Genomic DNA, 72,089 nt, shown 5'->3' with positions numbered 1-72,089 from the left:
GGAGTAATGGACATGCTCCACCGCAGGAAATCAAAGCCATTGGAGCTGTGAGAGTGACAAATGTCAGCCTCAGCACATAATGAAATAGGATGTGCTGGAGGGACAGATACATAACCCAGAGGCTCCCCACACCCAGAAACAGGATCCCAATCCATGTTAGGCAGAGCCCCTTCACTGACACCCCTCAACAGGAATATTGCCAAGTGGATGGATGGTCGTACATGTACACTGGGGGTCTTCACTGTGTCACGTCCAGACAGAGGCACAGTAAAGAAATTCATAAATGGCCATAATAGTCACATAGCAAGGGGCGGCGAAAGATACACACACTCTGGCTTGGCTTACTAATGCCCTAGGGTGGATAGCCTAGTATGAACCCATGAACCTATGAAGATACAAATTGTACAGGACACTAAGGATAATCACAAGGCTTACTTAACTGATGGTAGAAACCATGTTGGGAATCCACAGATATGCTCCGAATCACACAGATATTACAAACAACATACCAAACACACACACATATTGCCAACATACAACCTGACAGGTGCAGTGCAAACCCCCCCAGAATGCAAAATATCTATCCCAGCAGACTGCTGGTCCCCTGACATTGCAGATGCTGAGGTAACAGCCATCATCTGCAAAGCAAAACACACAGCAGAAAATGTATGTGATGGTGTCCTGGGCTGAGGCCAACATGGACTTCAAGAATAATGGAATGCCAAATCACACTACTGCCCAATGTCAGCCTTACCACAGGATATGTACCCAAAGAGCAGTGTACAACAACAGTGGTCCTTCACAACAAAGGTGTTGCCTGAATGGATACTGCAAACTACCACCCCAGGATCCTGACAAGCTTGGTCTGCACAGCTATGGAAAGGATCAGTATGTACCACAGACATAAAGGTATCGTGGACCTACTGATACCGGACCCTACACAGTGTGGCTGTCATAACTGCAGATCCTGCCCCTAAACATGTTTGACCCATTTGAAACAGTCATTAAGGTCATTGATGAGGGCAATGTGGTCCACACAGCGTAGCTGGACCGTGCATATGCTTCCAGACAATACCCTACGAGTTCAGTATGGATATGTTCACCAGCTTAAATATATACCCCTATGTCAGTAGAGGGGTTGAAAACCAGACCAAGGACAGAACTGACATGGTCAGACATGCTGCATCCATGTCAGACTACAAAGCAGATATGAGTGGCATCCCACAAGGCTTGGTCCTGGGACCCCCCCCCCTGTTCCGTGTATATGTCCCATAGGTACAGGCCAACATGGAAGGACTGTGACTGAACATGTATGCAGAGGAGTACAAACAGCCCAACATATTCGACCCCCAGCTGACACAAGCAACCCCCAAAATGGTCACCTAGAAACAGACAACTGGAGCCATAGCCATGTCAGCAAGCTAATTGCAGAACTGTGTATAGACAACCACCGTGGATATACAGTAAGTGCCCACAAATTACCACACAGGTGTTAACCCATTACATACCTAACATGTAATGAGAGACCTGGGGATACAAGGTGATAGATATCCTGCACTGGACAAACATGTGGCTGTAGTGTTCTCAGAAACATACCATATACCCACCCAATCATGAAGGTTGTCAGATGTAGATAAGGGGAGGTCACTGTGGCTCTGCAGTCATCCTTCATCAGCGTCACAATTGACTACAATAGCCCCTGTGGGATATACCTCAGCAGACACCTCCATCAACTGTAAAGTCCACAACAGTACCCCACCAGGAGTAGCAAAGAGCATGAATAGATGCCATGTGTTGCCTGAGTAAACAAACTGCAGCTCCACACACTGCCATACTTCCCAGCCAGAGGCAAGCTGTGCCTGATGTATGAAGCCATGTCCAAGCTGGAATCAATGAACATGCTGCACCTTGTACAATCTGAATGGCAGTGAGCTATGCACATGAGAGACCTGAACCCCAGCACTGACATACATAGGACAAGCTGTACAGAATGATCCATAACACAGAAGGCTCCCCCACTCTTGAGTAAACTCCCAGTACAGGTTAGCCAGAGAGTCACCTATCAACACCCCTCAAGAGGAATCCCGATGAGTGGATGGGAGATGGTAGGTTAACCCTGGGTATCACTGTTATGTCAGAGGTAGACGGAGGCACAGTATACTAAACATGACATATGTCATGGCAAACTCCAGTTACAATGTGTATCGAAGGACAAACACACCCTGTGACTAGCATCAGAAATGGCCTAGGGAACATTGCTAGTGTTTGCCAATGTCCACCTATGTTGTGAAATACACTACCAATGTTGGACAAGCCTGGTGTAGGTAGTCCATATCTGAACATAATGCAACATGGTCATATGTGCACAACTGGCCCCTACACAGTCTGTTGTGCTCACTATGAAGATGTCAAGCAGTGATAGGACTAAAGCCCAGGATACTGTCCACCACAGTGAAAGTACTGAACCAGTATACTATACGGTACTATAGTGTTAGGTCATTATGAAAGGATGTTGACAACTATATGCAAAGTATCCCATGCAATCCCTGCAGGCACAGTATAATCCCTGTTGTGGCAGACACAAAGCAGTTGGCCAGTTAGTAGACAACATGACACCCAACACACAACCATAAACGTGAGATATTGTTGAAGTTCACACACACCCAAATATGTGGTGGACTTCAGAGTTCAACATATGGAAAGCTCACACTGGGCATGCTCGCACACTTTGATAAATGAGGCATATGTCAGACAACATGCCATGGAAAGGCTGAACTGGGCATACTCACACACTTAGGCCATATCTCCGTTTAGCAGTTGGCCACACATATCTGGTATTTGTACGTGTCATTCCAGGAACCAACCACAACACAGCAATCTGCCCAGTGCACACAGTAAATGACTACAGAGACATAAGTGATATAGTGGATCACCCTCATATTCAAACATCTTCCACAGATACACAAGTTGTTCATAGGAACAGGGAATGCTATGGCAATAAAGACCTGCAAACAGTATAACAGCACAACAAATATTGTGCATCTGACAATTGAACATATGGGTGTAGAGGTCAATACTAGGCTTGTTGCCCTAGGGAATGACAGCTAAGCCAGAGTGTGCTTGGCATCTGCATCCCCAGTACAGTAGGCTACTGTGCCACTGTAAAGTAGGTCACATAAGGCAATGTGTGAGGCTAGTGAGCTGCGCCTCTGTCAAGCAGGGGCACAGTGGAGATCCCAGGGTTTGAATGTGCTAAGCCACAGCCATGTTGTTGGTGTGTGCTGGAAAAGGGTTGCTGAGGTCCTCTAACAGTAAGTGGGCATCAATAACAGACTGAGGGGAGCCCTATCTGCATTGTCTGGACAATTCCACTGTCAACACTGTGTTGTGATGATTATGTGGGAATGAAGTGTCGTGCCGGAACTGTTCACAGATGTCCTCCCTCTGTGGGCTACAGCTCTGCAATGTATTAGCTCACTCTGTCTGTTGGACGGCTCATATATGGCTGGTGTACACCTGACAGGTGTCTTGTTGTGGAGCAGTCATGGGTATATGTGGGATAGCATGATCAATGCAAACCTTACACATGCCCATAGAATGCAATTGTCAAGGATTATGCAGAGTGGCCAGTATAGTCCCCCAGCATGGGTCCTTTGAAGTTGTCCACCCCAGTCTTCACAAGTGTAGAGTCTGCTTGTGCTAAATACAGTTTGTGTGCAGTGACAACCTTGCCTGGGCGTGGGGATGGGATATGGATGTCCAGGGAAAGGTGGGTATGGTCAGATATCAACAATGGTGGTCTACCTCTGGTGTGGAACAGTGAGTACCCATGTTGCAGATGGACAGGTGCAATATGTATTCCCCCGTGTGGCTGTGGTGTGTGGTTCTGCCATAGCACATGGACCCAAAAATTGTAGTGGCTGTAGGGTAAAGTGGTAGAGGCCTGAGTAGTTCTCACACACAATATGCCTGTACCTGATGTTAACAACTGGAATGGTGTATGTGAACACCTGCATATCCCGGCACTGTTCCCAGGGAAGCAAAGTGTGTGTCCTGGATGTGGGAGTGGTGTTCTGGACTGGTTGTGTTGTGTGTTACAGGTCCTGTGGTCATGAAGCATGGTAGAGAACATAACCTGCCAGTGCGATGTGCATATCTGACCCTGACGTAGGTGGCTGCAAATGCATATATATGCTATCCCCCACCTGACAGGTAGTACTAGATGTACATACCTCTGTAGAAATAAAGATGTCAGCACCCTATAAATACTGCAGGTGCAGACCAGCTGCCCAGTAATTCGGTTAGCGTGCTCTGCTAATGCGTCTCCCTCAAGTGTCATAATATAAGTAGGTAGGAGTTTGAACCATGCAAATGCTCAGTGCATGTGTGTGTGTGTGTGTGTGTGTGTGTGTGTGTATGTGTGGGTGAGCGGGGTTGATGTGTGTGCAAGTCTGTGTGAGGGCGATGTCCTTTTTGGCAACTGTGAAAGTACTCGACAGGATGCACATTCCCCTATCTAAGCACGGATGATGTCAGCACCCTATAAGTACAGCAGGAGAAGGGAAACCTCCCAGTAATTCGAATAGCGTGCTTTTCTAATGGGTCTGTCACGAGTGTCATAACATAGTTAGGTAGGGGTTTGAATCCTGCAACTGCCCAGTGTGTGTGGAGGGTGGTTAGTGTGTGTGCAAGTCTGTGTGAGGGAGATGTCCCTTTTGGAAACTGTGAAAGCACTCTACAGGATGCACATTCCCCTATCTAAGCACGGATGATGTCAGCACCCTATAAGTACAGCAGGAGAAGAAAAACCTCCCAGTAATTCGAATAACACGCTCTGCTAATGCATCTGTCACGAGTGTCATAACATAGTTAGGTAGGGATTTGAATCCTGCAACTGCCCAGTGTGTGTGGAGGGGGGGGGTTAGTGTGTGTGCAAAGCTGTGTGAGGGAGATGTCCCTTTTGGCAACTGTGAAAGCACTCTACAGGATGCACATTCCCCTATCTAAGCATGGATGATGTCAGCACCCTATAAGTACAGCAGGAGAAGGGAAACTTCCCAAAAATTCGAATAGCGCACTCTGCTAATGCGTCTCTCGCAAGTGTCATAACATAGTTCGGTAGGAGTTTGAAACCTGCAAATGGCAAGTGTGTGTGTTTGGATGTGGGGATTTTGTGTGTGTGCAATTCTGTATGAAAGACATGTGCTTTTTTGCAATCAGGAGATCACACTACATGATGCACATTACCCTTTCCAAACACTGATGATGTCAGCACCCTATACATACAGCTGGAGAAAAGACACCTCCCAGTAATCCGAATAGCGCACTCCGCTAAAGCGTCACTCTCAAGTGTCATAACATAGTTAGGTGTGGGTTTGAAACCTGCAAGTGTGTGTGTGTGTGTGTGTGTGTGTGTGTGTGTGTATTTGGATGTGGGGGGTTTGTGTGCGTGCAATTCTGTATGAAAAACATGTTAGTTTTGGCAATCAGGAGATCACACTACATGATGCACATTACCCTTTCCAAACACTGATGATATCAGCACCCTATAAGTACAGCCCGAGAAAAGGAACCTCCTAGTAATCCGAATAGTGCGCTTCGCTAATGTGTCTCTCTCAAGTGTCATGACATAGGTAGGGATATGAATCCTGCAAATGGCAGGTGTGTGTGTGTGTGTGTGTGTGTGTGGGGGTAGTAGGGTGTGTGTAATTGCAAGTGTGAAAGAACAGATCCTTTTGGCAAATATTACAATACACCAGATGCTGCATATTCCCCCAGTAAACACAGGGGATGTCACCACACTATCAGCACAGCCAAACAAGGCTAGTTGGCCAGTAATGCCAATAGTGCGCTATGCTACTGGGCCTATTACCATTGTCAGAGTACAGATAGGTATGTTTTGGAAACCCACAACTGCCACGTGTGGTTGTGTCACACATTATGACCTTGTGTGGGTCTTTGTGCATAACAATGCATGCCATTGCCTAAACCAGCAATGGCAATGCACACATGATGTATGTGTGACACATACACATAAATACCTGTGACCTGCAGTAGTTACCATGTCTGACATGTGCCTTGAGTGGATAAATGGTATTTGCAATGCATAACAATATGACTGTGTCTTACTGTGCAGGGGCCGCACGCGGTATGTGTCTATACAGTGAGGGTGTATATGGTAAAATACCTACAGCAGGGGATACACATCTGGTCTGGGCCATATAGTCTACATGTAGTCGATGTGCAAGTGCTGCATGTTCCCACCTGTTGTGGGAGTGGTAACATGTTATTCCACTGCAATTCAGTGACCACATGCTGGGAACCTTTCAACTAGTGTGTTGTAGCTACAGTAATGCTCATGCACAATGCAATGGATGCAGTCCAGCCATATAAAGACAGTTCTTGAGACTGTCATATTGCCAGTGTTGTTATGGAGGATAGGTGGGTTTCCTGTGTATGGGAGGGTTGTGTGTGCCAGGCTATGAACCAGAAGGCAGTCCGACACACTGTTAGCTGCACATGAATAGGCCCTGATGCTTTGTGCTGTGCCAACAACCTGGAGGTGTGTGTATCTGTGGTGCCTTGGGATACCACCCCCCTGTCCATGTGTGTTACATGTGTAGGGGACGACAGGCATGGTATGAGGTATAACCTGGCAGTGATGGGTTGCAGCTGTGAGCCGTGAATCAGGACTCTGGTACTGCGCAGACATTGCAGTTCACCGTGCTGAGGACAGTGTCCAGTGCATGCATCTTGTGGTGTACACTGCTGGTGTTGTGTAGCATCACTGTTAGTGTCCTATCCTATGTGATACCCGCGGAGGTGGCTATGTAATCCGTGTCCTGCAGCATAAGGCACTATGTGTGTATCAAGGGGCTTCGCCAATATACATTGGCCCATGGGTGTCACGTGCAAGCTGCCCCTCGCAAATCATTGTGGCTTCCCTAGCATGTAAGCACACATTGACAGCCAGTGGATACCCTATGAATGACATTGAAGATTGAGCAGAATGCAGACACAGAACACCCTTCCTACATATAGTGGTAGCATACCTGGTGAGGGTATGATGGCAACCAAGATCAGGTCATACTGGCCCGTGCCACATGCTGAGAGATCCCTTCTATGTTCCCTATCATGTAGTCCCGGGAGGTATGTCTCAGGTCATCCATAGTGGCATGGTCAATGACTGAGTCATATGTGTCCATGCCTCTGACTGACCTGTATGCATGTGTTTTGTGGTGGATCATAGTGCCTCACAGGCATATCACTGTGACCTTCACCATGTACAGCCTGTTGAGTGGGACACCACTGCAGCGGCCAAGAGAGGTACCTGACACATCTGTAGCAGGTGTGTTGTGTAGCCCTACAGGCTGTGAGTGTGTGGAACACGGGATGTGTGTGCCATGTGTGGCATGTGCTCTGTTCCGACGTAACGTATGCCTGTGTGCCAGCTGCGGAGGTGTGTGATCCTCAGGCAGGATGCTATTCTGAGTCTCCAAGTATGCCCCAGTGTGTTCAGATTGCTGTCAGTGCGGGTCTATGTCTGACTGGTATTGTAGTCACTGTAGTATGTCATGCCACCTGACAGGGTATGGCATTACTGGGTTCAGAGTGCTCAGTCCCCAGATTGGCTATGTGGTGGCATCCCACACATGTGTTGTACGTTCCTGGCCAGGGGTGTGGGTTGACTGCATACATGTGGCAGCTGTGACATTGCCACATGACTCACATAAACCACAACTGGACCATAGCGGTGATTCACAGGTTACCTTTGCACATGCTACCATAGTAGTGTGATTGCCATGGTGATTACCAACACATAGGGCCAATGGGGAACAACATACTGAAGGTGTGTATGTGTGGGTGTACTGCTACTGATTTCATAGCACTGGCATATATGACAGCACACGTGGGTAAATGCCAGGTAAGACATGTGCAATGTGTCACAGGCAACGTACATGCGAACAGGACAGACAGTGACGTTCTGTCATGTGTAAACTTGACATATGTATCATACGCTATGCAGATGTCACTAGGAGTCCACAGAAGCACTGTAACTCTGCATTGCAGGTGGAAGCAGTGTTCCAGGGAACCCCAAGCAAACATGCATGCAAACAAAGCTACAGTAAGCAGGGCTGGAAGTAGTCCATTGTACAACAAAGAAGGGGTAACACTAATAGTAGGTAACAGTGCAAATATGTAGGCACTATCAACATGTACCCAGGAATGCACATCGCAGATGTCCATGGTAGAACTGATATTATGTCATAGTTAATTGTGATTTGGATTACATTGGTACTGCACACATATCAACATGCGCAAACATCCACATTGCATAGTTGTTGTGGGCAACTTGCCACTATTACTGTACATGTCCATCATTGCATATCACTACTTGCATTAGCTTCCCCCCTGTGGTACCCATGTATGTGGCTATCTGTTGACATCCTTACCACCGGTTTGCAATAATGTGCAGCTGTTACACTTTGGTACGTACTATGGGTGTAGATAACAATTCAGGACAGTCATACGGTTACTGCATCAGGCATGCTGGGATATACACACAGTCATATCAGCACACTGTACTGTTACCAACATGATACTACTAATACACTTCTATGTAGTCACCCTGTGCATCAGCAACGTGTTTACCTGTTCCTGCACTGATGTTGGAGATTGCAAGAGGTGGCACAGTTTCATCATATGCACAGGGTGTGAATTAGGTATGCCTGAGTCTGCCACTGATACCACCAATTGACATGTGTGTGTATGTGTGTTGGTGAGGGACAGCAGTACAGGGTGGGGCACTGTTGGTGCAGTGTGTGCATGTATGTGGTAGCCCTAGGTGTTAACATTTTGCATGTGTGTATGCACGCACACAGTTCCACCTCATGGCTGCCATATACAGGGGTTTGTGGACAGCCACAGACTGCACCTGGCAGGTCATACAGATCAGTGTCTGTGGGCATGGACACAGTACCTGTGCCTGGCAGGGGTGCTACGGACCATGTCCGGTACTAAGCCAGACTGGGTACTGTCATCAGAAGCGGGAGTGTGTTGACTGGACACAGGCCCCTGTTGGGACTGTCCAGAGCCACGTGCACGTGGTCTCCTGGGGTGTTCCGATGACAGCACAGACCCAGGATTGCTGGGGCTGCTGCTGGCACTATGGGGGCGTCCGCGGGCCTGTCGTCCGCGCCAACTGCCAGCTGCTACTGTTGCTGGCATACGGCCACGTCGATGCCGCAACCGCCCACCATTGCCCTGGCTCATGGACATGTGGTTGTGAAACTGCTGTAATATGTCCCCACAACGTCTGTCTATGACATCGGTGAAATTACGGATAGCATCCGCGATGTCACGCATACTGTCAGTCATGGCTGTGCGACATGCTCTCAGCTCCCTCATACCCTGTCTGGTGTACCTTTCCATAAGCGACTGTGCCTGCATGACAGCCCGAAACATTGCTGAGGTTGACAGACCTCTTTGGGCACGTCTGCCAGAGGCAGTATTTCCACGAATGCTCCCACGAGAACCCATGGGCAACTGTCTGTGTGGTACCATCGCAGGACCCTGCCCATGGTTGCTGTGTGGGGAAGCATGTGCCACAGATACCACATTACCCTGGTTAATGCCCACTGTATCCTGTCCATCACCTAGGGACAATGGTAACATAGGATGTACTGGCAGGTTGACTGTGAGCAATGATGGGGTTGACAGCTGTGTACTGTCAATTGGCTGACCAATGGTGGACCCTGACACACCTTCCTGTGCCATTACACAGATATCATCATTACCAGTACCTGTGGCACCAGATTCAGGTTCCCTGCTGCAGGACACCAGAGCAGCACCAGAACCTGTGGGAGGAAGACAGGAAACACAGTTTACAGTGTCCACACAATGTTACCAGTGATGCACTTATGCACACATGCACACGTGGACACGTGGACACATGCACACATGCACACATGGACACAGGCACATATGCACATGTGCACACATGCACACATGCACAATTGCACACATGCACACATGCACACGTGGACACAGGCAGACATGCACACATGCACACGTGGACACATGCACACGTGGACATGTGTGCACATGCACACATGCACACGTGGACACATGCACACATGCACACATGCACACGTGGACACAGGCACACATGCACACATGCACACATGCACACGTGGACACAGGCACACATGCACACATGCACACATGCACACGTGGACACAGGCACACATGCACACATGCACACCCCGCAGTATACACACAGAGCACTACTGAGTTACACTAGTATTACTAGCACTATCAGGACTATTACAGGTATTGTTAAATCACACTCACCAGCATGGATGGCCTGCCTTGCTGTAACACCAGAGGGACCTGCAGAAATGAGGAGATTAATGTCAGTGGGCACAACTGTGCCATTGATACTGCATATGATACAGTGCAGTAGTACACCAGTTGCCTTTCAAACATCAGCTGCTGATACTGCCAATATCACACCTGCACAATTACATACTATGTTGACAGCTACATACCACGGACACACCTTACACATGCATAAACTAACAGTGTACAGAACAGTCAAGTGTACATATGGCATATTACCTGCACGCTCCATGTCGTGCTGCTGTGTGGATCCAGCCTCCATCATGATGCAGGTGTATTGCTGTTGCTGTTCTGGGGCTGGAGCCACAACACTTAGGAGTAGCCCCTCCAGTCTGCTGAGGGGGGATGTGTGGCCACCCCACCTCCTGTGGCAACCTGTTGCCTGTGGATATCCGATGCACGCTGATGGACATTTCTGATTAAATCACTGCAGTGATGTCGTACCTGCTCATATGTCCTATTATGCGTGCCAATGTCATTTACCCTACGGACAAGGTCTTGCCACAGTGCAGCCCTCTCCTGCTGATTCTGGCTGGTGCGGGAAAACAGTATGTCATAATCCCGCACCAGGCTCTGGTGTATCTCCTCATCTTCTGCTGCAGAGTAGGCGGGATTACGCTGACGTGCCATGTCCCTGGAAGAGAACACAAACAGGATATCAGCAGACTATGTTAGCAATATATGGCACACATACTATACATGATACTGAACTGTAATGATATACTACTACTCCCATATGTAGCATGTGTGTGTCTCTTGGTGGATACACAAGTACATGGCCAGATATCAGTGCTCAGCCAACACCTGTGCAACAATACCTGCCACATTCCATACAACATAGTAGCATGCCCCATTGGTCAGCACACTGCGACAGGTCCAATGCACAACCTCACTCTGGGGGTTCATACCAAGGTACTGTATGTGGAACACCATCCACTAGTGTGATCTGGACACAAGTTACTCGGCCTGGATACACATATCCCACCACCACCACCACCAGCACAGTAGACTACTTTGATATGTATGTGATTAGACAGTTATTCACTTGTTAGGACTGAGATGGTATCCATGCAGTCTACTGGGCCAGTGGAAGCCACAACCCACACTGCTGACCCCTTTGCGAATGCTTCCCACGGATATCCCAAAGATTGCATGGAACATGCACACACATTTCTAACCCAGACCCTATGCACAAAGGTTAGGCATCCTGTCCAGTGGACCCCAGCCAAAGGCAGATTGTATAACAATAGAAGGAGGCTACTGCAGGACAGAGCAGATTCACATTAAGGGAAGGCATCTGTGGTCAGCACTGGTAATAAGCTACGGTCTCTCATAACAACATCCACGGCCTACTCTGTGAGGAAATGGCCACGAACACTATAGATAACCACAAGGCCTTCTTCAGTTATCTTACACATATGGACCAAATGCCTCAGATATGCTCTGAGTTAATACACACCTACTTAACATTCACCGAACACACAGATATTGGCAACATTCTTGCAGACAGGTTCGGTGCACGTATCCCCCCTCCTCCCCCACAAGTAGAAATACTTATCACAGCTGAATGTAACCTCCCTATCATCTCACATGTCCAGGTGAGGGCCGCCCTCAGCAAAGCAGAACACACAGCATCAATGTGACCTGATGGTATCCCTGGATGTGTGCTATGTGAACTCCAAGAGGACATACAACCGCATATAAGACTGATATTTAACCTTGGCTGTACTACAGGATATGTACCTGAACACTGGCATACAGCAACAGTGGTCCCACTCCACTAAGGAGGCACCTCTACTGACCCTGGGTACTACCGCACCATAAGCTTAACCAGCCTGGTCTGCTAAGCTATGGAATGATTCAGTATGGGATGCATATACAGAGATATTGGGTACCTGCAGACACTTGTTCCCAGCCAGTTTGCCTGTGATGGGCTGATCCTGCCTTTTGAACCTGGTTGACCTTTCAAAACAGTCACTACAACCATTAATGAGGGCAACGCAATCCATACAGCCTACCTGGACTTGCCTAAGGCCTTCAACACAGTACTCCACTCAGGCATCATAGACAAGCTCATTAGCTTACATGTTACTACATATGTCACATGATGGGTTGCACACTGGTTGACATACAGAATCCATAATATCGATATTGTAGGAGCCATGTCAGACTCAATGCCAGTCACATGTGGTATCCCACAGGCCTCTGTCCTAGGACCCCTCTGGTTTGGCATTTATTTCTCAGATATAAAAGCGAGCATGTGTGGGTTGTGGATGACAAAGTTCCCAGATGACTGCTAATTAAGCGCCATAGTCGTTACACCAGCTGACACACACATCCTACAGACAGGGCTCACTGCAACAGAAAACTGCTGCCAGGATCATGGCCTAACACTGACTGACATGTAATGTATAGTCATCCCCTTTTGGTGGAACTACGTGCACACAACATATCACATGGACATACCTATAGATACAGACCTATGGCACATATGGAGGGTTCACAGTATGCAGACTATTAACCTGCTAATTTACATTACCTGTGTTTGTCGCAGCTGGTTGCATTACCGCTACTACTGCTTCCTGCTGCTGCTGGCACTGCTTGCTACTGTCACTGCTGACAGCTTAGACTCAGTGTGTGTACCGTGTGTTGTTGTTTGTGTTTTTTTTTTCTCTCTCTCTCTGTCTCTGTTTCTGTCTGTCTGTCTCTCTCTCTCTCTCTCTCTGTCTGCCTCCAGACAGTGCAATGAACGTATTGCATGTGTGGAGTGTGAGTACAGGATGCTTTTGTAGGTATCTGCATAAGTCCATGTGATGGCCTCTGCACCAATTGTAAGCCAGCATTTGCTAATTGCATGCAGCCAGTTGTGTACTGATTGCAGTTCTCACTGTGATTTCAGGACAGTGCTATATAAGGGTATGTGAGATAGGCGTTGCCCTTTCAGATTGTAAGGGCGGGGACCATGCTGGTATGCTGTGGACACCGTTCTGTGAGTGTAAAGGTTAGTATCTCTCTCATGATTCAGGCTGTGTTGTAGATTTACATTTCTTCATTCCTCTCTCCTGTTTCCTGTAGTAAGTGTGTATGCACACTGACACCTACAACTATATATATATATATATATATATATATATATATATATATATATATGTAAATATACATACATTTATATTTGTACATTAACTGACATTATTACCTACTAGCTACCAACTAGCATGGCTGTTTCTGTTCACCCACTACTATTATGGAAATCCATAGTTTTGACAGTAAGTATAAATGACATGCTTTGTGTACTACACATCCTATATTCCCTTTACATTCATTCCTACTATTACATGATATATTTATTTTAGCACAATGTTCTTGTATAAGAGTCATGGCTTAGTGGTAGGTCATGCAGATTACTGTTTCCAAGGTCCTGGGTTTGGGACTGACAGTGGGATTTTATTTTGCTTTTGAACTGACTACAGGACCTGTCAATCAGAGTGACTAAGGCACTTTTAAGCAGTTGTAACTGGGTTAGCACTGGTTTGTGCAGAGCTCGCGCATGCGCACTGGCGTTTAGCTCCGCGCACACACGCGCACACCCGCTTACAACTGCTTAACAGTGCTTACTCTGGCACACACCCGCGCTATTTTCTTTGAAAGAAATGAAAATGGGGAGACAGGAAAGTGGTGAAAAAGGGGTCACAAAGAGGGTAAGACAGTAGGGAAACAAGCTTGGGATTTGCAGGAGGGATGTAGGTAAGGCCCATAGCTGCCCATTTCTTCATCAGCAACAGCTGTGCATATGTATGTAATTTGGTGTGACATTTGAAACCTTCCACCCCTGAGAGAGGTGTCAGGACAACAATAATACTTGTTGTACAGCCAATTGTAATTGATAGTTTCCATGTCCAGCAGACATGTGTGCAGAATGGGCAGCTATGTATGGGACGTAATTTTTTTGTGGGTACAGAGTGCCCTTTTTTTTTTTTTTTTTTTTTCAGGTGAGAGGTATGTCAGGTGAAGGGAGTCGGTATAGCTGGGGAGGTAGGTTGGGTAGGTCAACAGACAAGACAAACAAGACGCATACAGGGGCGGTGTATGACATGTGTGGGGGGGGGTTACACAATTGACGGGGACGGATGTTTGGATATCCAGAGCCCATGAGCCCACAGATGGCAACAGTGGAACTGATATCCCCACCCATGGGCAGTTGCCACTGTTCCTTCACTGCCCAGGACGGGGCTGTGCTGGGGGCTGTGTAGGCTGGGCAACAGGCATGCCCGTAAGTTGTGCCACCTGTGCCTCAAGCTGGCGTAGGGGCCCAAGAACAGAGTCCCAGATCTCCCTACGCACCACAGTCTGGACAGTACGGAGGGTGAGTGGTGGTTCTCCTCTGGCCACGCTTGCAGATGGGGGATGAGCCCCATCCCCTGCAGCGCTTCCACCTGCAGGTGGCACAGGGCCACCGGAGGAGGGTCCAGACTGGGCACTAGTGCCAGGTGCACTCGCCAGCTGAGGTGGGAGAGGTGGGTCCGCTGGAACCCGCCTTCCCTGTCATCCTATGTTTTGCATTATGTCATGACAGTTTGGGTTAGTAACATACAATACCATTCGCAATTAGTTGTAACAGCATGCATTAGTATTCCCATTAACCAAACACCCAAATATTCACACCATTGAACAGCGAGCATAACACATGCATAATTTGAACAGCAATACACAGTCCAACAACATGCAGGGTTGATTGATGGCAACAGGCCATCAGGTTTGGATGTATGAACAGGACAGATGTATCAACGGACATGCAAATATTTATGACCCAACAGGACAAATGTCCAGGGGTGTTAATTGTGATTGCACATACCATTTTCACGTGGAATGGGTTATATGTGGTTATAGGGTGGGGTGAAGAAAATAATATTAACACCTTCGAATACCAATACATATGCTGTACATTTCTAATAGCTGCACATATATACACACTACTGTTCTAACTACAGTTTCCTATATGATAACTACTTCAATTTGGTGATAGGACTGTTACTGCTACATCAATATACATTTTATTGTTCTTCATACACATACATATCTGGCTTTGTTCAGCTGCATCATCCTGCTACATTTGCTTTATATAGCTATAGACAACTGTGGATGTTTGTTATGTCAGACAATCATACTATCTGCATATTGCAGACTGAGAGCAACATATCCAGATTTTGGGATACACATTCCAGCTGCATCAACACTTTGAACAGATTTTGCTGTTTGGTTCTGCTTCTCACATTCATTTCATTCTGTACTGACTGCAGTATACTTTATTCAGGGGTTATTACTACTTTATTGGTGGATTCATAACTCTTTCTCACACTCTCTCACTTGTTTTCATTTTACTATTCAGGATGGTACTTACTTCTAGGCTTTATTGACATGTTTTACCTGTAGTTATTACAATCCTTTCCAGCAGTCTCACTTCTGTCATGTTTCAGTATTTCAACAGGGGTATATTTCACACATGTGATTTGCTCATCTTCTGCAGCTGTACTTTTCAGCCTGCTGCAGGTTGTGTACTATTATATTACAGGTGGGGCATCTTTATTTCAGACTTTATTTCAGACATTTTCATTTTTCTGTTTGGATTACAGACTGCAACACACTTTTGTAATCAAGCAATACTTGCAAACACTCTTACACTGTTACTTGCACATTTTATTACTTAGTGACTACACTGTACTCTTTTGCTAACGGTCATACTTTTATATTTCTTTACAGTTACTGGGAGAGGATTACTGACCTGCCTGGTGGCGCAACCGCACCAGCCTATCGCCATAGGCTCTGCGTTTCGCAGAACGGACACCTGCAGCTGTAATATAAATGAAGTAATATTGGAATACACATCTCCATAATATCAGCTAGTTTAATTTCTTACATATGTAATTAAATGTAACTTATTCAGTAGTGGGGCGTTGGGCATTTGCTGGGCCTCCTGGATCCAAAGGTTCAATTGGTCCTGCTTGCGTCTCTTCAGGTCCGCATGGTGTTGACGGACCTGCTCACCAGTCCTTGGAATCCCTGTGGCACTGGTGAGATCATGAGCCAACCGGTCCCATGCCTCAGCCCTATATACTCCCCACAGGACCTGGCCCTGCATGAGTTAGACCTCATGATTGTGGACTAGGAGCCAGACCATGTATCTGGACTCCTCAATGCCCCACCTCTGTGCTCGAAAGCAACTACCCTCACCTACTCCTGACATTCTGGCTGCAAGTTAGTTCTACAGTCGTTTATGCTGTGTATTCCCACCTATGGGGCTTATATATGCAGTTTTTCCCGCACATATCTGTGATTGGCCATTTTGGAATTGTATCAACTTCATAAAACCTGCTTTGTCATGCTCCACTTTGTATTCATTCCTATATAATTGCTATTACTGCATTTCTAGGTACAGCTGTCATGGCTTAGTGGTTCATTACCTTGACTATGGTGCATAGTATCCTGGGTTCGAACTTGGCCACTGCTTTTTATTTTTTATGACTGTCTAGACAGGCTAGGGGGTGTGTCTGTGTAAAGGCAGTTTTGATACAGCTTGCTCAACGTTGCCCGTCGGTTAGCTTGTTGGCGCGGTGCGCAGCTCTGCGCAAACGGGTTACACTGGTTTACGCTTCATTCGGCTGTCAGCACGCATATTACGCTCAGCTCAGCTAGGGGCACACAGTTTCAGCATGCTAAACCACAGCTCACCTACGGGCACTCATTTTGCACCTGTTGAACCATTGCTCACCTATGGGCAGATGCACTCACCTTGTTAAACTGTAGCTCAGCTATAGGCACATCTCGCATTTTTTATTGTTTTGTTATCTCACATTTCTTCAAAATAAATGGACTATTTCATTACATTTTACATAAACTATGATTTTATATGTGTACATATTTGTCAGGGACTTGTTTCATGCTTATTTTACTAAAATTAAAAATTGATGTTGTGGGGGCTCGAATCACGAATGCCTGCTCTTCAGCTGATGTCTCTACCGCTACGCTATTGCTTCTTGGTTTTCTTTGCATATTTAGTTCTTATATCCTTTTCCACTGACTGCTAACTGTGGCTAAGCGACGGGCACTCCTGTGCAAACGAGCGCACTCACGGGCAAACATCTTTACAATTTAAAAAAAATATATAACATGTTCATTTATATATTTTATGTTCATAGTCTGTGGGGGCATGTGTTGCGTTGTGTTTATTGACATTTCCATGGCCTCTGTCGTGGGTGTTTACTTTGGGCAATTTTACTCTTCTGGGGGTGTGTCCGCTTGCAGGGCTCAGCCTACGGACACGCCCCCTACTGTCTTCCATGGACCGTGTTAGCCTTAGGTGTGATTCAGCATGCCCTCATGCATATGCATGACATGCTGACATCACACCGTTTAACTGCAGCCTCCGTGTAAGCCATGTATCTCTTACACGGAGGCTTTGTTAATCCTGCCCATACACTATAGCTGTGGGAAGGCATATGAGTAATATGCAAATATCATGGGCCGGATTCACGAAAACTCCGTGTAAGACTTAATATGTCTTACTCGGAGGCTGCAGTTGAACGGTATGACATCAGCGTGCCATGAATATTCATGAGGGCACGCTGACTCATCCGTAACTCTTACACGGACTGAGTAGGCAAGCGGGGGGAGTATCTGACTGCCGAGCAGTCTAAAAGTCCACTCCCCTGCAAGGTTTTAAAAAGCATAATGTCAACAGACAAGAGTGAGTCCGCTCAAATGTACTTGCACCCAACACCACACTCCCTGACACTGTAAACCCCCATCAGAGTTATAAAACGGAAAATATTATTTTTTTTTTAAATCCACGATATAGCTGCCCATATTTGCGCTTGTTTGTGCGGGTGTGCCCATTGTTTAACCACAGTTAGCAATTGTGACATTGAAGAGCATATAAGAACTACTTATGCAAAGTAATCCAAATAGCAATAGCGTAATGGTAGAGCATATGCACAAAGAGAAGGCATTCATGGTTCGAGTCCCACCACACCCCTTCTTATTTATGTTTTAAATCAGTATTTGAAATAATACCAGACAAATATGATTAAAATTTTATTAAAAGCAGTGACATGGCCAGTGTATCTGCGAACAAAATATATATTTTGAAAAGACCCAGATATATAATAGCCTGCCGTTAAGCAACGTTTTACACAGCTAAACACAGGTGCCCATAGTTTAATAGCGCTATACCCATCTAAACAGAGGTGCCCATAGTTTAATTGCGCTTTATCCAGCTAAACAGAGTTGCCCATAGTTTAATAGCACTTCACCCAGCTACACAGAGTTGCCCATAGTGTAATAGCGCTTTACCCAGCGCAATAGAGTTGCCCAACGTTTAAAAATGCTTTACCCAGCGCAATGTGTTTGTGCGGACGTGCGCACCGCGCCAACCAGGGCACCGTAGGGCACAGGGGAGCAACGTAGAGATAAGTTGCTTAAACGCAGCCACACCCCCTAGCCTGTCTAGACAGTATTAAAATAAAAGAATGACAAGGTTTGAACCCAGGACCCTTTGCATCATAATCAAAGTACAGAACCACTAAGCCATAACAACATAAGGGAAACAGCCACTATTAACATTCATAAACTTAGGAATGGTAGTTTAACCATTACTAAGCAGGTCTGCAGTCAGCCGAGAATTTTACAAAATGGCCAATCACAAAAAAGTGTGGGAAATGCGGCGTATTTAAAACCCACAGGCGGGAATACACACCATAACTGATTGTAGCTTACATCTGTGGTCAGAATGTCTGGTGTTGGATAGGGAGTGTGCTTCCGAGCGCAGAGATGGGGCACCAAGGAGTCCAAATACATGGTTTGGCTCCTAGTCCACCATCACGAGGCAAGACTCCTGCAGGGCCAGTTCCAAGGGACGGAGTACAAGGCAGAGGCTTGGAGCCGGTTAGCTCGTGACCTCACCAGTGCCACAGGCATTCCCCGGACTGGTGAGCAGGTCCGTCACCACCATGCGGACCTGAAGAGATGAAAGGAGGACCGCCTGAACCAGTGGATACAGGAGGCCCGTGGGATGCCCCACAACTGAGTATGTAGCCATGGAATGCAGTATGTAAGGATTTAAAATGGAGTATGTATAATGGATAGGAATGTCTCAATATCCCTTCATTTACTTTACAGCTGCAGGTGGCCGTGTTACGAATCAGCAAGCCTATGCTGATAGGCTGCTAAGGCTGTGCCGACAGGCAGGTTAGTGATTATTCTGCATGTATTGTTATATAAAATATGGAAGAGAGCATGAAAGAAAGTGTTGTAGTCCAATAATACAGCCATAAAATGGACTGAATAAGGCCTCTGCATGTACTGTCAGATAAAAACGTTAGAGAGGCAGAAAAAGAGTGTAGTAACCCATTAAGAAATGTAACAAATGTCTGGAATAATATCTCTGCAGGCACTGTCATATAAAATAATATGTGAGTGAGCCTGAAAAAAGAGTGTGCTAACCTATTAATAAAGGTATAATATGTCATGTACATGTCTGCCATATATACCGTTAAAACAAATAAAGGAGTAAGCCTGTGGAAAAGTGTGTAATGTCATTAATAAAGGTCTAAAACCCAGCGTGTGTCTGTTTCACTTAGTATGAAATGTTGTTGTACCCTTGCATTATACAAATAGTAATGTGTTAGAAAGTGCTGGCAACTCAGAGTTCTGCAGTCCCATCTAAAGTGGGTGATGGAAGTGCTAGTAGCTGTGAAGTAAATATACAGACCTCAACAGTCAGTTACTGGCTGGCATGCATAAGTAAATCTGGCACACAAGTAGCATGCCAATATGTTCCCCAGAAATGTAAGTGTGCTTCAATAAATGCAGGGTTCTGTACAATTAGAAGTGAAAATGTCATGTGAAAACATCCAGATATGTAGATAAAGAAATATAAATGCAACCATGAAATATGTAGCAGTAACATCTGCATCCTGGACAGTTAGTATGTGAGATATAGGTCAAGTATAGATTGAACTAGCCAAACCCACTACACAACCTAATGCATGTGGGCAAGTGTAACAGTACATGTAGGGAATATACACCTGCAGTCACTAGGAATGTAGTGTAGAGTAAAAGTGTTTATAAGATGTTAATGGAGGTTTTTTCTACACCCTACTGTTTGTGCATAAACCATGCAATTCCACACCTCAGTGGGTATGTGTAATCTTAAATATTTGTCGGGATATATGTCCTATTGTTCCATAAATATTTGCACTCATGTTGATGCATGTGCCCTGCTCAAACACCATGTTCATGGTGGCCTGTTGCTACCAATCATCCCTGCATGCAGTTGGAATAACCACTGTTGTTCAATATATGCATGCGTTATGTCTGCTGTTCAACTGTTGGAACTGTGGTGTGTTGGGTTAATGGGAATATTACTGCATGCTGTTACAACTAATCTGGAATGCTGTTGTTTATGTTGTAATGAAACACACTGAATCACAGAACGTATGGGAAGACCGGTTCCAGTGGACCCACCTGTCCCTCCTCAGTTGGCGAGTGCACTTGGCACCAGTGGCTCTGGTGCCCAGCCCGGACCCCCCTCCTCCATTGGTCCTGTGCCACCTTTGGGTGGAAGCGTTGCAGGGGATGGGGCTCGTCCCCCCCATGCAAGCGTGGGTGGAGAAGGGCCACCCGTCACCCTTCGAAGGGTCTGGGCTGTGGTGCGTAGGGAGATCCAGCATTCAGTCGCTGATCCCCTACACCAGCTTGAGGGGATAGTGGCGCGTCTCATGGGTGAGCCTGCCCGTCCTACTCAGCCCCCAGCACAGCCACCCCCGGGGCTGTGAAGGTGCAGTGGTGACTGCCCATGGGTGGGGATCTCAGTTCCACTGTTACCATCTGTGGGCTCATGGGCTTGCGATTTCCAACCAACCTTCCCCGTCAATTGTGTTCACCCACCCCGTGTGTCAAATTCCGCCTCTGTATGCATCTGGTTTGTCTAGTCTGTTTACCTCCCCAACCTACCTCCCCAAATATACCTATTTCCCCTACCTCACTTACCACTCTCACCTGAAAAAAAAAAAAAAAAAAAAAAGGGCAATCTGTACCTGAAAAAAAATTATGTCCCATACATAGCTTCCCATTTTGCACACATGTCCATAGGACATGTACACTGATAATTCTAATTGGCAGTGCAACAAACTATGTTGTCCTCACCCCTCTCTCAGGGGTGGAAGGTCCCAAAACTCACTTCAAATTTTCAACCTATGCACAGCCGTTGCTGTTAAAGAAATGGACAGCTATGGGCCTTCCCTACACCATTCCTGCACATCCCGAGCTTGTTTTCCTACTGTCTGTCCCTCTTTGTGCCCCCTTTTACACCAGTTTCCTATCTCCCCATTTTCTTTTGTTTAAAATAAATTAGCGCGGGTGTTAGCGGGAGTAAGCACTTTTAAGCAGTAGTTAGCGGGGGTGCACAAGTGTGAGCTTGTGTGCGCTTAGCTAAGCATTGCTAAGCGTCGCACAAACCCGTGCCAACCCGCTTACAACTGCTTAAAAGTGCCTTAGTCACTCTGTATGACAAGGCCCTTGTATTGCTCAGCAGCAAAATAAAAATTCCCTTGTCAGTCTTGAACCTGGGACCTTGGACTCACCAGTCTGCATGAAGTACCACTACACCACAACAGTTATACAATAACTTAGTGCTGAAAGCAATTTATCATGCATTACCGTGAGTGAATGTAAAGGGAAGATAGGAATGGCATAACACAAATCTTGTTCTGTGGGCCTTAACCAGCAGGTGTTGTTGAATTGTATGACATGACTGGGAAAAGAGAATCAGCCATGTTAGTAGGGAATAAGGTTATAGTAGCAGCTTACAAACCCCACACAGTATCAGAGCAGGATACACAATGGCATATTTGCATAGGTCACAGGCCAGCCCTCCCAACAGTGACTGCTCTACAGTGATGACCCTGATTTGTAAACAAATGTTAGCTGTGCCCCTCTGACTCCCTGTGAAATGTACTAACAGTAGGCAGAAAGGTGTTGAATCTCACTTAATAACAAATGTCAATAAGTGAGTGTAGACACCGCTTGCACGTTAGAAAAGGTGTAGTAATAGAAATGCTCTGAATCACCCAAAGTCTGAAATGCAAAATGATTGAACTATATGACAGGTGTATCCCAGTTATATGTACCTTTCCCTGAGGCTGTTCAAATATATACAAGAGAGTATCTGAGGCCTGGAAGAGTCAGAAACACACAGGCATATCAGCTTGTCTGCTGTTACACACTCTGCAAATAGCTGTAGAATGAATCCCACAAACATGCCCTTATGTAGCAGTACAACACAGAAATAGCAAAGGATGTAGCCATGAACTGCTAGCAACCACCTGTGACAATGCCATTGTTCAGGTGCTGAAAAGACTGCTGTGTTGCACAGTCAAAGAATACTAGGATGACCTCTGTCTACCATCTGGATATGTCCACAGGTGGGAGCTACTCAGACAGACTACAAGCCTTCACAGACTTACAGGCACACAGCAACTCTACATGTTCAGTAAGATAAACATTACAGGATAATAAATAATGCACACTGCAGTTCTGCACCATACCCAAAGGTACTATATACCCGTGTAGTCAGGCACAACCAAGGGTGTAGGTAGACATACACAGTACAGAAATATGTCCAGTCATCCTGAGCAGACTGTGCTAATGTCAACACAAACCACAAACTGTTCAGATGTGAGTAGCGTACTAATGACAGTATAGCAGTTCACAAACAGTGCATGTGCCTGATATTCATAATTGGTAGTACAACATACTTAGATGTCCTCACCCCTCTCTCAGGGGTGGAAGGTTTCAAATCTCCCACCTTATGTATTGTATATGCACAGCAGTTGCTGGTAAAGAAATGGGCAGCTATGGACCTTCTCCACACCCATCGTGTACATCCCAAGCTAGTTTCCCTACTGTCTTCCCCTCTTTGAGGACCCTTTATCACCACATTCCTATCTCCCCATTTACTTTTCTGTCAAAGACATGAGCGCGGGGGTTAGCGGGAGTGAACACTTGTAAACAGTAGTAAGTGGGTTTGCACCAGTGTGCGCATGTGTGCACCTAGCTTAGCATTGCTAAGATATGATACGCTACACCAAACTTAGCTTACTATTGCTAACATAAAATGAGCTAAGCTAAGCTTAGCTTAGTATTGCTAAAATACAAAAAGCTCAGCTAAGCGTAGCTAAGCATCGCTAAGCGTCACGCAAACCCGCTTACAACTGCTTAAAAGTGCCTTAGTCGCTCTGTATGACAAGGCCCTTGTATTGCTCAGCAGCAAAATAAAAGACCCTTGTCAGTCTCACACCCCGGACTCACCAGTCTGCATGATGTACCACTAAGCCACAGCAGATATACAACAACTTGGTGCTGAAAGAAATGTAACATGCATTACAAGGAGTGAATGTAAAGGGAAAATAGGAAAGCCATAGGAATACATTGCAATCAAGAAATATAACATGCATTACAAGGAGTGAATGTAAAGGGAAAATAGGAAAGCCATAGGAATACATTGCAATAACTACTGTTGTATGCCAATTAATTCCCTAATTCCAAATGAAAGTACATACTCCCATGTATCCAGTGTTAGCATTAGGAGGTGTGAGTAAACTTACACACTGAGAAGAGTGTACTGGAAGAAGCAACAGTCAGGTTTCAGTACAACATGCATTTCACTGGCTACAACCCAGCTTCAGATATGAGACATATACCAACCGTCTGACTGACACAACAGTGTCCACAGCAAACAAGCATGGTCCCCACCTTGCAAAACTGAAAGGCCTACGCCTACCTAACATATCAATTTATAGCAGTGTCCTGAAATCACAGTGAGAACTGCAATTACCACACAGCAGGCTGCATGCAATTACTAAATGGTGGGCACCAATTGGTGCAGAGGCCATCACATGCACATGTACAGATACCTACAAAAGCAGCCTGTGCTTGCTGTCCACACATGCAATAATATCATTGCAGCAACTGGAGAGAGAGCGAGCGAGAGAGACAGACAGATAGACAGACAGACAGACAAACAAACAAACAAACAGAGGCAGTTGGAGACACCAACCCAATAAATAACAACAAACAGAGGCAGTTGGAGACACCAACCCAAAAAAAAAACAAACAGAGGCGGTTGGAGACACCAACCAAAACAAAAGAAAAACAACAAACAGAGGCAGTTGGAGACACCAACCAACCAAAACAAACAAAAAAAAAAACAGAGGCAGTTGAAGACACCAACCTAATAAAAAAAAAAAGAAAACATCAACAGGTACAACAGACTGAGGGGAGAAATACAAAGGTAAGGTATGTAACACTGATGTATTTGCTGGCATCCGAATGATATGTCTGAAGGGTACTCTACATACTGTGAACACTCCTTATGTGGTAGCAATCTGTATCTATATGTATATGCAGATGTGCATAGGGCAAGTGACATACTGCAACTGTTAGCGAAGGCTGGACATATATATGTATTTGAAGGTTGCTATGTGCACATATCTATGTAGGTTGTAGTGTGTGGCATTAAAAACAGCAAGCAGTGCAGGTATATGTCATGTGGTGGTTAAATGCTGTGGGACTGAGTTACAGCCAGTGAGGTCTGCTACGGCTATATGGCCTGAGGACAGCGAAATGCATTCTGCACAACACTGTGCAATATTATTACATAATTGTATGTCTCACAACTGTTCCATAATTGATATTCCCACCATAAAAGGTGGGCAGTATATGTGCATATATGTGCATGTATATGTACAGCAGTGGATCTTTAAAAGTATGTGTATATATATATATATATATATATATATATATATATATATATGCATATATATATATATATATATATAGATATATGTGTGTGTATATATATAGATATATACATATGTACATATATAGATATATACATATATATATATATATATATATATATATATATATATATATATATATATACATATATACATATATAGATATATATAGGGATATATAGATATATACAGATATATATGGATATATATGTTTATATATAGATATGTATGTATATATATATATATATATATATATATATATATATATATATAGATGTGTATATATATATATATATATATATATGTATATAAATATTTATATATATGTATATATATATATATATATATATATATATATATATATATATATATATATAGTGAGAGAGGGAGACACAGAGTCAGACGTATTGCAACAGGTGCCTGGTGACCAAGGCATGGACTGAACACCAGTATTGATACTGCAGTGCCATACCCCATTCCAAAACACTTTACCCACTAACTACCAGATAGGTGGTTGTCTGACTAACAGTGAATGTGTCAGAAGGGAACATGGGACACAGGTGGACAGTAGCCTCCAATTTGATATTCACAGTGCCACACTAGTCTTGTAATCTGTCTACGTGGTATGTGTCATCACAAACGATGTGTCATGTAAGGAAATATAGGTCGATGTTCCCCTGTACTCATCACGATGCCCCATGTGGTATGTACCTCACATGACAACTACAGCAAGTGGAAAGGCCACAGACATACCTCACAAAGGGTAATACTGCCCTGAAACGCATACCCTATGCAGACTGACTCACATAACCACAGCTACAGTGCGTTGCATACCGGCCACCCAGAGGTTACCTCTGCCAAACATACAGAGGTATGCCACACCCATAGCAGTCAGACAACCACGTCAACACCTCACAATCCCACCGGGCTACATGGCTTAGGTCCCTAATCCCTGCAACCTCACTAAACAGCACATGCTGGAAGGATAGGCTCCTATTGGCAAATATGCCATACTCTGGAGTAAAACACCCAGCATGAACAAACAAGGCTCCTCAGTAGCAGACATCATACATACCCCTGAAGATTGTCTGGGGGATAGGTAACATGCCCTGGGAATCACCTTTGTGTTTCCGGTTGACAGGAGGAAGTGAAATCTAATTACATGTCTGTCAAAGGCCAGGGTAGCATATGGCTAGCCTGCTGAAGGCCCCAGGGCCAATAGCATATTACCTGCTTATGAGACAATGCACACAGACATGTACACAGTGCAATACCTGCTATGTGAGGTGGAATGAGTGTGACAGTGAATGTGTGCAAGGTCTGTAACGGTGTGAGAGCTTAGTGTGAGGATGTTTCTGTCATGGTCGTTTGTGTCCTAGGTGTGAGGCCAGAGTAAGATGTGCCAGTTATTGGGATGCAGACATAGTAGGATGGTATATGTTGTGACGTAGTTCCTTGTTTACGACTGTGGTGTCCCATCATAGGCTGAAGCAATACATGTATGCTCAGTAAGTGGTACTGCTGGTGAATCCAGCCGACATTTGAACCGTTGTACCACCTGAAGCTGTAGGCCTAAACAGCACAGTATGGTGTACGTTCACATTCCCTGGTAACACTGTCTTGTGTGTTTCCTGTAGTCTGTACAGCTTACATACCTCAGGCATAGGTATCTGTAAGTAGGGGCACACATTACTGTAAGGTACACAGGAAATGCTCATCTGTGTCAGCATACATTTGTGTGTTGTATGAATGTCTGATGTGTGTGTAATGATGCCTGTACCATGTCCTCAATCACATGTGTGATGCAGGGTTTGCGTGTGTACCTAGCAACATGTATACTCTGTTACAGCAGTATGCCAGCTATATTAACAACTGTGCACATATGTTAGGTAGGGGTATGGCATCAATGACTAGGGTGGGTTACTGGTTATACTATAACTGTACTTCACATTCATTGCAATGGATGATATATTTCTGTATGCATTAGCTTTATATGTACCCCCCTGGCAAGGCTGTGCATTGGATCCCAAACAGTGTGCCGAGTACTGGTGTATACTGGTGTGTTATATGGAGTGTGGCAGGCACTGTCAGCCAGTTGTGGGCTGAGCACTGATATGTGCTATTGAATGTGTGTATCCTCTGACAGATGAACAGATGCTATATATGGCAGTTAACTGATATTTGTACTGTATAATGTTAAGTGTGCCACGTGACTTGCTCACACATATCGTTTACTTGTCTTCCAGGCTTATGGTTCATCACAGGAATCCCTCATACACAGCCGCAGAGAAACAGAAAATCCACCACAGCCTGGTTCAGCACTATACCCTGCTGTTTTCCAGGGCCAGCCAGCACCAGCAGGAGCGTACTGCACTGTGGCAAGAACTTGTTCGTCGGATAAATGACATAGGCATGCATAACTGGACATATGAGCAGGTACGCCATCACTGCAGTGATTTAATTAGACATGTCTGGCGGTGTGTGTCTGATATCCACAGACAACAGCTTGCCACAGGTGGTGGGGTGGCCATACATCCCCCCCTCACCAGAGTTGAGGAACTGCTGCTAAGTGTGGTGGCTCCTGGCCCACAGCAGCAACAACATCACACATGTGTCATCATGGAGGCCGGAGCCACCCAGCATGGTGACATGGAGCGTGAAGCTAACGCCCTAGCTGTAGACTACTGTTACCTGTATTGTTAGATTATGCATATGTGAGATGTGTACTGTGTTTAGCAGTTGTGCTGCCTATTGTGTGCAATACTGATAATTTGAATAGTATCTGTACACCTATGCCTGTTGTTCTACTGTAGTTTAGCACACTCACAGTAGCAATGCCACAGCTGTGGCCACTGACAAACTGTGTCATATTCTTGCAGGTCCCTCTGGTGTGACAGCAGGGCAGATGATACATGCTGGTGAATGTGTTAACACTTTAAACTTGGTATTGAACTGTGCATGTCATAGGTGAGGTGTAGGCCATGTACACATAACACACCTACGCATAATGCATGCTATGCATGTTTGTTGTGAGACGTGAAACATCTCAGTAAAGTCAGTAGCTGCCTCAATCACATGCAATGCACAGAGCATCAGACACAAATGTGGCAACACTGTACTGCAGATTGGATAGGCATAGTTGACACACATGTACACAACATAACACGTTTGTCATACGCAGTACACCTCAACATGCTACACATAGTGTAACCGGACACCCGCTGCCAGGTCACACTTCAGTATCCCACATGTCATCCATACACCACACATAATATACCTGAGGGGTAGGGGCCTAGCATGGGGCTGTGCAACACTCCTCAACACATAACACAGTCATGTTAGGCAATGCTCCCTATTGGGCACCTCACACACTCTTGTGCAATGTGGCTGTGTAATTGTGAACTTAGCCACGGCACTGCGGTTCAGGTACAGCATGCTAGGTAGTGGTGTAGCACACTTTAGTGGCCTTGAGTGACCACATGATGCATGATGATGACGGCTAATGGTACTACACCCCATACTGTTACAATGGCCATGTCCAGGATTGGCATCCCATCACGTATACATGCACCACTCATCCGGTGTGTGTACATAGCATGTATGTGCTACACCTGTGTCCACAATTATCTGCTACAGACACAGACACTGCAATCAGACATGGAAATCCATGTGACACACAGATACCACATGCAGCCATGGTATGTATACCTGTGTGTGATGGTGCACAGGACATTGCAGAGCTTATAATACTTGCACAGAAATGTCGTGTCCTTGTACACACTGTGTTCTAGGATGAAGGCAATCACTGAACATGTACACACATGCACCACAGCCATGTACACTGTCATTAACTATGGCTGTCTACACTCACATTGCATGGACTTGATCAACACTTATTCTGCATGCTGACATGTGTGACGTGACTGTTTGACTTCTGATACTGTCACCCACCTTCAACCAGTATTAAGTATGATTTGGATTTCTGTTGTGTGTGTGTGTGTGTGTGTGTGTGTGTATCTGCTGTAGTGAGGAGTGTGCATGTGTTCCTGTGTGCATGTGTGCATGTGTGAATGTGTGCATGTGTGCATGTGTTCATGTGTGCATGTGTGAATGTGTGCATATGTGCATGTGTGCATGTGTTCATGTGTGCATGTGTTCATGTGTGCATGCGCAGACCGTAACGTGTGTTTCCTGTCTTCCTCCCACAGGTGCTGAGGTAGGGGTTGGCGAAAGCAGCAGGCAATCTGAAGCCACTGCCATGGATAGTGGTGATGATGACACATGTATTTTAGCACAGGAAGATTTGACAGGGTCTGTCATTGGTCCGCCAATCGACAGTACACAGCTTTTAACCCCATCTATGCGCAGACTCATACTGCCATTACATCCCTCACCACCAATGGCCATAGGGGAGGGACAGCATACAGTTGGCATTGACCGGGAGCATGTGGTACCCATGGCACTTGCATTCCCTCACAGCAGCCATAGCCGTAAACCCAGAATGGTGCCACATAGGCGGAGGTCCAGGGGTTCTCGTGGGAGCACCACTGGACGTATTGCCCCTGGCAGGCATGCCCTCACAGGTCTTATGATGACCACTATGTTCCGGGCTGTAATGCAGGCTCAGGCACATATGGAACGGTACACCAGGCAGGGACTTAGGGCACAGAGGGCACATTATACCGCTATTAATGACAGCATCCGTGACCTTGCCGGTGCCATCCGGACGTAGACCGAGGTCATCGATAGACATTGGGGGGAGACAATAGATGCCCTCCACAACATGTCTTCCTCGAGCCAGGACTGTGCGGGATGGTTGCGATGTCGACACGGACGCATGCCATCAACAGCAATAGCTGGCAGTGGTCATGGACAGCCCACCGTTCACAACTGCTCCAGTAGTGGCAGTACCACCACAGCAATGCTGGGGCTGGCCTGTCCATTGTCCGTCCCAGTAGACCACGTGCACATGGCTCTGGACAGTCTCAGCAGGGACATGGGTCCAGTCGTCATACCTCTGCCTCTGATGACAGTACCCAGTCAGGGTTGGTACCCAATACTGTCCGTAACACCCCTGCCAGGCACAGGTACTGTGTCCGTGGCCGGAGACAGTGATCTGTACAGCCAAGCAGGTACAGTCTGTGGCTGTCCCACAAATCGCCGTATATGGCAGCCACATTGTGGAGCTGTGTGCATGCAGACACACACACATTAAGCAAACAACTAGGGCTCACACATACACACACACACATTACACCAACATTGGCCCATGCTGTACCATTGTCCCTCACACACACACACAAAAACACACACACACACACACACACACACACACACACACACACACACACACACACACACACACACACACACACACACAGACATGTCAATTGGATGGGTCAATGTCAGGCTCTGGCAAACAACAAAACGCCCTGTGCATATGATGATACCTGTGCCACCTCCTATCTTCTGCATTATCGACGGAGGGATAGGCTAACATGGTGCTGATGCACAGAGTGACACTATAGCAGTGTAGCAATAATAGCAAGTTGTCAACAAGGAAGAGTAACTACATCCTTGTAGGTATATCTGAGCAGACAATATGCATCAAAGCTCTGATTATCAATGTAGCATTGTTTACACCACTGTTAGGTCTGAGTATGTATTATCCACCCATGTGCCACTTGGCTGATGTGTGATGTGTTACCAGCATGTGTTAGTGAGTGGACAGTACGTGTGTGATGTGTGCAGTACAGATTAGCAAGTGTACATCTGTGAACATGGTGGGTGCACACTGTCTGGATGTATGTGCATAGTGGACAAATGGGACGTGTGGCATACCCTGTCATACACATTGTTAACATCTCATTGCATCTTTCAATGGCCAGTATGCATTCTACTACAGTTATGTACTAACATGGGTAGATGTGTGTATGACATGGGTTGACACTATGCTGTGGGTGATACCGTTACTATCAGTCAATGATTTGTGGTCTGGTAGCATACACAACCTCAACAGCATGACTATAAGCAATCATTGGATGATGTCCTGACAAATGACACACAGTAGTAAGGAACCTAGTATCAATTGGATCCTTCCGGTGCTACACTATAACACTAACTAGTGGTGATGACCGCCACCCATTACTGTGACCACACCTGTGTGTCATATAGCCCCCTTAGGTACATGCAGACACACTAGGGATGTGTCCATCCAAATCTGGGAATGCATGAATTGGCCTACAATGCAGTCCCTGGATGGGACGCATATCCTACACAAGGGTATCATACAGACAGATACTGTTGTGTGATACATGCTGTATAGCAGTAAGCCGACTATGGCATAGTGATCCGCATGTACTAAACATACTGACCCATCAGTACCACACAGGTGGTAGCCCTGAACATGTATGTCGGGTACCATTGTGTACATGCAGACCCATGTTATGTCATGCGTCCCTTGGTATCCTCATATCCATAGGTATTGTGGAGTCCCAAGGTGTATCATATAAGACATTAGAGACCTGAATGCATATCTACAAGGCAGTCATACACCTATAAAAACTGTCCATTCTTGGCAGACTTTGTTGTGTATGACCATGTCTGACATATACCCCAGGCATATACTCTCACTCACACTACTCTTAAGTAACTGTCATGGGTGTGTGTGCCACAGATGACCTTGGCCACAGAACACAACAGTGGACGGCCGTGTCACATACATACATATGTGACCTACGATCTGAGAAGCAGCGGCACAACCTGTCAATGGAAACAAATGTATTCATGGAGTATGCAGGCTTCACACCTATGTACTGATTGAGGGGACATGTACACATATATATTTGCCATGCAGATACCTGATGTCTGCAAAGCACTTACTGTTGTCATCATACTATGTCATACCATAGTAAAAGCAAAAACCACACTGCATTGACCAACAGCGACACACACACAGTCAGCATTTGCAGGATTCAAACCCCTACTTAACTATGTTATGATATTAGAGAGAGACGCACTAACACGGTGCGCTATTTGCTTTATTGGCCGGTTTCCTTTCTCCTGCAGTACTTGTAGGATGGTGACATCATCAGACTTTCCAAAGAGGAATGTACCTCCTTTAGTGTGTTTACACAGTCTCCAAAAAGGGCACTCTTTTGAAAGACAAGTGCACAGATACATTCACACACACTGTTTGTAGGATTCACCCCCCTGGTGTTGGGAGGGTGGCCTAATGGTTAAGGTGTTTGCCTTACAAACACAAGGTGCAGGGTTTGAGTCTCACATGGGATAATTGGCTAGGCTTACAATGGCTCACAAGGTCAGTTAGCCTAGTACTAACCTATGAACCTATGTTATGATACTAGAAAGAGACGCACTAACACAGCGTGCTCTTTGCTTTACTGGCTGGTTTCTCTTCTCCTGCAGTATTTGTAGGATGGTGACATCATCAGACTTTCCAAAGAGGAATGTCCCTCCTTTAGTGTGTTTTTACAGTCTCCAAAAAGGGAACTCCTTTCAAAGATAATTACACACATACATACACACACTCACTGTTTGCAGGATTCAAACCCCTACCTAGCTATGTGATTATACTAGAGAGAAACACACAAACACGGCATGCTATTTGCTTTACTGGCTGGTTTCCCTTCTCCTGCAGTATTTGTAGGATGGTGACATCATCAGACTTTCCAAAGAGGAATGTACCTCCTTTAGTGTGTTTTCACAGTCTCCAAAAAGGGCACTACTTTCAAAGACAATTGCACAGATATATACACACACACTCACTGTTTGTAGGATTCAAACCCCTACCTAACTATGTTATGATACTAGAGAGAGAGATGCACTAACACGGTGCAGTATTTGCTTTACTGGCTGGTTTCCCTTCTCCTGCAGTATTTGTAGGATGGTGACACCATCAGACTTTCCAAAGAGGAATGTACCTCCTTTACTAAGTTTTCCCAGTCTCCAAAAAGGGAACACCTCTCAAAGGAAACTGGACACATACCCTGTTTTCACAGTCTCCAAAAAGGGCACTCCTTTCAAAGACAATTGCATAGATACATACACACACACTCACTGTTTGTAGGATTCAAAACCCTACCTAACTATGTCATGATACTAGAGAGAGACGCACTAACACGGCACGCTATTTGCTTTTCTGGCTGTTTTTCCTTCTCCTGCAGTATTTGTAGGATGGTGACACCATCAGACTTTCCAAAGAGGAATGTACCTCCTTTACTGAGTTTTCCCAGTCTCCAAAAAGGGAACACCTCTCAAAGGAAACTGCACACATACCCTGTTTTCACAGTCTCCAAAAAGGGCACTCCTTTCAAAGACAATTGTACAGATACAAACACACACACACAGTTTGCAGGATTCAAACCCCTACCTAACTATGCTGTGATACTGGAAAAAGACACATTAACATGGCGCACTATTTGCTTTACTGGCTGGTTTTCCTTCTCCTGATTTATTTATAGGATGGTGACATCATCAGACTGGACATGGTGATGTGTGTACACTTTGTTTTATGCCATTCCAGGTATGGTCCATGTGGGTCAGCAGGTGTCAGCAGCTTGAACATGACCTCAGAATCCTTGCCTTGTGTGATCTATCTGTGGACACATTGACATTCCGTCATATGTCAACACATATTTATGCACAGCTTCTTGGTTTTGTGGATACTACATGTGTCTGGGATGTTGATAAAGGGCTATTCAAAGTCTATGTGACACATGTATAGATGTGTTCATTGATGTATGTCCTGGGTGGCTGCCTTGCAAACAGTCTAGCATGTTTGGGAACCTTGATCCGCACATGAACATACCACAGTTGGTAGGGTTGTGTGTGTGTCAGCTTCCAATAGCTCTGTTTATGACTGCAACCATGATGGACTCCATGACCTTGCAGATCAGACCTCATAGGCATACTGGACTTGACTTCCCATGCTGTGTTGTGCAGCAACACTTGTGGGGAGTGCCATATGTAGCTGTGACACATTCAACGGTTCCACATCCTGTGTAAGGGGTGTGGCTCAGCTGACTGTTCAGATGCATGATCTGTTTGTTCTGTAGTTTGTGCATGACACATATTGGGAATCAATGTATTCCACCTGCTGCCATGCTTTTGGCAGTGGGGGTAGCTGCTCATCCATTCTACATGTGATATCTCCTGGTATGATGATGTGGACTATTGTCAGTGGGGGATGGGTATGTACATATGGGCCTGTCTATCACAATGTCAGCATTGACACTCAGGTACAGTTGGCCTTGACTCAGGACATATATGGGTGTACATTGATATTTATGACATAGCTGAAGGAGGTGTCATGATTCAGTCTGGAGTCCTTCTCAGCTCCTCTTTACAAAACACTAACGAACATGAGCACTAATCCCTGTTATACTCTTTTACATGCTTAACACCCTACTGATCCTTTGTGATCAGGCTACAGAGTATGTCATGATAATATCCTGGCATGTCCAGGGGTCGGTTTTGTGTGTACTCTTCAGTCCAGCTGGTGAATATTGTGATATTGACACGATGTCACATCTGCCTCATGTACACAGACAACCCTCTCCTCCTCCCAACAAACTCAGATATATGTGTGAGATGCACCTATATAGACATACAGGGAGCTGAACTCTCTCGACCCATGACTGGCACAGTCTACCAGGTGGTGAAGGTATCCACACACACCACATATCAGTCTCACATATCCTCTAGCAACAGCACTCAAACCACATTAGCACACATTGACATACTTGGATGCTGTAAATGTACTCTACCTAAGCAGCAGAGACCTCCAAATTAGACACACACACACCTGCTACCCCACTACAATACCCACATATCACAAAGTTCACAATGTCAGTGTGCCACACAGTCACTGCCCTTCGGGCTACACAACACACCTAATACACTTGTAATAGGCGGCACTTATGTTCAGACACACTGACGTACCACTCACCAGCCCTGACAAGGGAATAGTCACTTTGGGCTGTCTATTGGGTGCCAGGATCTGCCGCATAACACAGGCAGTCAGGTCACTCCAAAGCAAGTACAAGACTGGCACCATCATTGTACATGCTGGTGTGTGTAACCTCAGACGTTACTCCCTGGACCACATGACATGATACATGGAGGTACACTCTGATCATGTAGCCCAGGCCAGTATGACCCTGACCTTGTCTAGTGTCTTACACCCACCGATTATGATGTCACAGTATATGGACACACATATCACATTTAACAGTTGGCTAACAAATTTGTTTCATTCATAGGGGATACAGTGTCTGTCAGCATATGGTGACATGCTCAACATGCCACGTAGCTTCACTATGGACAGCTTGCACCTGTCACCCTTGGACTTTGGTATGCTGGCTAAGGCTCTTGCTACCACCATAGTGCCTTTTTTAAGCAGGGCTCAGAAGACAAACCCACCTCCATAGATGTTACAGGTTAAATGAAACTAAGGGTAATGCTGCTCAACAACAGTTGTGTTAACCTCATATTGTGGCCACTCAGGACTCTCCTCAGTATGGAGAAGAGCAATATCTGTGCACTGACAGACGTCTGGTTCAGGCTCGCGTATGCACACCAGCACTACCAGGTTATGTTTCATACCATGCTGTCTGACAACAAGACTTGGAATGACAACACAACTAGGTGGAGTATCCTTATACATCACAGATACACACACCTCCAGGTTAGTGGCACTACACAAAGCATCACAGACCATACATATACAACTACCATTGTGCAATACTGCCTTTCAGTATGTTGCCTGCTACAGAACACACTCCCAAACTCAGGAATCACACTCAGCTTTCATGGGAACTATGGAGAATATGAAGGTCTCCGCAAACACCATTATATTGTGTGACTTCATATACACAAATATTGACTGGGGATACTACTCAAGCCCCGACAACCTCACCCAACAGTCACTACAATTTGTGGACTCATATGCTTTGGCACAACCAGTCATCACAGCCACAAGGGGGAATACATATTGGACCTGCTCATCACCAACATGGGAACTTTATGTTCCACACCAGTGATATACCCCTCATTGGTAAGGTCAGAACATACATGTATCTCACAGGACATGCATATACCCTCCACACACCCATCCTGGGTAATCTTGGTGAACTTCTCATGAGCCAACATCTAACTTCACCATAGCAGGGTGGTATCCTTCAGAGATCCTGAGACAGTGGCATATACAGCTCACACTGCTGCATCCTTTACATACACATTCTATGGACACCTAGTGGACTGCATGGATTGTGCTATCCCAAATAACAACAGGTCCCACTACTACAATGGCAGGTGACCTGTCTGGTAGACCCCAGCCATTAATAAGCTGTACAACGTCAGGAGGACGCTACTACATGAAAGAGCACAATCCCAGACTGGGAAGGCATCTGTGATCTGTACTAGCAGACAGCTACAATCACTCATGGACTTTTCTAAGGGCTGCTTCTACCAGACAATTGCAACTGACACATAGGACTATCACACGGCCTTCTTCAGTTATGTCAGGAACCTGGGTGGACACTCACTGATATGCTGTGATTTACTGCATACTGACTAAACCTACCCTGAACCCACTGGCATTGCCTACATCCTGGCAAACAGGTTCAGTGCAGATGTCTCCCATCCATCCCCCCTAAGGAACAACTATCCATCCCAACAAAGTATAACCTCCCTGACATCACACAGTAACAGGTGAGTGCTGCCCTCCCCACAGCGTACATCACAGTATCAATGTGATCAGATGGTGTTCCAGCCTGCACCATACATGAGCATCATGACAAATGCAACCCTCACATTACATCACTGTTCAATATCAGAGTTACCACAGGATATGTACCCAAGGAATGGCGTACTGCGACAGTCGTCCCGCTCCACAGAGTTGGTGCCACAACGGACCACAGACAATATTGCCCTATAAGCCTATGTAGCCTGTTCTGCAAAGCTATAGAGCATATTGTCATAGGACTCCTACACATAGACATCAGGAACCTACAGACACTGTGTCCTACACATTTCAGCATTGTTGTGGGCAGATCTTGCCTCTTGAACCTGTTTGTATTCTTTAAATGGCTAACAGGTCCATCAACATAGGGACGGCTGTCTACACAGCCTACCTGAACCTTGCAAAACCCTTCAACACAATAACCCACTGGGCCATTATGCATAGGCTCACCAGCATCAATATGGACACATGCCTCACACAATGGATTGATACCTAGATCAGGGATAGCACCCACATGGTCAGAATTGCAGGTGCCATGTCTGACTATACACCAGTTACACATGGCATCCCACACGGCTTGATCCTGGGATCTCTCTTGTTCAGTATATATTTGTCTTACATACAGGCTACCGCAGGGGGAATATTGCTGAACATGTTTGCACTTGACTGCAAACTGGGCGTCATGATCAACTCTCCAGCTGCCACATGCATACTCAATCAGGGTCTCACAGAGATGGATGACTGGTGCCTGAGCCATGGCCTACAGCTAAATGCCATTAGTTGCATAGTCATCCCCTTTGGGAGTAACAACATGCCCGCACATTACCACATAGGTAGTACTCCATTACATATGGTAGGAGTTGTGATGGGTTTGGGGACATGACTTGTTTGTACTGTCGCCTTTAACATTCACTTTGCCAAAGTGGTTGGACACACCTTCTATGTGGGCCACCTTATCCCATATGGTTTCACATCTAGATCGAGTGAGGTCATTGTGCCCCTATACTCATCACATCCATGCTTTGTTACAATGCCACATATGGGGTGTACCTTACCTGACACCTTCAGCAACTGTACTGGCCACGGAAGGTCCTCACCAAGCAGATCTAGGGACTTACACAGATGCCCTGCATAGTTCAGATGCAGTAACTCCAGCTCTACTCAGTCGCTTGCCACCTACTCAGATATGATGTGTGCCTGTTGTTTACAGATATACCCAAACCAGAATTACTGGACATGCTCCACCTCAGGATATCCAACTCCCTTGGAGCTACACACTCCAGGGACGTATACCTCAGCACAGATGTTAATAGGACATTGTGGAGGGACAGATTCTTATCCCAGAGGCTCCACTCACTACACAATGTAATCCCAGTTTCACATAGGCAGAGCCACCCACTGACCACCTACTGGAGACATCTTGATGACTGTATGGGTGATTGTATATTTACCCCTGGAATATCTTCTGTGTCCCTGCTAGACAGAGGCACACTAGCCTAAACGTGCATGGTCTATCTTGTGTGACCTACTATTCACACACACACAGTGTAGTAATCTGACAGGATTGCGAATGCCAAACACACTCTGGCTAGGCTTGTACATGCCCTAGGGCAGATAGCCTAGTATCGACCTCTGAACCTATGCTAATGTTCATGATGCACAATGTTTATTGTTGATACTGTTTGCAGGTCTTTATCATCTTTGCTTTACCAGTTTCCATGAACAACTTCGGTATCTGTAGAACATATTTGATTATGACAGGGTTCCACTATATTATAGATGTGTCTGTTGACATATAACTGTGTGCACAGGGCAGATTGCTGTATAGTGACAGGTTCCTGGGTTAACACATGCAACTGCCAGATATGCATGGCCCACTGCTGTACTCAGACATGGCCTAAGTGTGTGAGCATGCCCAGTTCTACCATTCCATGTTTTGTTGCCGGACATTTGTCTCATTTATTCAAGTGTGTCAGCATGCCCAGTGTGACCCTTCAGTATGTTGCTATCTGAGGGCCACTACATTTGCTGATGTGTGCGAACACGACTAAAATTAACACTTATACTGTGTGTGTTGGAAGTCAGGTTCTGTTCTCACTGCAGGACTCACCTTTGTGTCATAACTCAACAAGGATTATGCTGTGCCTGCAGGGTTTCCATGGAATACTTTGCATAGACTTATCAACATTCTGTCATACAGATGGCCCACTGCAATAGTGTCATGGTTTAGTGGTTCAGTACTTTGGCTATAGTGCACAGTATCCTGGGTTCGAGGCCCATCACTGCTTTATATTTTCATACTGAGCAGACCGGACTGCTTAAGGGCCTGTTAAGCATATATGAGCATGTTGGCTTTTGTTCAGCTATGCCCTACTTAGACCAGGCTTGTCTGACATTGCTCAATATTCACCAACATTGCTGGACGTTGCCCAATATTACTCAACATTGACCACAATTGTGCTAGTTTGTGTGCGATTTTGTTTGCATATACTACATGGTGGTAATTGCTGTTTATCACTGCTTTATATTGCTTAACACATGGCATTCATGCCTTAGGTGGTGCTGCAGGGCTGCCTATGTCGGATGCACATACTACACTCCCTGCACATGTCTGGAAGCAGGTAGTGTCAACTTAGGCATCCCTTTTACTTTATGTGCGAGTCGGAGAGGGGTATAATTTCCAGAGTTCCTACTGAGCCAGTGTATGTGCTATGCTTTGCCTCTTTGCCAAGGCCAAAGCATACTGGGCATGCCTCCTTTTGCCTACTGGGACAGGCTCAGGTTGTTCCTCCTCCGAGTCATGCTCTGCCTGTGATGCCCTTGGCAATGGTGGGGGGCTGTTTAGCCCAGGCCTATGCTGGTCCTGCTGCAGCTGTTTTCACAGGATCATATTATGTAGCATAGCACATACCATGACAATTTGGGTACATGTAGTTGGTGAGTACTGCAAGGCTCCACCAGATGTGTCCAGGCACCGAACCGTGACTTGAGCAGCCCAAACACACGCTCTATTATATTACGTGTTTGTGCGTGTGCCTCATTATGGCATTCCTGTTCAGGTGTGTGTGTGTGCGTTTCTGATGGGTGTCATCAGCCACGGCTCCAGTGCATAGCCAGCATCCCCCACTAGGTGACCATGTGGGATGTCCCCATTGGCAAATGTCTGGTACAGCTGCATCAGATGCCAGATATGGGAATCATGGTAGCTTCCAGGGCAGCCTACACACACATTCAGTATTATGCCCTGGGCATCACACATGACCTGGCAGTTGATGGAGGGGAAGCCCTTGCGGTTGAAGTAGACCCTACCCCGCTCACCGGCTGGTGCTTTGATGCGTATGTGCGTGCAGTCCATTGCACCCACTACCTCAGGGTATTCCACTATTTGCTGGAAGAGACGCATATTGCTGGCCAATACCTCATGGGAATTGGAGAAATATACATGATCACTGACATGTGCTGACATGGCATCCAGGAACTGGTGTAGTACCCTGGATGCTGATGCCTGTGATATCCCCATCATATCACCAGTTGGTCTCTGGAAGGTACCTGTTGCTAATATTCTTAGGTCAACACATACCTTGGTTTCCACTGGGATGGGGTCCCCTCTGTTGGTTCTGTGTGTGAGACGTGGCCTGCACAGCTCAACAATTTGCTGCAGGAGGTCTCTGTCCACTCTATAGCGCTCCACTATCTCCAGCTCATGTAGCCCCTGGTAGTTACCCTGGGCCTGTACACTCTTCTCTGTCTCCTCACTGTGGGTTATCCAGCAGCATTTCCATTGTCACCACCCTCAGCATGTTGCATATGTCACCTTATAACAGCAATGGCAGCCCCTAACATTTCTTTGTCTCAGTAAAGCTTTTTCAGTTTTCACTTCTATTAGCTTACTGCAGTGTCTGTTGTGAGAAACATAATGGACTGTTGTTGGCAGAGTTTTAAGTGCTAGGCTGGGCTGGGCTAGTGTACTGCCTGTGTAATTGCCTGATTCTGATTGTTTTCACCTGCTAGCTCTGCTAGTAATCCCTGGTAGCTTCCTACTATTTGTTGTGCTTCCTTTTTCCTTTCTGTTTCCTCAGGGGGGAGCGCCGTGCACACAAGCACAAACACGCGCACAGCAGCTAACACGTGTGCACACATGCTTACACGGAGTAAAACTTGCTTATTCAGGTTAAAACGCACGCACACCAGTGCAAACGCGCTTACAACTCTTTAAACAGCCTTATACATGCTTACTCCGGCTTAAACGTGTGAACTCATGCTTACATGAACGCACTCTGTCTTACTCAGGTTTACAGGCATGCACATGCACGCATACCCACTCAGAAAGAAACTTTGGTGCTATCCACGGCATACACCTTCCATTTCTTGGCTTTCACTAGCCTACCTGTTGACACACCTCTTTCCGTGATGTCTAAATGATAGTGGACACATGCCACTCTGCTCCAATGAGCTTCACTTCTTTCATACATACCCCCCTCATGATGTCACCTATCTTCTATTCTGTTACTCCCCATATCCTACTCCTACACTCCACTGACTGTGCTCATTTGCTATGTAAACTAGCGATTCACTATCCTAACACTCATTTACATAGGATTGCCTACTAATGCTTGGTTACATGTCTTAGACTGAGCTTCCCCCCTTAGCAACCTCTACTTGGTGGCCATCTTGTCTTCAGCCTGCCATTCCCTTGCATTGTACATTACCACTTTCAATAAAATCCACATTTGTGGGTTTTAATTTGTAGTATTCTGTGTTTTAGAGTGCAGCCCGTTTGCGCGGCGCTGCGCTACGCTTAAACATCAGAAATCAGCGAAAAAATACAATTATTTTTATTTTAATTTTGCATCAGGGTACATTTCCAATGGCCATATATTTGGCCATTGGCATGCTTCCTGCACTGGATGCAACCTTTATTTGGAGCTGTCATGGTTCCATTTTGCTATTTGCAGAACGGTACTCAGTTGTCAACTGAGTACATTTCTGCAAATAACACTGCTTTTACTCAGACAGGTTTGGGTTTCCTGAATCGCAAATCTACCTCATTTGCATGCCTTTTGCCTGCAATTGAGGTGATTTGCATATCCCAGCCCTGTCCGTGTAAGAGCCGTTTTAGGAGCTCTCTTACACGCCCCTACAGGCTGTTCCTGGATCGCTCATCGGACATGATGGCTGCATGGAGTCTTACTCTACTCTTAGACTCTGTGCAAGTCATTGCGAATCTGACCCAATATTCTGCATATATGCCTTCTATGTAAATATAGCATTCTGTATATATGCCTTCTATGTAAATATAACGTTCTGTATATATGCCTTCTATGTAAATATAATATTTTGTATATATGCCTTCTATGTAAATATAATATTCTGTATATATGCCTTCTACGTAAATATAACATTCTGTATAATATATGCATTCTATGTAAATATAATATTTTGTATATATGCATTCTATGTAAATATAATGTTCTGTATATATGCCTTCTATGTAAATATAACGTTCTGTATATATGCCTTCTATGTAAATATAATATTCTGTATATATGCCTTCTCTGTAAATATAATATTCTGTATGTATGCCTTCTATGTAAATATAATGTTCTGTATATATGCCTTCTATTTAAATATGACATTCTGTATATATGCCTTCTATGTAAATATAACGTTCTGTATAATATACGCCTTCTATGTAAATATAATGTTCCGTATAATATATGCCTTCTATGTAAATATAACATTCTGTATATATGCCTTCTATGTAAATATAACATTCTGTATATATGCCGTCTATGTAAATATAATATTCTGTATATATGACTTATATGTAAATATAACATTCTGTATATATGCCTTCTATGTAAATATAATATTCTGTATATATGCCTTCTATGTAAATATAATATTCTCTATGTATGCCTTCTATGTAAATATAATATTCTGTATATATGCCTTCTGTGTAAATATAACATTCTGTATATATGCCTTCTGTGTAAATATAACGTTTTGTATATATGCCTTCTATGTAAATATAACGTTCTGTATATATGCCTTCTATGTAAATATAATGTTCTGTTTATATGCCTTCTATGTAAATGCAACGTTCTGTATATATATATGCCTCCTATGTAAATATAATGTTCTGTATATATGCCTTCTATGTAAACATAATAGTCTGTATATCTGCCTTCTATGTAAATATAACATTCTGTATATATGCCTTCTATGTAAATATAATATTCTGTATATATGCCTTCTATCTAAATATAATATTCTGTATATATATGCCTTCCATATAAATATAACATTCTGTATATATGCCTTCTATGTGAATATAACATTCTGTATATATTCCTTCTGTGTAAATATAACATTCTGTATATATGCCTTCTGTATAAATTAAACATTCTGTATATATGCCTTCTATGTAAAAGTAATGTTCTGTATATATGCCTTCTATGTAAATATAACATTCTATATATATGCCTTCTATGTAAATATAATATTCTGTATATATAGGTTCATAGGTTCATAGATAGGTAGGTACTAGGCTATCTGCCCGAGGGCATTTATAAGCCTAGCCAGAGTGTGTCGGCTTTCGCCACCCCATTGATTAATTAACTGATCCTCTGTCAAGCAGAGCTAATGAAGAGATCCCAGGGATGTATTTTCTGTTACCCATCCACTTGTCAAGGTTTCTCTTGAAGAGTGTTAGTGAGGGGCTCTGCCTGATCTAATTTGGAATTTTGTTCCAAAGCATGGGGAGTCTCTTTGACAGGAATATATCCATCCAGCATGTTCTATTTGTTGTTGTGGAGAGGTTTAGCTCACTAGAGCACGTGGCTCGCAGTGACTTGGATTTCTTTAGGTGGAGCATGTCCATCAATTCTGAGTTGGACATTGCTTTGTAAATCAGGCAGAGATCACCTCTGAGTAAGTGATATGCCATTGAGTACTGCCGAGTTTTTTCAGTCAGGCTGCATAGGACATATGTTTGAGACCAGTAATCCTCTTGGTGAGGTACTTTTGTGGTCTTTCCAGCTGTTGGAAGTGTCTTGTGAGTTACATCCCAGACGGGGTATTGTACTCTATGATGGGTCTAATGAGTAATGAGTAGAGGGGCACTATAACCTCTTTATTTCTAGATGCGAACCCTTTAGTAATTAGATGGGCTACATAGAAGGATTTCCTAACTACTTTGGCAATACGATTGTCAAAGGAGAGATTACTATATAACTGGGCCCCCAGATCTCTTATTACCTCTTCTGTATTAAGGGGGCTGCCACCTATGTGGTAATTCATGGGTCTTTTGTATTTCCCAAATGGGATGACTATGCATTCTTTGACATTTAGCTTGAGGCCATGACTTTGACACCAGGTGTCCATCTCAGTAAGGCCCTTTTGGAGGATGTCCATGTCAGCCAGAGAGTCAATTATGGCTCCCAGTTTGCAGTCATCGGTGAACTTGGTTAGCCATAGTCCTCCTGTGTTTGCATGTACTTCTGAGAAGTATATGCCAAACAGTAGGGGTCCCAGGACCAAGCCTTACAGGACACCACTTGTGACTGGTTTAGAGTCAGACCTGGAGCCCACTATTCTTACCATGTGAGTTCTGTCTGTAAGCCAGTTGGCAACCTATCTTATGACATAGGGGTTTATGCTCAGGTTGGTGAGTTTTTCTGTCATACCCGAGTGGGAAATGGTGTCGAAAGCCTTGGTGAGGTCAAGGTAGGCTGTCTGAACCACCTTTCCCTCATCTATGGCCTTGGTTACTGTCTCGAAGAAGTCAACCAGGTTTAGTAGGCATGATCTGCCCTTAACAAAGCCGAACTGGGTCGGGTCAAGTGTTTGGAGGTTCCCAATGTCTTTGCTAATGAGTTCCATGATGATGCACTCCATAGCCTTGCAGACCAGGCTGGTAAGGCTTATGGGGCGATAGTTACCAGGGTCAGTTTTGGCCCCTCCTTTGTCGAGAGGAATAAGTGTTGCTGTGCGCCATTCTATGGGCACATAGCCTGTGGAGAGGCTGAAGTTGAACAGCATGTTTAGGTGGAGGGTTAGTTTGTTCTGTAGTTCATGCAAGATGCAGCCTGGGACACCATCTGGTCCCATTGACGCTGTGTTTTTGGCTTTTAAAAGGGCTGTTTTCACCTGTGCATCTGTGATTTTTGGGATACTACACTTTTCCAGTATTGTTGTGGGCCCTTTTGGAGGTGAGAGGGGGTCAAAGTTTGCACTGAATCTATCTGCCAGGATGTTGACAATATCAGTAGGTTCAGTATATTTTGTACTATTTTTTACTAGTTCAGTGCATATCTGCGAGTTGCCACTTAGATTCTTAACATAGCTAAAGAAGGCTTTGTGGTTATCTTTTGAATCCTTGGCTATTTTTCTTTTGAAGTTAGCCTTGGATGATTTCATGAGGGACCTCAGTTTTTCACTGATACTGATCAGGGATGTCTTTCCTTCTTGGGATTTGTTTTTTTCTGAACTAGTTTCCTCCTTCTATTGTATAGCCTGTTTATTGTAGGGGTCCACCAAACTGGTTTCCTTCTCTTAGAGGAGTGAGTCTTGGTTTTGCTAGGGATGGCATGATCCATGCATCCTTCTAGGTGCTCATAGAGTGCATTTGTAAAGGTTTCTGCATTTTGGGCAGCATTATCCTTTAGCGTGGGGGCTGTGAAACTTACCACCTCTGTCTTAAGTAAGGTGAAGTTTGCTTTAGAAAAGTTTTTTTACTGTGGTTTCCTTAGTTGGGGGTGATGGTGGGGTGTGGACATCCAGAGTGATTAGTTTATGGTCTGATCTAACCAGTGACTGGTTGACCTCTGGTGTGGAACACTTGTCACCCATGTTGGTGATGACCAGGTCCAATATGTTTTCACCTCTGATAGGGGAGATTACCAGCTGATCCAGGGCATTTGAGTTGATGAATTCCAGGAAGCGCTGGGCCTGGGAATTTGTACTCGAGTAGTTTTCCCAGTGAATGGTGGGGTAATTGAAATTGCCCAATATCAGGGTGTTTGGTAGGACCTTCATGTTTTCCAGTGTCTCCAGAAAGGTGGAATGGTGGTCCTGGGTCATGGAGGGTGATCTGTAGCAGGCCACAGTTTGCATTGCAGATTTGCCCAATGTTAGTTGCACATGGATGAGCTCAGAGGTATCATGCTGCACCACTAACCTGGAGGTGTAGGTATCCTTGATGAATATGGATACACCCCCTCCATTTGTGTTTCAGTCCATGTTCTGTGGCCGAAATGTGTCATATGACTTGTAGCCCAGTAGTGCTGGGATGCTCTCTGGAGCCTTGAACCAGGTTTCCATTACTGTACAGATGTCGACGTTCTCCATACTGAGGAGTACTTTGAGCACATGTATTTTGAGATTTAAACTCCTGGTGTTGAGTAGCATAACCCTCATTTTTTTGTTAATTGTGCTGTTTACAGAGGTGGGTTTGACTTTTGAGCCTTACCTAAAAAAGGCACTATGGGGGCAGCAAGAGCCTTGGCCAGTATTCAAAAGCCTAGGGGTGACAGGTGCAAGCCATCTCTTGTGAAGCAACGCGGCTTGTCGAGCATGTCGTCTCAGGCTGACAGACAATGGATCCCCTTTGAATGACACCAGAAGCTTAGCCAATTGTTGAAATTGATATTTTTTTCTTTATACTGAGGTATCATTCTTGGTGAGGGCAGGATGCTACTCAGGGTCAGGGTCATACCAGCCTGGGCTACATGATCAGAGAGCTCTTCCATGTCTCTTTTTCATGTGGTCCAGGGAGGTACTTCTCAGGTCATTCACACCAACATGAACAATGACAGAGTCATATTTGTACTTGTTCTGGAGTGACCTGAGTGCTTGAGTTATGTGGTGGATTCTGGCTCCTGACAGGCAGCTAACAGTAATTTTCTGCTTGCCCAGCCTAGTGAGTGGGACGTCAGTGTGCCTGACTATGGAGTCACCTATTACTAGTGTGTTAGGTATGTTATTTCACCTTAAGGGCTGTGATTGTGCGGCACACTGATTTTGTGTTTTATGTGTTGTCTGGTTTGTGACGGGAAGTGCAGGTTATGTGGGTGTCTGCTTTGGCGGTCTCTGATGCTTTTGCAGATTTTTATTTAGAGCCTCAGAGTATGATTTTGTGTATTTATGTGTATTTTTTGCCAGTGCTGTTTCAGTAGGTCTGTGTGCGACTGGAGTTGTGATGCAAGTGTTAACCTTCTCCTCTTGACTGTCTGTTCCTGTCTTGGGTGGAGACAGCTTAGCTTCCAGTTTGTCTGTATAATTGCATCTCTTGCATATGTTAGTGTTTTGTGGTAGGAGGAGAGGGTTGTCTGTGTACATGAGGCAGTTGTAACATTGCCTCAGGATACCCAGATTCACCAGCTGGACTAGAGAGTGCACCTGAAGTTGCCCTTTGGTCATACCTGAATAGTAGGCTGCTTAGTCGCTTGGTTAGTGAGGGGTGAATAAAGAGCCTTGCCCTGCTGGGCAATCAGTGTCAGGGTATATTAGTGCTTGCTATTAGGTCTGAGCAAGTGCTGGGTGTAAGATGCTTTTTGAGTGCTTAGGTTGAGAGTTAGACTAGTTTCAAAGGAAAAACTGAAGAGGAGACTTAGCGGAGCCTGGAATAATTTAACCGTAGCTAACCAGCACTGCCCAGTGTGCAAAACCGTGCAAACATGGTTTTTATAGTAGGGAAATGAAAGAGATAGAAATTAGCCCAAAATGGCCAATAAACTACTAACTTCTGGGCTGGAAACACTCCTCCAGGGACAGATAGGTTGCTCAAAGCTCCCTTCTCTCACAGGTGAACAGAGAAACGTCCCTCTATCCAAGTAAGGTATGGGCAACTCAGAAACTAGTATTACAGCCCTGAATTCAGCACTAGCCTGAAAACTGGACTATACTAGCTTAGAAAGGAGGGAAACAAGGAATTTTTTTTTGAAAAGATAAGGCAAAAACAATAAAAAATACACTTAAAACAGCTTTCATAGGTTCATAGGTAGGTACTAGGCTACTGGCTCTAGGGCCTATATAAGCCTAGCAAAAAATGTAGCCTGGCTTTCGCCACCCAAAAAAATTATTTTCCTGTGTCCCTGTTGAGCAGAGCCACAGAAGTGATCCCTGGGGTGAATTTTCTATTTCCCATCCAATCATCAAGATTTTTCTTGAAGAGTGCTAATGAGAAGCTCTGTTTGACATAGATAGATAGTCTTTTCCAGAGTATGGGAAGTCTCTGGGACAGGAATCTAGCCATCCAGCATGTTCTGTTTATTGTGGTGACAAGGTTTAGGTCTCTAGAGCATGTAGAAGGATTGGGATTTCTTTAAGTGGAGCATGTCCAACAGCTCTGGGTTTGACATAGCTTTGTATGTTAGGCAGAGATCGCCTCTGAGTAGGCGATATGCGATGGAGTAAAGCTGGAGGTTTTTGAGACGGTCTGCATAGGGCATCTGTTTGAGGCCAGTAATCCTCTTTGTGAGGTATTTCTGTGGCCTTTCCAGTTGCTGTAGGTGTCTTGTGAGGTACATACCAAAAGGGGCGTTGTACTCTATAATGGGTCTATTAAGTGATGAGTAGAGGGGAACAATGACCTCTTTTTTTCTGGATGAGAAACATTTTGTGATGAGGTGAGCCATGTAGAAGGATTTCCTGACCACTGGGGCGATGTGATTATCAAAGGAGAGACTACTGTCCACCTGTGTCCCAAGGTTTCTTATCACATTTTTGGCATTATGTAGACTACCAGCTATGTGGTAGTTCATGGGTACAGAGTTTTTACCAAAGGGGATGACAATACACTTTTTGGCATTAAGCTTCAGGCCATGGCTTTGACACTAGGTATCTGTCTCAGTGAGGCCCTTTTGTAGTATGTCCACATCGTTAGGATTTTTGATTATGGCTCCTAGTTTGCAGTCATCTGCAGACTTTGTTAGCCAAAGACCTTCTGTGTTAGCCTGTATTTCAGAGAAGTAGATACCAAACAGACGAGGACCCAGGGCTGAACCCTGTGGTACTCTACTTGTCACTGGTCTGAAGGTGGATTTGGAGTCCACTACTTTCACAGTGTGGGTTCTGTCCATGAGCCAGTTGGCAACCATCTTGTGACATAGGGATTTATACCTAGTTTAGTGAGCTTATCTATAATTCCAGAGTGGGGGATGGTGTTGAAAGTCTTGGCGAGATCTAGATAAGCTGTGTGAACCACTTTACCCTCATCTATGGCTTTGTTGACTGCTTCAAAGAAGTCAGTCAGGTTTAGGAGGCATGATCTGCCTTTTACAAATCTGAACTGGGTAGGGTCCAGAGTTTAGAGATTACCAATGTCTTTGTTTATGAGTTCCATGATGATACATTCCATGGCCTTGCACACCAGGCTCGTCAGGCTATTGGGGCGGTAGTTCCCAGGGTCCGTCGTGGCTCCCCCTTTGTGGAATGGGATAACTGTCGTGGTGCACCATTCAGTGGGCACAAAGCCTGAGGTGAGGCTATGATTGAACATGGTACATAGGTAGGGTGCCAGTTCATTCTGTAGTTCATGTAGAATGCAGCCTGGGATATTGTCAGGTCCCATGGATGCTGTATTCCTGGCTTTGGAGAGTGTGATTTTTACCTGTGCAACCATGATTACAGGAACTTTGCATTCTTCCGGTATAGAGATGGGCCCTCTAGGGGGTGAGAGGGGGATAAAGTTAGCACTAAACCTATCTGTCAGGATGTTGGCAATATCAGTTGGTTCTGTATATTTAGTGCCATTGTGCTGTAACTCAGAGCAGATCTGAGTGTTGCCATTGAGATTCTTGACATAGCTATAGAATGCTTTGTGGTTGTCTTTAGAGTCAGTGGCAATTTTGTTTTTGTGACTAGCTTTGGAGGCTTCCTTTTTTTGGAGGATAGCATCTTGCTTCTATTAGGGATAGCATGATCCATGCACTCATGTAAGGGCTTATAAAGTGCATTTGTGTAGGATTTAGCAGTTGTACCTCTATTGTCCATCTGCATGGCTGTCAAGAAGTTTGCCACTTCTGTCTTAAGAAGTGTGAAGTTGGCTTTTGAGAAGTTTTTTACGGTAGTTTCCCTAATTGGGGGTGGGGGCGGGATATGGATGTCTAGGTTGATTAGCTTGTGGTCGGATCTGACCAACGAGGAATTGACCTCTGGTGTGGAACACCGGTTGCCCATGTTGGTAATGACTAGGTCTAGGATATTGCTGCCCCTGATGGGGGTGTGAATAAGTTGATCCAAGGCATTGGAATTGATGAATTCCAGAAAACATTGAGCAAAAGAGTTGGTACATGAGTAGTTTTCCCAGTTAAACGACTACAAATGATCAGAAAAGGCTATCGCACTTTAGTGTGTAGCTTACAACAGTTAAACAAATTATTTAAACAAAAAACAACTTTTTAAAAGTGCAGACAGTCAAATAAGTACAATATGTGAAAAAAACAAGCTTTTAAATCACAATAAACAGTGGAAAATCTGCATTTAGGCAGAAAACAGTTAAGTACAGCAAGAAAGTACAGAAAACTGATACTTAATTACTCCAAAGTCTCTCTCCGAAGCTAGAAGGCTTGTATCAGTCTAAGGCTTTCTAATGCTACCCAGTAGGTTAGTTACAGGAAAGATGGGAAACAAGCGCAGATGTGGTCTTTTAAACCAGAAAGTTGAAAGAGATGGAAAAACTGTCCAAATGGTCAATAAACTACAATTTCTGGACCAAGAACCTCTGCTCTCATGGTAGACAGGCTTCCTAGTGCTTGCCACTCCCACTGATAAGCTAGAAGGCTTTCCTCCAACAGAGAAAGGTTTGTGGGGCTCAGAAGCTTACCAACAGTCCTGGATACAGCAACTCTGTATCTGGACTAGGCTAGTTGCAGGAAAGGTGGGAAACAAGCACAAGTGTGGCTTTTAAACCAGAACACTGAAAGAGATGGAAAAAAACTGCCCATATGGTCAATAGCTACAATTTCTGGGCCAGGAACCACTCCTCTTGTGTTAGATAGGCTATCTAATGCTCACCACTCCCACTGATAAGCTAGAAGGCTTCCCTCCAACACAGAAAAGCTTGGGGGCCCTCAGAAGCTTACAAAGAGTCCTGGAATACAGCAAATCTGTACCTGGACTAGAATAGTTACAGGAAAGGCGGGGAACAAGTACAAACGTAGGCTTTTAAGCCAGCAAGTTGAAAGAGATGGAAAACTGCCCAACGGCCAAATAAACTACAATTTCTGGGCCAAAACTCACTCTTCCCATGGAGGATAGGCTACCTAGTGCTTACCACTCCCAATGATAAGCTAGAAGGCTTTCCTCCAACACAGAAAGGCTTGGGGGCTCAGAAGCTTACTAACAATCCTGGATACAGCAACTCTGTAACCAGACTAGGCTAGTTAGAGGAAAGGTGGGAAACAGGCACAGATGCGGCTTTCAAGCCAGAAAGTTGAAAGAGATGGAAAAAAACTGCTCAAATAGCCAATAGCTACAGTTTCTGGGCCAGGGACCGCTTACCACTCCCACTGATAAGCTAGAAGGCTTCCCTCCAACATGGAAAGGCTTTGGGGGGCTCAGAAGCTTACAAAGAGTCCTGGATACAGCAAATCTGTAACTGGACTAGACTAGTAACAGGAAAGGCAGGAAAGAAGCGCAAACACAGGCTTTTAAATCAGAAGGTTGAAAGAGATGGAAAAGCTTCCCAAACGGCCAAAAAACTATAATTTCTGGGCCAGAAACCACTCCTCCTATGGTAGATAGGTTACCTAGTGCTTACCACTCCCACTGATAAGCCAGAAGGCTTTCCTCCTACACAGAAAGGCTTGGGGGCTCAGAAGCTTACTTCTGTAACTGGACTAGGCTAGTTATAGGAAAGGTGGGAAACAGGCACAAATGCGGCTTTCAAGCCAGAAAGTTGAAAGTGATGGAAAAAAACTGCTCAAATAACCAATAGCTACAATTTCTGGGCCAGGGACCGCTTACCACTCCCACTGATAAGCTAGAAGGCTTCCCTCCAATACGGAAAGGCGTGGGGGGCTCAGAAGCTTACAAAGAGTCCTGGATACAGCAAATCTGTAACTGGACTAGACTAGTAACAGGAAAGGCAGGAAAGAAGTGCAAACACAGGCTTTTAAATCAGAAGGTTTAAAGAGATGGAAAAGCTTCCCAAATGGCTAATAAACTATAATTTCTGGGCCAGAAATCACTCCTTCTATGGTAGATAGGATACCTAGTGCTTATGACTCCCACTGATAAGCCAGAAGGCTTCTCTCCAACACAGAAGGGCTTGGAGGGCTCAGAAGCTTACCAACAGTCCTGGCTACAGCAAATCTGTACCTGGATTACACTAGTTATAAGAATGGCGGGGACCAAACGCAAAATGGACTTTTAACCAGAAAGTAGAAAGAGATGAAAAACTGCCGAAACTTCCAATGAACTACAATTTCAGGGCCAAAACCCCCTCTTCCTGTGGTAGATAGGCTATCTAGTGCTTACCACTCCCACTGATAAGCTAGAAGGCTTCCCTCCAACACACAAAGGCTTTGGGGGCTCAGAAGCTTACCAACAGTCCTGGATGCAGCAAGTCTGTATCTGTGCTTGACTAGTTACAGGAAAGGCAGGAAGCTTAGAATTTTTTTTTGTTACAGAAAAGCAGCTAAAACAGCAATAAATACAATTCAAATTGTAGTGCAGGCTAGCACACCCAAGCGTGTAGCAACACTACGGCAAATACAGTTCAAATAAATGCAATTAAATTAACAAATGACTAAAAAACAAGTGCAGAAGGCAGTAAATTAGAAGGCTACTAACAAGCAGTAATAAGTGCAGAGTAAGAGCGACTGAACAGATAGCACACAGAAGAGCAACTAAGACAGTTACAGTAAGAGCAGATGAATAATATATATATATATATATATATATATATATATATATATATATATATATATATATATATATAAAAGGCTACAGGGGTTGTCCTTTCCAAATGCTCTCTTTGTACACAGTAGGAGTGCCTGAAATCAGAATATGATCTCACTGCACTCAGTTGAGTGAGAAAATGAGATGAGCCTAGAAGGAGTATCCAAATACAAATCTACAAGAGAGGCGGGTAATTTCAAGGCCACCAACATCATTAATACCAAAACAAGAACAGGGAGGGTGGGTGAGGAACTAACTGTAGAGAGACAGCCACAACTTCAGTTGAGTTAATATTCAGTGAAAAACACAAATAAATAAATTAAATACAGTACTATATGCAGAAGAGCAGATAAAAGTGCACTTAAATTCACTTATACATCCAGCTGTTTTCAGGTAGATGTTAGCCGGCCAAAGTTCTGATATTAAGCAGAGATAACTCGAAATGTACCACTTATATAAGGCAAGACAGGATGTCAGTGATGAGCTGAAACTACCTCCCACTGCTATCAATGGCCACACAGAAATTCTAAAAGTACTCTGTAGAGAGACAGCCACAACTTCAGCTGAGTTAATATTCAGTGAAAAACACAAATAAATAAATTAAATACAGAACTATATGCAAAAGAGCAGATACAAGTTCACTTAAATTCACTTATATGTCCAGCTGATTTCAGGTAGATGTGAGCTGGCCAAAGCTCTGATATTAAGCAGAGATAACTCAAAATGTACCACTTATATAAGGCAAGACAAGATGTCAGTGATGAGCTTAAACTACCCCCACTTCTATCAATGACTACACAGAAATTCTTAAAAGTACTCTGTAGAGAGACAGCCACAACTTCAGTTGAGTTAATATTCAGTGAAAAACACAAATAAATAAATTAAATACAATACTATATGCAATGGAGCAGATAAAAGTGGAATTAAATTCAGTTATACGTCCAGTTGATTTCAGGTAGATGTTAGCCGGCCAAAGCTCTGATATTAAGCAGAGATAACTAAAAATGTACCACTTATATAAGGCAAGACAGGATGTTAGTGATGAGCTGAAACTACCCCCCACTGCTATCAATGGCGACACAGAAATTCTAAAAAGTGCTCTGTAGAGAGACAGTGACAACTTCAGTTGCGTTAATAGTGAAAAACACAAATAAATAAATTAAATACAATGCTATATGCAAAAGAGCAGATAAAAGTGTACTTAAATTCACTTATACGTCCAGCTGATTTCAGGTAGATGTTAGCCAGCCAAAGCTCTGATATTAAGCAGAGCTAACTCAAAATGTACCACTTATATAAGACAAGACAGGATGTTAGTGATGAGCTGAAACTACCCCCACTGCTATCAATGGCTACACAGAAATTCTAAAAAGTACTGTGTAGAGCGACAGCCACAACTTCACTTGAGTTAATATTCAGTGAAAAACACAAATAAATTAAATACAGTACTATATGCAAAAGAGCAGATAAAAGTGTACTTAAATTCACTTATATGTCCAGCTGATTTCAGGTAGATGTTAGACGGCCAAAGCTCTTTTATTAAGCAGAGATAATTCAAAATGTACCACTTATATAAGGCAAGACAGGATGTCAGTGATGAGCTTAAACGACCCCCACTGCTATCAATGACTACACAGAAATTCTTAAAAGTACTCTGTAGAGAGACAGCCACAACTTCAGTTGAGTTAATATTCAGTGAAAAACACCAATAAATAAATTAAATACAGTACTATATGCAAAAGAGCAGATAAAAGTGTACTCAAATTCATTTATATGTCCAGCTGATTTCAGGTAGATGTTAGCCAGCCAAAGCTCTGATATTAAGCAGAGATAACTCAAAATATACTACTTATATAAGGCAAGACTGGATGTCAGTTATGAGCTGAAACTACCCCCCCCCCCCCACTGCTATCAATGGCTACACAGAAATTCTAAAAAGTACTCTATAGAGAGACAACCACAACTTCAGTTGAGTTAATATTCAGTGAAAAACACAAATAAATAAATTAAATACAGTACTATATGCAAAAGAGCAGATAAAAGTGTACTTAAATTCACTTATACATCCAGCTGTTTTCAGGTAGATGTTAGCCAGCCAAAGTTCTGATATTAAGCAGAGATAACTCAAAACGTACCACTTATATAAGGCAAGACAGGATGTCAGTGATGAGCTGAAACTACCTCCCACTGCTATCAATAGCCACACAGAAATTCTAAAAAGTACTCTGTAGAGAGACAGCCACAACTTCAGTTGAGTTAATATTCAGTGAAAAACACAAATAAATAAATTAAATACAGTACTATATGCAAAAGAGCAGATAAAAGTGTACTTAAATTCACTTATACGTCCAGCTGATTTCATGTAGATGTTAGCCGGCCAAAGCTCTGATATTAAACTGAGATAACTCAAAATGTACCACTTATATAAGGCAAGACAGGATGTCAGTGATGAGCTGAAACTACCCCCACTGCTATCAATGACTACACAGAAATTCTTAAAAGTACTCTGTAGAGAGACAGCCACAACTTCAGTTGAATTAATATTCAGTGAAAAATACCAATAAATAAATTAAATACAATACTATATGCAAAAGAGCAGATAAAAGTGTACTTAAATTCACTTATATGTCCAGTTGTTTTCAGGTAGATGTTAGCCAACCAAAGCTCTGATATTAAGCAGAGATAACTCAAAATATACTACTTATATAAGGCAAGACAGGATGTCAGTGATGAGCTGAAACTACCCCCACTGCTATCAATGGCTACACAGAAATTCTAAAAAGTACTCTGTAGAGAGACAGCCACAACTTCAGTTGAGTTAATATTCAGTGAAAAACACAAATAAATAAATTAAATACAGTACTATATGCAAAAGAGCAGATAAAAGTGTACTTAAATTCACTTATACATCCAGCTGTTTTCAGGTAGATGTTAGCCGGCCAAAGTTCTGATATTAAGCAGAGATAACTCAAAACGTACCACTTATATAAGGCAAGACAGGATGTCAGTGATGAGCTGAAACTACCTCCCACTGCTATCAATAGCCACACAGTAATTCTAAAAAGTACTCTGTAGAGAGACAGCCACAACTTCAGTTGAGTTAATATTCAGTGAAAAACACAAATAAATAAATTAAATACAGTACTATATGCAAAAAGCAGATAAAAGTGTACTTAAATTCACTTATATGTCCAGCTGATTTCAGATAGATGTTAACCGGCCAAAGCTCTGATATTAAGCAGAGATAACTCAAACTGTACCAGCCTGCTATGTAAATATAACATTCTGTATATATGAATTCTGTGTAAATATAATATTCTGTATATATGCCTTCTATGTAAATATAGCATTCCGTATAATATATGCCTTCTATGTGAATATAATGTTCTGTATATATGCTCTCCAGACAAATGAGTGTTGCCAGACAGATAAGCATCATGTGCAAAACTTGCAGTAGATAGTGGTTCCTATCTTCTCCTTTTTTAACATTAAAAAAAACTCAGTATGGCTCTTTCCAAAATTATATATACATTCATACCTCTGACTGAGTAATGCTTTCTGCATGGCACACTGAAGTGCCATGTGATTTTTTTTTCAAGAGCTTTTAACCCTCTTTTAGAGTATGAATTCTCCTGTGTATCAGGTCATCTCTATGGAGGGAGATATTATATTTGCGCTTACACTGTAATAACTTTAATTGCTTTCAGAATGTAATATCCAGCTTCTTTCTTGGTGTTATAATTTCTGAGTGCTAGATGATATTTTCTTTGTCAAAACTCTTCAAAATCCCCCTATCACATGATAGGTCAGCAAAGTTAATTACTATATTATTGGGCATGCTTTGTTATGCTGAATTTCTACTGTTTTGTTTCATTCTCTCTCTCTCTCTCTCTCTCTCTGAAAGCAGATTTGGTATTCCATGCAAATAGGATGCTTATTGTCTGTCATATGACTTGACCCAGTTATAAAATTGCCTGAAAGACTGACTAAATAAATGATTAAATAATAAATCACAGCTGAAAAGGAGCCAGAATAACAGAGACACCTAGGTCAGGGTAATAAACTATGTAGAATATATCATTTTTGTACACAACTTTGAAATGCACATGATAAAAACCTCACAATGCTTAAATAGTCTTTGCTGCTCAGATTATGATTTAGCTGAAAACAAGATTTTCAATGTTATGTCTGCACAGCACCACTTTAATCAAACAGGTACATAGGCCTATAGGAAAGTACTATGCAAATGGTCTACAGACCATTTCCTGTCTAGCCAAAAAAATCTTATTGAAAATTTCCCTCTAGCTTCAAGGAGGTCAAGACAAGCTAGACCTGTAGAAAATTTGAGGCTGCCCATTTAATTATCTAGGTTTACACTGCAGGTGGCAAGGGTGCTACTGTGCTTAACATGTAGTGGACGTTTGTTCCAGAGGTGAGGGATACACTGGAATATGAATCTATCACACCAATGTGTCTTATTTATCTGCTGAAGAAGGTTTAGTTCTTTTAACTGAATATTTGATGTATCATTAGCTTTGCATAGGAATAGGAGATCAAATAGGTTTGGATCTTTCATGGCATGAAAGGCTAGATATAGATTTCCATAGAGGAGTCTGTAAGAGACTGAGTACAAAGGGCTGCTAGTCTGTCATGTTACTAAGATTTTTGAGGTCACTGATCATTTTTGTTATGGATCTCTGATGTCTCTCAAGTTGTGTGATATGTTTAGATAAATACATGCCAAAAGGTGCATTATATTCAATAATGGTTCTGATAAGACAGGACTAAAAGGGAATTAAAGACTTCTTTGGATCTAGTGGAGATGCCCTTGGAAATTAGGTGGGCCAGATAAAAGGCTTTCTGAAATACTGTGGAGACATGATGTCAAATGAGAAGAATTAAAAACATGATTACCCTGACCCCTTAAAACATTGTCTGATTGGAAGGGTACATCTCATATATGGTAAGTGAAACTGTCTTGTTTAGCATAACTATGCTACATTTTTTTTTACATTTAATTTTGATTCCATTGTCCTTATACCAATTGTTAATGTGGACTAATCTGTGTTGGAGCAATTGTGAGTCAGATGAAGAACAAATAACAACACCCGATTTCCAGTAATCTGTAAACTTAGTTAACCGTAGGCTAGAAGTGTTGGTCTTAAGATCTGAGAAATATATGTCAAATAAGAGAGGGCCCTAAACTAAACCCTGTGGTGCACTACTGGTAACTGTTTTGCTTTTAGAAGTGGCACCTGCAATTCTAACCACTTGGGTTCCATCAGACAAACAGTTAGCTATCTATTACACAATATAAGGATTTACATTCAGATTTACAAGTTTATCATAATACTTGCATGCAGAATAGTGTCAAAGGCCTTGGCCAGGTCTAGATATGCTGTATGCACTGCTTATCCACTATCCACTGCTTCAGTTACTTTTTCACAGAAATTAACTCATTCACTTCAATGGAGCTCAGGAAGTTTGCACTGTAACTTCCAATGGGATAAGCCTAAGCATTTTGACAGACTGAAATTATGTCCTCACATTTCAAACAAATGTTCATATCTATGGAACTAATGGAGCTATGAAATAAGTATAAATGACAAGCTCTTCAGCGCAAACTATTTTTATAGTGGTAGTATTTTTTAGTTTCTAAGTCTTACTGCAGTCTGGACTGTGCAGTGGTGCAGCGGTAGCATTGTTTCCTTACAGCAAGAGGTTCTCTGGTTTGATTCTCACCTGGAATGCCTTCTCTGTGGAATCTGCATGTCCTTCCTGTGTTTGTGTAGGTTTCTTCCCACATTTCAAAGACATGCAACTGAAATGTTTCTTCTTGGGCCTCTGCTGAAAATTGGCTTTGTTCCAAGTTGCACTTTCCTGGTAAATAAATTATTTAAACCAAATTTTATAACTCACAGTTACTATTGCATGTGTAATATTTTGCAAACAACTTACAATATCTCAGCAACCACTCAAGTTGCACACGTTGTCAGCAGCATTTTATTCATCTAGCTGTGAGCTTTCATATGAGGCTAAGAAGTTCTGTCTGTGTTACTTGGTTGTTGAGATATTTAGAAAAATGTGAAAATTATACCTATATAAATGAATATCATAAAAACAACAGTTAATATATCTTTACCTGCGCTAGACAGAGGTCAAATATTAATGCAGTTGAGTTTGCCATTGTGTAAGCTTTAAGATAAAATCTTTTAAAACCTTGTCCATAGCATGGTTTTGGAATTATGGACACAAATATGAACAAACAATATTTGACCCCTAGAGGCATCTTTAGGAGGTAACTGCAGATGCACCTGGAAGTGTCACTCGGATGTAAAGAGTTAATGAGTTTGAAGAAGCATGTCTTTCCTTTAATAAAGCCAAACTAATGAGGGACCAGGGTTCAGGGATTTTTAGTGTTCAGATTAATGAATTCTGTGATAATACACTCCATAGCTTTACATATGAGACTAGTGAGACTAATGGGTCTATAATTGCCAGGGTCCATGGTTTGGCCACCCTTATGTAATGGCATTACAATAGCTTGTTTTTCAGGCTTCAGGAATGTAATGAGTGGAGAGGCATAATTAAAGAGTTTAAGTAGGGGTTCAAAAAGGCCATATTTGGCACTAATAGATAACCTGGTATGCTGTCAGGGCCCATGAATGAAGTGTTTTTAGTTTTTGAAAGGGCTGAGAGAACTTGTTCCATAGTAATTAAAAGGGGTGGCTGGGATTGTGAAACCTGTGTGATAGTTATAACTGTGTGTAGAGTAAAATTTGTACTGAATTTGTTAGCTAGGACATTAGCTATTCCCTTTAGGTCAGAGAATGTAGTATTATTGTGGACTAGCTTTGTTTGTTGTTAGTTCTTAACTTCCTGCCATAATTAAAGAAAGATTTGCTGTTATTTTTGATTTTAGTGGCTATTTTAAGTTCATACTCAGTTTTGAGCTTCCTAATGGCTCCTTTAAGCTCCTTGTTAGTTTGCTAAAGCGTGCTGTTTAGGTAGGTAGAATGAGACCTCTTATAAGCATTAAGCAGTTACTTTCTCTTATTATGTTGTTGTTGTTTGTCTTTCAGCGTTTCCCGGTTAGGGGTCGCCACAGCGGAACTCCAGTCCGCTAATGATTGGCAATAATTTATTTATATGGGCATTCCACCACAAGGTTTGCTTTTAAACATCTCATTATATGTGTTGTGGATAGGGCTGCCTTACTAATGCAACTATTTAAGTGGAAGTAGAAGTCAGAGACATAGGTAGCAGCTTTAGCAATGGGATCCTTCAGAGGAGCATTGCAGAAGAATTTATTTAAGTCATCAAGTAACTGAAGGTTTCCATTTTAGAAGTCCCTAAACACTAAGATTTTTACAGGGAAAGTACCAACACCTTAAAGGAAAAGCACACTAAATTATGGTCTGATTTAACAAGGCATGCTATATATATATATATATATATATATATATAGAGAGAGAGAGAGAGAGAGAGAGAGAGAGAGAGAGAAAGCTGTGCAAGAAATAGCCATATTTGTGAAGACTAGATCCAGGATATTGTGGTCCCTAGTGGGATGGTTAACTGTGAAACAGAGTTAGTATTTGTAATGTCAATGAAGTGCTGGGCATTCCAACTATTGACAGTGTAGATCAACCAGTTTATTGATGGATAGTTGAAGTTAACCAGTAGAAAGGTCTTGGGTTTAATGGGAAATTCAACTAATGTGTTAAGATAGCTGTCATGCTATGAAGTCACCTATGAAACTGTCTTATAATTATAATAAGTATCAGTACTAATATGATAGTGTCAGTGCACATGTATATTTTCAGATCACAATTAAAAACTTAAAAAACAACGGTAAGATATGAAAAAAACACCTATTAGTCAAGATTCTTTCCATAGATGTAGTCCTGCTTAATAGTTCACCAGTAAATGCTCTAGTTCTGTGTGGATTGAAATGAATTTTTTATGGCAATCAGACATGTAGGGATGCAGGCATCCACAGAAACCTTATACCTCTGTTCCTCTTTTCATAATTTTGAAACAATAAGTAATCAGACCACAATATGACAGATCGTGTCAAATCCAGAAAAAAATAATTCTGTTCTCTCTTACAAAGCCTTGGTTTGCTGTTGTTTTTATTTGCTGGTAACACAGAAGGAATGACCTTGCTTTGAATTTAAGCAGCATTTTGGAATATCTGAGCATTACTGAAAGAAGCTAATTTAGCACATAGTGTGCATGTGTGAATAAGGCTTAAATTAATTTGTAGTACAAAGTGTTCGCAAGGGTACTGATTTCTTTTAACAAATGAATTTAATGTTGTTTATTATGCAAAAATCATTTTATATTTAACACACAGCCATTTATAAACTGTTATAGCTTTATCAGCATTTCATGCACTTAGGGTTGTTTCAGTTTGTTTGTTTTTCACAAAGAAGGAAGATGCCACCTTGATCTGATATTGAAAAAAAAAATGTGCAAATAAATGATTGCTTATCGCTGTGAAATCCAAACGTTCACTGAGTTTAAGCCAACAGAGCTGACTAGAAATTTATATTTAACATTTGTCATGTTTGTAATTTGTATATAAAATTACAGAGGTGTATCTGCATTACTGTTTTAATTGTTCTTTGTCAGTAGTTTAATGATGCATTCTAATATTGTCTGTACGATATAGGCATCACAGTCCACATTAACTGTTAAGACCACTGAGCTTGCAATAATGTTTATAAAATGAATGGTGCACATAAATTATGTGCAGATATAATTTTGATGTTCTTGCCATAGTTAGCAATGTGCACGATTCATGAACAAAGGGAAGCAGCCCAGTTGCATAACACTGGTGAGGAGGCTAGGTACATACATGACCAGAACATAGTTTACTTCATTTTATCAAAATCTTATATAAAGCTGAGAATGCTGCAGTGAATAAAAGCTACCAAACTAAACACAGAATATTAAAAAAGATACATACTGCTCTTCCTGCAATGGAAATCCATGCATTTTTTCACGGGTCTATATTAAATCAGCGAACGCTTAAAAAAGGGAACACTAATTTATCGACCCCATGTAAGTGAAAGCTTACAATCCCAAATACTTGGAACAGTGATTTTTTTTTCCAGGGAAAAAAAAAATCGCTGTTCCACCAAAATAAATAAATAAAAATAAAAACTTCAAAACATTACATAAAGGCGGGGACTTCACCACCCCCCCGATGTGGGGGCTGTGCCCCCCCCCACTTAAATATACCAACTCTGAGATTGCACTACAGTGAGGAAAATGGCTCCATTACTTTGTCACAGCCTGCAATAGACATATTGGAGCAGGGAGTATGCATATCTGTAGTGGTTGCCTATCCACTAGTGCTACAAATGCGCATTTTTTCCATTCAGAAACCTACTTGCTTGTACCTTCATAATCTCATGTAAGTTACAAAATGTGTCACATTTCATTGTTTTCTAGCCAGGTACAAAGGCTGTGATGCACCAATGTAAGAGCATTGTAGGAAGACATTAAGAAGATGGGGTATAGGGAATTATTGCTCCTTATTCAATATGTACTTCAGAGGCCAGCTGTATTATATTAATCAACCAGTGACCATCTAAAGGACAAAGGAAGGAATAAAATCACAAGACTGCCTTGTGATTAAGCAAGCATTTGTTTAGAAATGTATTGGTTGTGTATATTTTTTATAAATTATAGCATCTATCAGGACTTTATGCAGAAGTGTAAGTCTTCTCAAGTAAACTATCACTGTTAACTTATACACACCGTGTAAACCAATTTGGTCTGCTTTAGTCCAGTCAGTAGTTATTTACATGGGTGTAACCCATAGCATTTTTTTCAGCAGTACTTTCAGCAAAATATAAAATGAGTATAGATGTCTTGGAGAAGATGGTGGTTTAGCAGTTATATTCTTTGGCTGACAGGTACAAGTTCCACAGTTAGTTCCTCATGTCTGGTCACTGTCCATGTAGAACTTGAACGGTCTTTCCATGTCTTTGTAGTATTCTTCCCACCTTTTACAACATGCTGGATTTTCCTGCCTCAAGAATGGAATGTACTGGGTTCAAACCCAGCCTTCCCACTTCAACTTAAGCGGTCTTCTACATAATGCACTCATCTCTCTTACATATAAAAAAACAAATCATCAATAAATCTTTTATACAAAATTTCATGTTCTAAAAAATTTAGTAGAATAGAGAAAGCACTTCCTTTCAAATTCCCACATATAAATAAATGAATAAATTGAGACATATGACGTCCCCATTGCTGTACAACTAACTGGCAAAAAAAAATCATTTCTGAAACAAAAATAATTGTGCATCAGACAAAATTCCAATAACAAAACAAGGAATGAGGTACAAGGTCCTTCACCCATAGTGTTATAAGCTGCTTCCAAACCCCCCTCTCTAATGCATTGTGCTGTCACACTGAGACAGCTCTACCATTCTCACATCTGTCTATCTCCAAGGGCTAATAGGTCAAATGTTTACTGTGCCCATGCATAGATGCTGTAAAGCCTGTGCAAACAGGGTTACTATTTTACACTTCATTCTGATCTGTTGAGTAGACGTGGCCTTTTCAGGGAGTGGGGTCAGCAGGACTCATACAAGAGAGTAAGAGCATTTATATATGTTGGACACAAACTATCAGGAGCACCTGCAGGGCCATTGGGATTCTCACTTATAAAAGACTGATGTCTGACTTGCCAGGGGAGTGAGTGATGCCTCTCTGAAGTGCAGTGCAAGCATCATTAGAGTGACCTGCACAAGTGCCACCCCAACCTGATGTTCCAGTGGGGGAAAGAGGCTAGGGAGAGCCAGCATTTTATAATAAGCATCGCATACAGGTTTTGTCAGTGCACTTTCATGTTGTTGTCATTTTGTTTACTAACTTTTCGTTGGCAGGACCACATTGTACTCAATAGCTTCTGTTATTTTTTTACAGCAACCTAGAAGATCATCTTTATCAGGGACACCTATCTAAAGAGGTTTAATAGGCTGTCCAGGTGCTAGGTTATGCACACTATGCCCAGTTCTATTGCAAACATCCGAGATCCTGTTTGTCATACTCATAGGTTCAAAGGTAAGTACTAGGTAATCATTCTGCAGACTATTACGAGTTATCCAAAAATCCATATTGAAAAGTTCCCCCGATCTCAAGGAGGGCAATACAAAAAAGACCCATGGAAAATTTGAGGCTACTTATTTGTAGATCAGAGCATGTATATGTACCTTTAAGAAGCATTTCCAGATGGAGCATATGCATATAAATATAGAGCATGTGTAGGCAGCAGTGCCATTTTGAGAGAACAGCCAGAGTGTTAAAATGCATGAGTGTGGTAGTCGGTCTGTTTGTAAATGTATTTAAGTTTAAGTTACAAAGCCTCATTTCTGATGTGTTTGTGTGTAATAAAACTGCTTGAACAGAGCCCATGAACGTTCGTCTGCTTTATACTGACTAGACGAGTGACAACATCCAATTGTCTAGGTTTATCTTGAAGGTGGCAACGGTGCTACTCTGCTTGATGTACAGGGAGAGTTTGTTCCAGAGGCAGGGGATATACTGGGATATAAACCTATTATGGTAATGTGTCTTATTTCTGTTTCAGGAAGGTTTAGTTCCTTTAACTGGGTATTTGAAATTCAGTTTGTTCTGTAAAGAAATAGGAGATCAAAGAGGGGTTTGATCTTTCATGGCTTAAAAGGCTGGACACAGATCTTTATGGAGGAGTCTTTAAGAGACTGAACACAGAGACATGGCTGCCAGTCTAGCTGATAAGTAAAATGTCTGAGGCCATTGTCTTTTTAGTTAAGAATCTCTGAGGTGTATTAAGCTGAGTGATATGTCCATACAGATACACACCAAAAAGTGCATTAAATTCAATATAATGGGTCAGATGAAATATGATTAAAGGTGAATTAAGATTTCTTTGAAACTAAGAAAGATGCCTTTGAAAATTTGATAAGCCTGACTAAAGGTTTTTCAAACTACTGCAGAAACGTGACTGCCAAACAATAAGGAATTATCAACAAAAATGTCTGCGTCCCATAAGAAAGTGTCTGTTCTGAGGGGTATGCCACCACTATGGTATGTCAATATGTCTTGCTAATAAAAATGAACTATACTATATTTTTAAGCATTTAATTTGAGACCATTGTCCTTGCATCAAATGTTAACATGATGTGACCCATGCTAGAGCAATAGTGATTCAGGGAAAGATTGAGTAATAACACTTACTTTGTAGTATTCTGCATACTTAGATAACCATAGACCAGGAGTTGAGTAATGTGTACTAATGCATTTTATTTCCTTATTACCTCTTAAAACTAAAACCCACTACTCTTGCAGCAGATAGTATACCAGCTAATTTCCTAAAAATGGCCGCTAACTCCTTATCCTACCTTGTCTCAATCCTTATCAACCGCTCCATACAGGAATCCTATACCCCTCAACTGTGGAAAATGTCCTACATTATTCCCCTTCATAAAGGTGGCAATTCCTATGATTTCTCAAACTACTGCCCCATTGCCATTCTGTCTCCTTTATCAAAGATACTTGAGAAATGCATTCACTCTCAGGTCATGCATTTCCTAAATACAAACAATCTCCTCTCCTCTACACAACATGGCTCCCACCCACACCACAGCACAACTACAGCTCTTCTCTCTTTTACAAATCTGGTTAACCAACATAGAAATAATAACAATTTTGTATCTGCTATATTCTTGGACCTCTCTAAAGCATTTGACATGGTTTCTCAACCCATACTAATAGATACACTAACCACTTTATTCTTTGCCCCTTACACTATAGAATGGTTTAAAAACTATCTATCTGACACACAGCCATCTGTCCAGTGGCAGGGTGTTTTATCACCTTTACTTCCAATCACCATTGGTGTACCTCAATGTTCTATATTAGGTCCACTTCTCTTTTCTATCTTCACCAATAATCTGCATGCCTCCACCCTGCACACCTCACTCATACAGTATGCAGATGATTCGACCCTAATCTGATCAGCCCCATCTCTTACCACTCTACAGAGGCTCACCCAAGAATCCTTTGCCTCAGTGGAAAGTTGGATCACAAATATCCAACTTATCTTAAATCCCAACAAAACTAAATTACTCCTATTCACCCCTAACAAATCAAAAACCTCTCCTCTCTCCTTCTCTATCTCCTCCAAAAATGGTACTGTCATTTCACCTTCTCCCCATACTAAGCTCCTTGGCATTGAAATAGACAATAACCACCACTTTGACATCCATATCTCTCAAACTATCAAAAAGGTACACAAAAAATGGGTACCCCCTATAGACATAAAAGCTTTCTGTCAGATCAGGCTCGGGTCACCCTAGCCCAAACTCACCTTCTTTGCACATTAATGTATGCAGCACCAATACTGACCCATGTCAGAAAATCTGACCTTGACAAACTTGAGTCTTGTTATAACAAAATTGCCAAGTTTGCTAATAATTCCACCTTTAGAACCTATCATTGTATACCTCTTAGGCAACTTCAGTAGCTTGAACTCCCACAGTTATTAACTTTTCACCAACTAGTCATAGCATATAACAACCTAAAACATCCTGACAAAACTCCAGCACTAAGGCAATTACTGACTCACTAATAAACAAATTGTCCAGTCCGCTCTGCCAAAAAATCACTCCTCTCTATCTTCTCAGCCAACAACACAGCAGGTAAAGCTCTATTTTCACACAGTATAGCTAAACGTTGGAATAACCTCCACATTTATGTGACTTCTGCATCAAATACTACACAATTCAAAAACTTTCTTAAGTCTCATTTTCTAAATTCATGGCTTTGTCTATGTGTTACATAATCCTACAATATGCTTTCTCCAACTTTTCTTCCTCTCCTACTTTAGACCCTCTGTAAGCATGGTATTAATAAATGGTATCCCCTGATATATGTTTTTGTTGTGATTTTTGTCCTATTCACAACTAACAAAATGTATATATGTAAATTTTACTGATGACAATTTTTTTTACTGTTTTTCTGTTCCTCAAATGCTGCTATGATGACACTGTTTTTCCTTTTGTATAATATCATTATTATTGTGTTAATTATGAGGAGCTTTTCTCCCCGGGCATGCACTGTAAATGGACCTCGTCCAGTCAGACCATCCCGGTTAACAAATGTAAAATAAATAAAAATAAAATAAATTTCTTCTCTTTATGTTTTGTCTCATTCTTCTATAGATTAACCTGTGTTGCAGGATTTGGAATGGCAGCAGCCATTTGGGTCTGTTGCAGATGATATTCCTGATGCATGGCCACCAGGCCTGACTCTGAGAAGTAAGGCAAATGTCCCTCAAAGGAAGGTGACCTGGATAGTTTGCTAGTGACCTCCATGGCCACCTGTCAGGAGGAGAGATAGAGAATCCTTATCTAAGAACAGCCAGGAGGATTCATCCTTGGTCACCCAGTGTCAGGTGTGGCAATTGACCAAGTCTGAGATGCACTGGTAGCTGGACTCCCATATAGGGACAATGGAGCATCTCCTGTTGTGGCTGGTAGAGTCTTCTGACCAGCCTGCCCTGATCATTGCATCCCCAGGGGACAGAACTTCTCCATGAATTCAACCATAGAGGTAACTGATATCTGAGTAGGGTCTTCTCTGGATTGATCAGTTAGGCCTCCTATAATCTGCCATATCTTCTATCATGGTGTTCATTTTCCTTATGAATCACTCTCTGTGCTCAGTTTGTAGTACTGTGCTCCCTGTCAACAGTTGTCCTCTGTCCACATATCTGCATCTCTACAATGTTATCCCCCCTTTTGTGTCCATACAAACTCTCTGTCTCAGTCTGTATTTTATGCTTGTTTGTCTACCCCAGCTACATTCCCTTCTCCCTCTTTCCTTCACACACACACACACACAAACACACACACACACACACACACACACACACACACACACACACACACACACACACACACACACACACACACACACACACACACACACACACACACACTCACACCTTGTTACTATCCCCCTTTTACCCTTCTTCATATAAGTAAAATGAGGACATGTCCCATAAAACATATGCCTTTCCTCCCCTCACCTGTCTTTCAGAATACCTTTTGGTGTGTTGTTTTGCTTTCCCTTGATTCACTTTTGCTTTTCCTGTTTCTTTTCCTTTCCTTCCCATTTGTATGAGGAGCATCACTGGCACTTTTCTTCTCTGGCCCTCTCTGGCCTGCTCACAGTGTCCATGTTGTAGCCCTGAGTGTGTGAATGTACATAACCTCGAGCATGCCTCTTACTGTGCTTGTCCTTTTGGTCACATGACCTTCACACATAGCTACACTTCAGTAGTGTCACTACTGCCACTAATGAAGCTGCTCTAATTTACCATGCAGCCCTTTGCCCAGAATATCATAATGCTACTTCATCTTTGATATTCAGCACTGGGTTGTAACATTGCAGAACTTTGTGAACCCCCTCCCTCCCATATTTCAGAGAAGTATGACTTGAAGCTGAAAGGTGGTATAATAATGAACAATATAAAGGCACACAAAGTAAGGGTGTCAAATGCCAAGTAAAGGAATTTGTTCAGTCTGTTGTTAGCAATGACACTGCAGCAACTGACAGAACATATAGAAAGTACCTTATGCTTAGAAAACAAAGGGTCAAGCCAGAGATCAGGTATATCTGGAGTTTGTATAGAAAGTTTGAAATAAAACACCTGAGTGGTTGACATCATAGACTCTGCAGTGTGATAATATTGCATAAAGCCACTGATAAGGAATCGCTTGCCAAACTGTTATCACCCATCAAAGCAATTTTCAGTTTTGAAGGAGCTTCACACTAAATATACGTCTTTTTCAGGAGGTAAGCATAACTCATGTTTATGCAAGTACAAAATGTGACTAGTAGAAAAAATTGAAACTAAACTGAATTAACTAAAATACTACTAGTACTATTACTGCTATTAATAACAATAATAACATCCAAGGCAAGTTCTGATAAACTGAACAAATTACATAATAATATTAAATGTTAGTGGTACTCTGTTTTAGGATATCCCAGAAATATGTATTATTCAGACATTCCTCCACTTGATGTTTGCTCTGCAGTTTGATAACATTAGAAATGAGTCTGTTATCTAAATGAATTAGTATTTGATGCAAGTATATGTCTGCTTTATTCACTGTTCAGCTATATGATCTGAACATCTAAATAGTCTATAATTAATGAGTCCAACATGCTACATCTTGGTACACACAACCAACACTTCTTCCTCATTCTGGTTTCTAAGGGCCAGAGTACAGAGGAAAAAAAAGAAAAGAGAGAACGAAAAGGATTAACATGCAGATAGGAAACGTTCTTTATGCAGTACTTTAAATGTTTATCTTTAATCCTTATTACTTTCACTTCTGTAACTTTCAGTAAGTGATTGCTGCCTAGTATGTGTAGATATTGAACTTATCTGCTTCTGAAGCATTGGAGGGCACTTGTCCTTTCCATTCAACTTTAGCCATACCTCAGAACTCATAAAAAAGTCCTTTTTATGTACATTTTACTTTACTACAAAACTCACTTTATGGCATGCAATAAACTTTTCTTAATGTCTTGCCCTGGAATTCACAAAGGATTACCATGGGAGGGAAGCCGTGACATGACTGACTTCCCCATCATAATAAATATTCGATAAGAATGAGAAGTGTATTAACTGATTCTCTAAGACAGTAGCTGATACATGGAACAGAGTACCAAATTACATTAAAGCAAGCACTAGTTTACATATTTTTAAGAACAGCCTTGACAGTTCATGAACAACTGTTTTAGTATATTTGCAGGCTAGATGGGCATTATTGCCCCAGCTTGAAATATTTGCATGTATGTATGTAAACTCTCCAGTAAGGGGTACCCTCAACACCAAGAAATGGAGCACACTTTCCTTTGGTAAAGGTGACATCACCACTGTTTAGAATATGGGTAACATTCCACATGAATTTGGCAAAGTCATCAGAGACCTAGTTAACTGTGTCTCTTTAGACCATGACATGTCTGTTTTAGTTAGAAAATCACGGTTCCTCAGACAACTTATGCTTTATGGCATCTACGCAGGGTCCAGAGAAGTTTTACCCCACCTTATTCATCCCTTATTAGGCCCAACTTTGAATATAATACCGATGTCAGGATGTAGCTAATTACATGCATAGGCACATACTTTTCTATTTACAGCTTTTCTTTTATAGCACCACACTCTTGGGAATCCATCCAAGCAAACATAAAACCCAAGACATCCTTCCAAGAAGTTTGACACAAACACAAGAAATTCCTCTTCATTGATGCAGTCTGCAAATGCTTAACTAACCAAGACATCACTTGAACCCCTCAGCATACCCATTACATCCTGGACTCATTATCCCCTTATAACTAAACACTTCTCTCATTGATTACTATTCCCAGTTATTTCTATAGGTAAACACTTCCCTCCTATGTGATCTGCCCCATCACCCTACTTGTATCTGTCTCTTTCTACTTCTGCATTACAAATCCTTTCCTCCAGAACATCCCTCAGCATCTCAGTCATCTTCTGCCCCCAACTTGTAACAACTTCCTTCTTGGTTCTTGCTTAACGTTGTTACTTTGTTGATACCCCAGTCTAAGCATGAAAGTGTCCCATGTTGATCAGAATTCAATCCTTTTTAACAAGCCCAGTGTACAGGGTTTGATTCCATCTTAATCTGCCTCCTGTGTGAGTCTAAGAAAGTCACTTAACCAGACAGTGCTCCTGTGTCATCCCTGAAATAGAACACTTATGTTCAGTGAGCCTACCCAGTTAACAAATGTAAACAATTGGTACGTAAATGTAAATAAACTCAGCAGACATCAACATTTCCTCACCAAAATGATCTGAAGTCTTAGTACTCTTAACTTTTCTAATAGACTAAAAGCTTTAGCTCTCTATTCAGATTTATATAGAGTCCCTAGAGATGATCCCCGGGATTCATGAAGCTTGGCGCAGGGCCGGTGTAAGGCCTGCGCCGGCGGTGCAGTGAACAGTCAGCGTAGTAGCGCCATATGCATAGTAATGAGAGCGCGCCGCAACCACAGACACATGCGTAGTGTACGTGAGCGAGCCCAAGTAGGATGCGTCCGGAGGCGTGGCTAAGCCGGCAGGCGATGAGCAACCTAATGTGCTGACTGTCACGGTCCACCCATAATAGTAATGGCAGCAGCCAGGGCCCGTGCAGAATGAAACGCACGTAGAGTATGCAACATAGTACCCGTCCCAACAAAATGGAGAAGCAAACACAACCCACGTAGCCCAAGTGTACCCGTCCAAGGAACAAAGGATACGCGTAACACCGTGTTCGTCCTTCAATGCACCGTCAGTGGGCATACCCAGAGAAGGTGTACCGCAGCATGTCAGCGCGCCACACAGACATAGGAGTAGCGACTAAGGTTACCACCTGTCCCACTTTGCGAGGGGCAGTCCCTCCATGGGCAGTTGTGTCCCGATAAAAAATCTTAAAAACGGCAAATGTGCTAAGATTGTAGGACAACATGATATCCCGTATGTAATGTAATGGTTGTCTGAAATGGTTATTTCCGTAAGTAAAATACCTAAATGTCACAAGAAACAGAATAAGCAACCAAACTGCTACAACAATAAGCTTACATTTAGGCAAACAAGTGAAGTTTTATGCTATATAGTGACTGTGGGTATGTGTCGGCCTGTAAAATCTGATGTGAGTCCTGAAAATGTCCCACCTTGGCCATCGGAAAAGGTGGCAACCCCAGTAGCGACACGGGCATGGTCACCAGGGTTACCAGCTGTCCCACTTTGCTCTGGACAGTCCCTCAATGGACAGTTGTGTCCCGGCAAAAATCGAAACATGGCAAATGACCTGCGATTTCTGTGCAAAAATATTCACTCAATACACCTGTAATAGTAGCATAAAACATATATTTTGTCTATGAAACACATACATGGCATCAGAAACCGAATAAGGAACCCAAACGCTACCAGAATAAGCGTATATAATGGCAAACAACTGAAGATCTGTCAACACCACTTGCTGTGGGTATGTGTTGGCCTGCAAAATCCGATGTTTCCACAAAACATGTCCCACTATGGGCATTGGAAAAGGTGTCAACCATAATGGTCACAAGCAGTAGTG

This window comes from Protopterus annectens, chromosome 2.part1 (genome assembly GCF_019279795.1).
Source record: "Protopterus annectens isolate FY-2018-M chromosome 2.part1, PAN1.0, whole genome shotgun sequence".
Lineage (NCBI taxonomy): Eukaryota > Metazoa > Chordata > Ceratodontiformes > Protopteridae > Protopterus > Protopterus annectens.
Note: the sequence above shows the minus strand (reverse complement) of the source record.